Source organism: Microtus oregoni, unplaced genomic scaffold (assembly GCF_018167655.1).
Source record: "Microtus oregoni isolate MIOR12 unplaced genomic scaffold, Mior012 000021F_ref0000039, whole genome shotgun sequence".
Classification (NCBI taxonomy): domain Eukaryota; kingdom Metazoa; phylum Chordata; class Mammalia; order Rodentia; family Cricetidae; genus Microtus; species Microtus oregoni.
This window is the reverse complement of record NW_024543080.1, coordinates 9,655,309-9,727,397: the sequence shown is the minus strand read 5'-3', so window position 1 is coordinate 9,727,397 and position 72,089 is coordinate 9,655,309. Positions and strand designations below refer to the sequence as shown.

General features: G+C 35.8%; 2 protein-coding genes and 1 long non-coding RNA gene across 3 annotated transcripts; all 3 read left to right on the top strand.

Moving 5' to 3' along the window:
• Positions 1 to 4,366: 4,366 nt before the first annotated feature.
• Positions 4,367 to 10,377, top strand: LOC121460959. The gene is made up of 6 exons (XR_005976123.1): positions 4,367 to 4,419; positions 5,438 to 5,501; positions 6,654 to 6,674; positions 6,760 to 6,786; positions 9,010 to 9,123; positions 10,138 to 10,377. It is a non-coding gene; the product is annotated as an uncharacterized LOC121460959 (long non-coding RNA).
• Positions 10,378 to 16,992: 6,615 nt separating this feature from the next.
• On the top strand, positions 16,993 to 26,857 carry LOC121460669 (alpha-S2-casein-like A). Its single transcript, XM_041671116.1, has 8 exons — positions 16,993 to 17,043; positions 19,516 to 19,557; positions 20,265 to 20,291; positions 21,165 to 21,188; positions 21,272 to 21,316; positions 22,672 to 22,794; positions 25,014 to 25,037; positions 26,723 to 26,857. The coding sequence occupies exons 1-8, from the start codon at positions 16,993 to 16,995 to the stop codon at positions 26,855 to 26,857; spliced, it is 471 nt and encodes a 156-aa protein (XP_041527050.1).
• Positions 26,858 to 41,260: 14,403 nt separating this feature from the next.
• On the top strand, positions 41,261 to 55,130 carry LOC121460668 (alpha-S2-casein-like B). Its single transcript, XM_041671115.1, has 6 exons — positions 41,261 to 41,311; positions 45,453 to 45,581; positions 49,326 to 49,367; positions 52,653 to 52,697; positions 53,809 to 53,973; positions 55,125 to 55,130. The coding sequence occupies exons 1-6, from the start codon at positions 41,261 to 41,263 to the stop codon at positions 55,128 to 55,130; spliced, it is 438 nt and encodes a 145-aa protein (XP_041527049.1).
• The last annotated feature ends 16,959 nt before the right edge of the window (positions 55,131 to 72,089 follow it).

Sequence of the window (72,089 nt, the reverse complement as noted above, 5' to 3'; positions counted from 1 at the left end):
TTCTACATTTTTCTATTAAATGCTAATTAGCTACCTTCATAATGCTTAAATACATGGAATGTTTAATTCAGCTACCCAACAGTCAATTCCAGAAGAAACGAATGAATACACTCAGCTCATTTATTACAGCAGCGTTAAACTTCCCAATCTCAACATTCTGTAAAGGAATCTACATCTAATCTAATTTCTAACTTTCTCCCAGTTTTGAGACTTGATATATAGCACATGCCATCTGTAAACATTAACCCTCTCATTCATGTCTTCTATTACTCAATGGAGAATTGTTTCCATGATCATTACTTTGAAAGAAGCCTATGTGGCATCAAAATAATACTAACCATTTAGGTTTGCATACATGTTCCCTGAAATATAATGTAAGGTCATTCTTATACATACTGTATTAAAATTTTAAATTCCTCCCATTAAGGATTATCCAAAGTCAATATAATATTGCTTAACAGACATCAGCTTTCCTTCTTGAAACTTCATTTCTGTTGCTTCCAAAACATTTGCATTATTCCTCTGTTCCTTAGCTTCTTCTCCATCATATTACATCAAGGTTATGTATGAGCTCTGTCTCGAACTACTTCACTCATGATTCCGTGAAGGCTTTTCTCATAGCCTCTTATATTTGAAGGGTTTTATCTATAGTCAAAGATTCATAAAGGCCCAAATACAATCAAAAGTATAAACATGTTGCTCCAAAATGAAAACATGTGCAATTGACTTTGTGATACCTTTAAACTGATTGTTGTAACAGGCCTATTTCATTAATTGTATGATAAGACACTAAAATCAAGAAACAGAGTTTATCATCAAGTGTCCTTAGTACCAGAGAGACTATATAATATTTATCACACAGATATAATACTGTATATTTGTCAGAATTTTCTACTTCATGATTTCTAACAAGAAAATAATATATTTGAGGTTAGTAAGCATCCCAAGTATTCAATACTTCCTGTAACATGCATCAGTTCTCAGGATAAATGAAAAGAGATGAGGAAAAGGAAGAAGTACAACTTGTTTAAATATCACTGATAATATCAATTCCTGTGCTGTAATCTGAAGCTACCACTTTAATGTCACACCTGTGTTATTCCTGTGCCCTTTTATTGATATATCTAATAAAAGATGATCTGGCATTTTCAAGGAGTATGCTGTGTAATGACAAGAAAATGATGCATATAGGCTTTATTAAATATAAACACCAAAATATGTTCAATGTCATCAATGTACTCAAATGACCTTTTATTATGAATTATGAAATGATAGCTAACAAAAGAAGGTCAGTACTATTTAGAACCCACTATTTCCGTTTCCTGTGTCATGAATAATCTCTGATCTTCTTCGCTTTTGAAAGAGAAAATGGGTGTTAGAATAATAACATTTTGTTCTTCCTGAATAAATACAAAGTGATTCAAGTATAACCAAAGTGCGTAACTGTGTGTATGAACTTTCTCTTGACAATTCCTTTGGATCATTAATTTGCCATTGTTCACTATGTTGTACATATCATATATCTGTTACAACCATACCAAATTAGAGTGGCTAAATTATTATAAAATATAATTGAAATTACAAAAATTAAGAATAAAACAATATAAAAAGGAGAGAAACATCATTGACAGTTTCAAAATGACATAAGTAATTCTTAGATTTTATCATTAGTTTTATTTTAATAGGTATGAAACAACACTATCAGTCTTTTGTACATTGACAATATTCTATGGATTTGATTTATTTTATACAGTTTGTTTTAGCTTCAAATTATATTAAAAATCATAAGAATGATAAAATCAAATGTTATTGAATTAAAAAGCTATTTTTTATGAATTTGCACATGTGTGTGTGTGTGTATGTGTGTGTAAAAGGTCAGACTAAATCATCAGATGTTGTGTTGTCCCTCAGATACTGGCAGTTTGCTTTGTTTTCATGGTTTTATATATATAACATATATATGTGTTATATATATATATATAACAAGTATATCTTGTATATGATGATTATATAATATATAAGTAATATATAAAAACGATGATTTCTTTTTAAATATAAGTACATAATTTTCCTCTTCTTCTCTTCTCCTTAATCTTGTTTATGTACCAACCTTTGTGCTATCTCAAATTCTTTTCATGCCTTTTCTATTGTATTATATACATATATGTGTGTGAATATATATACACTCCTAAATACATTAATACAGCCTGATAATTCCATATAATTTCACTGTTATGTTTATGATTCAGGCCTGACCACATCCCTGGGAAAGACTATTTCTTCCCCTCTCAGCCTTTCTTTGCAGGCAGTTCTTTTTTACATATATAGAGTTGAAGGCTGCTTAGCTTTCCCACTTCCACCCTAGCATGGCTACTCTTCCCTCCTTGTTCACATTTTGGATCTTGAATTCAATTCTAAGCATGTAGCTGCAGTGATATTTCTAGGAAAAACAGTCTCACTGCCAACTTCCTGTTCCTCTATTCTAATCCCCTCCCCCCCTTCCTCAGAATCCACTAGTTGAGGTACAGGTGCTGTGATGAGACAGGGTCTCCCACTTTCCTAGGGCTCCTCTATTAGACTAAGCAGGCTCACTGGCAGTCACTGGTAATTTTCCTGCCCTTGCCATTTCAGAACTGGACAGGAAAGTGTACACAGACACATGCAAGTGTACACAGACACATGCAACATTTTATATGCTGTTTGGGGGAAACACAAATCTTTATGCTTTCAAGGCAAGGGCTTTCCACAATGAGCCATTGCTTTAACACATTAATAAAATGCAATCAGTCACCAGCCAGAAAATAAGCAAGATTTTCTTGAAAACAAATCAGAGAAGATCTGCTTCGTATTCATTTCCTTCAACACTTAACATCAAATTAGATTTGTGTTTGTTTATGACATCCATGTTAAATATTGAAATGTTTGTGCTAGCTCTCATTCAGAGAGTTACCTGGAAATGTTATTAAAGTGGGGATTCCTTTTACACTCCCAAGTTCTCCATATCACAGTAAGAAAAAAGGCTAAAGTTTTCACTCGCCACAGGGTACAAGGTTGTTCTGAGTATGATGGATTCATATGCCGCACTCAGAAACAAATGTAGGAACCATAAATTTTAACCTAAATTTGAAATAATCACATAACATTCAGTTATGAAATTGGAAGCTGATGTACTGTTTACTTTTTGAATTTGTAAGGATTAGGTTAAAATTTTTTGTCTACTATAATTTTGTCAAAAAGCACTACCTTTTAGAACCTGATTTACTTAAAGACTAAAATAAATTAATTTAATTATTAAACTAAGAATGCCAATACAGCCACTACGACATGAGATTTACCATACAAACCTCCTAAAATATCTAGAGTCATTTCATATTAAGAACCATCTTAGATAAAGTATTATCTATTACTAATTTTTTTTAAATGAACGCATTTTGCTTATACTGGAAGATGTTCTGAAGCCATTGTACAAAGTTAAAATAAGAATTTTATGATAGCATCTAGAAAGTACTTTGTAATAACTGGGGTCAGGGAGATGTCTCAGTGTCTAAAAAAATTGTGCAAGCAAAGGAAGCAGAATTTGTATTCCAGCAGCCATGCTAGATATGGATAGGCATGGCAGGCTTCCTGTATCCAGTGCATAGAAGTAGGGGCCAGGGATGCCCAGGGCAACCTGATGAGCTGCATTAGCTGAATTATCAAGATCTTGGTTCAAGTCAGAGAGCATAAAAAGTGGAATGCAATTAAGAGAGTTATCCAAAGTTAACCTCTGATTTCCATGCACCTACATATATAAATGTGATCATACACATGGCAACACCCATAAACACATACACATGCAGACACACACACTATGCACACACACACACACACACACACACACACACTGCACAGACTAAACTCAATGGCTGAAGTATTTATTTCACCTGGACCTTTTTAACATGTGTGAGTTAGCAGAAGGGTTAGCACTTGAACAGGGCACTTGTTTACTCTATAGAGAAAGTTTTAGATGCTTTTCTGCAGGCACACAGCTTTAATATACTAATTTCTTTTATGTTTTTCTTAATAAATTATTTTTCTTATTATTAAAATTCCTAAATTATTGCTATTTAGTAGTTGATGAATATTCCTAATACTAGTCGTTAATTCCCAGCAGAGGAATTAATTGCTTATGTGCCCTTTCTATGTGTTTTCTAGTAACTTGACCTTCATACGCTTCTCTTGCTAAAATATCATTCTTAAATTAATTCTTGGTGTTTTCCAAGACAGAACTGGGCATCCTTTTTAGTCCCCTAGACATGATCTCATACTGGCATCATTTAGAAAAACAAAGGTGCTATTTCAGTGCGTTTAAATACCTCAGCACTCTGGGGAAGGCTTCAGCTCCACTGATCCGATACTTCAGGCTCACCTTGGATAAAGGTAAAATGTTATGTACGATCTTCCATAAGGTGTCAAGGGAATTATTTGTGTGATAAAATTGTTTGAATTGAATGATAATTCTCAGTTTATGAGAATGATAATTAAAGTAATTCAAATGATCTATACATATTTATATATGTTTATAATGGTTTAAACTAGTATAAATGTTTAAAAAGGACAAAAAATGTTGAAATCTAAAGGTGAGTTCAAGTATCAGTTCCTTAAGCAAGCCTGGCTATCAGTGCATAAATAAAGGATGGAAACTATGAGGCTATGTTACTTATCCATATTCAGTGGCAGGACCCAAAATTTCCCCCTTTTAAAATCTTCTAATACTGATTTTATATAGCTTATGTATTAACTCAAAATTCTAGGGAAAAGATAACATTCTTATCAAAATTTGTGGAGGTTGAGTGTGGCGAGAAATAATCAGTTGTGATTTTATGAAAATCAATGAAAATTATGATCACCTTTAATAATAATGTAAGCACATAGCAATCCTTAAAATGAACACTTTTAGAAGTCTTCTACATATTAGCTCTTTGTTAACTTGAGCTTTTCTCATCTCCACCTCAAGATTATAAAATTTCAAAAAACTTGGGTTTTAAATTTTTCAAAGTTTGTCCTCTTCATGTGCTGAATTATTTGGGTATTAGTGATGTATCTCCTACTCTGTTTTTTATCCTGACATTTCATGATATTCACTTTAGTCATTGTGAGTAAACAATTCAGAATTTCCTCTCTTCTTTACTTATGCTCCCATTCACTTAGTCTCTGTAAGATGCTCATTCATGCACCTTCATGCATTAGGGTTTTGTTTCCATAACATCCCTTCATTCACATCAGTATCCCTAACTAATGCCTACATTGCCTGAGTGGGGCAATGTGTTTCTTTTGTCTTTTAATCTCCAGTATGTTTTTCAGGGTTTTAGAGTACACTGTGATACAAACACCGTGAGTGTAAATTTGGGGATGAATGATGAATGTGTTACTGACTTTTTGCCTTTGTTTTTCAAAGGACTCAACCAAACATGAGGTTTCTTTTCTTCGCCTTTATCATGGCCGTCATGCTTTCCATGATTGTAAGTACACAAGCCAAGTAGGTAGGACATGTTCTCAGAAACTGTTTCTAGGTTTTATCCTATTCCAAGTGACCTGGATTTTATTTTGATTTGTATGGATATGTCTGTTTCATTTTAACATTTCACCTGTCGGTTTTCCTTGAATTAACTTACATATACAAAGGTGTAGAGCATACAGTACTATTCCCAGGCGTCATATTACAATCCTAACTGTAAAAAACTAATGTCCCCAGAACTAATGATGGTTTCTATCACTTACTGTAACAAAACCTACAAGCATCTGGAAGACAGTACCATTTTTCTTCCTTTATATATTTAGTTACTGAAATTTATGCATGAAACAATCTATGAATATTTTAGGTCATCAATTACATATAGTTATCCTCCCGGCTATGGGACGTAGACAAAATTGCTGGGGAAAAAATTGGGATCTTGGGGGTGGGGTGGGATGGGGGTAAGGGGAGATGGGGAGTGAAAAGTGAGAAGGGGAGGATGGAGGGAACTTGGGGAAACAGGATGATTGGGATAAAGGAAGGCTGGATAGGGGAGCAGGGAAGCACAATCCTTAGTTAAGGGAGCCACCTTAAGGTTGGCAAGAGACTTGAACCTAGAGTGGTTCCCAGGAGCCCAAGGCAATGTCCCCAGTTAGTCCCTTGGGCAGCTGAGGAAAGGGAACCTGAAATGACCCTATCCTATAGCAATTACTAATAAAACCCAGTTTACAACATTTGCTGCATTGTTATAGAAAAAAACTTAATTTTTACAATATGTATGCACAATCATAGACTAATCCAAATAAACATTTTTAAATATCAACATATTTTGAGAAACTTACAATATATCTTTAAAATGTGCAAAGGTTTAACCTTGATTTTTATATTTCTAGCCATGGTGATGAAATTTAATTTTGTTTCGCACATTTAAAAAAAGAACTGGAAGTAATACAGTTTTTAAAAGTTTGTTGTTTTACACTCTTTCCAAAATGTTATTAAACAAAAATGATAATGTAGCATAATCTCTTTCCAGATGTTTTTGTTTATTTTACTTGTTAACTGTAATTTTAGGAATTAGTGCAATTTTACATCCATCTTTAAGTAAAAGATGAGCATAAAGAAATTCTTACATTCTGTTTGTTTTTTTTTTTTCACCCAGAGTGCTGATCATTCTGGAGAGGTAAGATACCCACATTCACTGAGCAACTTCATAGTTAACATCATCAAACAAGCACTAACTTTGAATCCTTTTCTACTTTATGCAGAAACGTTGGAAGAAAAAATTCCGTGAGGTAATTATATTATACAGTACATGTTTTACTGAGTATTTATTTTACAGGAATGACCAATACCACTCTATAAGTGACATGATTGCCATACATGACTAACATGTATGTTACATTCTATAATTTTTAATGCTATGAAAAATGTTCTGAGGAATTGTTTAGATAAAACATATGCTGGATTACAAAAGGCCAAATATTCTTAGAACTAAACCAATTACTTCATCATTGATTGTGACTGATCAAATTAATTATGTTAACTTGATAATATTAAATGAAAAAATTCCTTTTAGATTTTACATCTTACTAATATGTATTTTCAATATCCTATATTGTTTTTTATTGTGATTTTATTCTTTAACATTTCACACATGTATATTCTGAGTCATGAGTGTTTTTAACCCCATTCTATACTCTCTTTCTCTCCTATCTTCTACCAAAATCCTCTTTCCCACTCATACACCTATTTTGTTGGTGGTGGTTTTCCGCCTTTCTGACACAATGGGTTTAATTGTCCTTGCTTTCATGAGCATGAGTGAGGGTTATTACTAGAACATGAGCAGCTTATCAGAGGCAACACCACTGAAGAAAATGGTATACTCTCTCACAATACCAAGTAACTGCCAGGGTTTCTCGCTAAAGAGCTTGCTTACTGTAGCCCTCAAACCCGGCAAGAAAATATTCTATCCTGTGAAGGTTTTCTGCAGGAAACACAGTGAAGTTCGTGAATTCAATAGCTATGTCCCATCCAGAAGGCATTGTCTTGCCTTACTCCTCATAATACTCTAGCCCATGTTCTTTCTGCTCACTCTTCAGGGATGTTCCCAGAACACTAAAGGCGTTATCTACACTGATGTAGATAAGCCATTTAGGGTTGAGCTTCCCACAGTTCCATGTCATTGGCACTTTGAAGAGTTGTGATCCTCTGCATTAATCATGGCCCAATTTTGCTTCTCTAAGGAAGGCAGAAAATAGCATTAGTCTCTGAGTATAAAGTTGAATATTAAAAAGACAACTCAACATCATGTCCATTAAGCACAACAGCAGCAATTGTTATCCTCTAGGGTCTATGATCTCCACTTAATCCCCTGTTGTATTCTCTTGACTAGGTTTAAAGTACAGGACATGATTTCCCAATGCTGGAGGGGGCCTCGGATACAATCAGAAGTTTGTTTCTCCCATAATAGTCAATGTTAACTTTTCCATCCAAGTCAGCATTGTAGATAAAAGGGTCAACAGCAAGGCAGGATTTAAATTGCACATGTTAGTGAGGTTTGATAGGATTTTTCACTACTTGCTTACAATGTGGAAGGAGAAGGTCAATATATTATGCATATTTCTTAACTCAAACGTGTATTTTCTTTGGGTAACATTAAAAATGTTTTTGATATATGCAGTAACACTTCACTGTAGAAAACTAATTTTCCTTTTCCCAGAATATATAGATTGTAAATAGCTCCTTGGTTAGAGGTGGAACACTGGGTCTTCTTCCCTGCTCCATGCTGGGATTTTCTCTGGTTTGAACTGATGCAGGTCTTTTGTGTGCTATCAGCTTCTGTGAATTTGTATGTGTATCAGTCCTGTCGTGTGTGGATAATATTGTCTCTATGGAGTCATCAAAGAGGAATAGAGGAAGGAAAAAATAGCATGATTTACAAATAGCACACAGTTTTTAAAAGTATATTAGTGGTATTTTGAAAATTTGCATTTTCTTTTGTTTTCCTTAGTTTCATCTTAAGATGCAACAGAATAGAGCAAATTTTTCAACCTCCTCAACTTTACTCTAGTCTCCATAAACCATCTTCTCTCCATCCCTCTCACCACCATATGACCCCTGATCTTTAATAGCTACTTTTTTTACTTACTTTAAATCAACTTTTTAGTTGCTATTTAAAAGTTGGAAGATATAATGTTTTTCTGTATTCCATACTTACTTTTTGTAAAATAACACATTCAAGTTCCATACTACCATATATGACAGAGTTTTATTTTTTATGACTGGAATATCTCTCTCTCTCTCTCTCTCTCTCTCTCTCTCTCTCTCTCTCTCTTTCTATATATATATATATATATATTATATATATATACATATATATAATATATATGTGTGTGTATGTGTGTGTTACATATATATATGTTACATTTGCTCATAATATTTTAATAACATTTATAAATTCCTGTGATTTTCTTTTGCTTTATTCTTATTTTTTATTGTTTTGGGTTTCTATGCAGAGGTTTGTTCAACCATATTATCCAAATTACCCACTGTACCAACAAAATCCAGGTCCATACGTAAATGCTTATCCATACCCAGGTGCTTACTAACCATGGAACATGACTAAACAGGTAAGTTGGTTGTAGTGAATTAGTTATCAGACTTCAAGTACCACTTCTAGGTGAAAAGGTACCGGCTATTAATTGCAGCTGTTTAAATCAGTTTCTCTGGTGACGTGGCTCCTCTGAGACTACCCACAGTCCAAGAGATGTTCCAACATGCATGCATATACAGGCAGCTCTACATGAGCTCAGCACATGAAGTTGTGAGTAGAAACTTTTAGGTGGCGTGGGAGAGACATTGAAGGAATGGAAAGGGTGTAGGTTTGGCCTAAATTTATTGTGTTTATGCATGAAATTCTCAAATACTAAAATGTATCAATTTTAGCAGTGTTAGAGAAAAAAGAACTAAGGCAGTAACCAGGCTAGAGCACAGTTTTTAAAAAATCAACACTTTCTATCACTGCTGTAGAGTTTATTTATCTACATGACTAGAGAATTTTCTGATCTAATAAATAAAATGTTCATATTCTGATTCTCTTTATGAACATTTAATCATCAGATTTTATATATCTTTTAATATGTATTTATTTATTATGTATACAATATTCTGTCTGTGAGTATGCCTGCAGGCCAGAAGAGGGCACCAGACCCCATTACAGATAGGCATGGGCTACCATGTGGTTGCTGGGAATTGAACTCAGGACCTTTGGAAGATCAGGCAATGTCCTTAACCTCTGAGCCATCTCCCCAGCCCCAGATTCTATAATAAGTTGTTATGAAACTGTAGGATACATTGAAATGTTATTTGGAAACAAAGAAAATGAAGTTAATGACTGGGCTCTATAAGAATAAAGTAAGTTTTTGATGGGTATAAAAGAATTTTAAATTGTAGGAGTTGGCTAATATAAATGTACTCTACTTATTTAATATTTTATTTTCTGCTCCATGTAAGATGTGCAATTAGTGCTAGTTTATAGTCAATAACATTATTTCTGTACTGAGTGTTCTTATTATACTGTATTATAATTATCGTTATAGAACCTTGTCTCTTGTTACAACCGGTTATCTTCTTCTCCCATTCAGGTTTGATTCAACCCAGGCTTCTCATCTTCTATGTTCACTAATAATTGGCATTGTGTTTCAACTGAATAATCAATGCAATTATTTGGGATGAAGATCTCTGTTGGTGTATTCTCTGCCTCATGAATTGGCTTTCCAATTCATGTTGAGTTAGACTTCTTTAACTTCATAATTTTTGACCTGATGTTACTAATGATTCTATTTTACTAAAATTCATTTCAAAAATAAAGCAATAAATTTCAAGTTTTTTTTCTGGTTATGGTATTTATTCCTATGTTTCATGCTTGCCCCATAAAAAGAAAGAAGGCAGAGCCTCCATTCCAGGAGTTGCTTCCAGATTATCATACAGAGGTTTATATTAATTTTAAGTGCTTAGTTGATAGCTCAGGCTCATTACTTTTAAATTGACCCATATCTCTAATCCTGTCTGACTACTAGTCTTTCATGCTGTTATTAACCAATGAGAGCAATACATATTCACAGTGTACAGAAGGATTATTCCACAAAAAAGAGACAACCTTTTATCACTTATTTTCCCAGTTTGGAAGGTAATGAAAAAAATTTATGGCAGGTATATGAAGTCATTTCATTCCAATGTAGTCTTGTCTAAATTTTTTCATAAAGTTCTCCAAATCTGCCTGACTTATTGGCTTGTTTATTATATGACCTTAAGTGTCTTATATTTGAACAGGGAAATAATATATTTTCCTAAATAAATAAACTTGCATTTTTTTCTAATGGAGTAGCAATTTTTAGATGTTATGAGAAATTGAAGGATACATACTTAAAGATGAAGAACCAAGTCCTGTTTAATTACTAATTAGATATTATTAATCCACCTTGTTGATGCCACGCTGATAGCAAATCCACATCACTTTAGTGATTTTTCTCTTATAAAGAAAGACTATAAGATACAAGTACCACGTTGTGGATCAAAGACAATAAAAGCCACCTGTAGTGCTGAACTCTTTGTTGTGCTCAGCCATCATCTTCTACAAGGATCTTCCTTGTTTCTGGATGGTGGTATTAAAAAACATTTAATAATTAATTACTTATTATAAATGATAATAAAAATAATTATTAACTAAAAAATAAACTATTTTTATAGTTCCATACTCTTGGACTTCAAATACCTTGAATATTCCTTGACCTTCCATCTTTAAAAAAAAATAAGTGAAATATTGTATTGTCCCAATGGATTGAGCTAAATACGAATGAGTAAAATTTAACTGCTGATTTTAACTACAACTTTTCTCTGGAAGGATGTGATTATTTCTCAGTGCTTTGTTAGCTTCAGTTTGGTTGTTGGTCTCTAGGTAAAAAAGAATCATAAATAGATTACAAAAGTGCATAATGATGTTGTCTGGGTGAATCAAAAAGAAGGAAATGGGGATGGAGAGATGGCTCAGTGGTTAAGAGCACTGGTTGCTCTTCTAGAGGGCCTAAGTTCAATTCCCAGCAACCACATGGTGGCTCACAAGCATGTAAAATGAGATCTGGTGCCCTCTTCTGGACTGAAGGCATACATGCAGGCAGAACACTGTATACATAGTAAGTAAATAAAGCTTATAAAAAGAAAAAGTTAATATCATATGTGCATTATATTTTAAAAAAAGAAAATAAGGAAGTGAGGTGAAAATTGGAAGAGAAAGAACAAAGTAAAATAGATACCATTTGGTATTTTAAAATAACTAATGTAAGACATTACTGGTAAAATTTGACAGTTTGGAGCTGGAGATGGCTTGTTATTTAAAGTGCATGCAAAACAAGGATGAGGATTAAGCACCCACATAAAATAACATAGATTACTAATGGCCTACACTAGCAATCTCAGAGCTAGAAAGGTAGGTACAGATATCAGAAGCTCATTGCTCAGCCACCTTTCCTCAAAATTGCAAATTTCACTTGCCAGTAAGATCCCATATAAAACTATAAATTGTTTGGATAAGAGAGAAGGTTCAGTGCATAAGACCACTGACTGCTCTTGAAAAGGGCCCAGTTATGGTTACCAACATACACATCATTCATATATATATATATATATATATATATATATATATATAGAGAGAGAGAGAGAGAGAGAGAGAGAGAGTTCATTTTGCTTTTGCTGATTTTGAACCAGCCTTATAAGGTACACTGTTTTATACTATACCTCTGAGCTATCCCAAGTTCTCAGAAGACTTCTTATAATTTTATTTGTGGTTTAGCTGTCAGAATAATTCCAGTGATGTGTAATGACTCTCATGGGGACGTGAAGCATCTAGACATCCAGGTGCAACTGTAAAGACCAGCATTTAATCTGCTCGATCACTGATTCCATGATTTGTCTATTCTGGGTCTGCTTATATCAACTTTCCTCATTATAAGCCATTTTTTTCTAATTTTACCCCATAGGTTGTTGTGTTACGAGCGGCAGGGCTGCGTCCCTGGCACGCGGCCGCCCGCATGGCTAGCTTTACCCGAAATAATTATACAGAAACTGTATTCTTTTAAACACTGCCTGACCCATTAGTTTCAGTTTCTTATTGGCTAGCTCTTACATATTGATCTAACCCATTTCTATTAATCTGTGTAGCCCACGAGCTGGCTTACCAGGAAAGATCTTAACCTGCGTCTGTCTGGAGTGGGAGAACCATGGTGACTCCCTGACTCAGCTTCTTTCTCCCAGCATTCCGTTCTGTTTACTCCGCCTACCTAAGGGTTGGCCTATCAAATGGGTCTAGGCAGTTTCTTTATTAATAAGAAATCACTCCCACATCAATAGGTTGATTTTATAATGGATGAAAGACAATGTAAATTTATCATTTATGGGATGTCATGTATTTTTCACTTCAAATATACTTTGAGTCCAGTTCTGAATCATAAATGAAGGTCTTTGAAACAATTCTCCCTGTACAGTCTTGCTTCCAGCCTTGTTAAGCAATACAGAACAAGGAATTACTTTGTTTTTGAGTGACATTTGTTCTATTAATGAAGCAATACTTTTCTAAGAATCCTAACAATGCCCTGTGCATTATACGTACTTGTTACCCTAGTCCAAGTCTTCCATGGGCTCTGGGCATTATCCCACCTGTTCTTTCCCAAACTCCATGGACATTCCATCCTTGCCATGAAGCCTTGGAAAGATCCCACAGTACCGCATCAACATTCAGAAGTCCTTCTCAAGGGCTCGTGTGGAATCAACATTTTTCCCCTTGCAGCATTCAATGTCAATTTGTGATGCTGGTCTTTTCCTGTACCATGAATGTCTACCTTAGACAATCAACCTTTGTCTTGAGACCTTTTCTCTTTCTCTTGGCATTCATAAACACTTTCCACATAATAAACAGAGAGAACCACTGTACTTAGCTTGGTTTCTTCCTGATCTTTCTACTGTTCTTAGAAGGTGATATCTCAAAACCCTGTCTCATGTGTTTTGACCCTTTTTTAGTTATTTAGTTGAGGTATTTTTATTCTCTGATATGTTCTCAGTCACAGAAGTTTGACTTCATAGTGAAAGGCTTGGGAAGTCCTACAAATGTTCTTATACTATTGTATTTTTTGATCCTGTTTGTTCTTTTGAGTTCAGGTTCAGGACTTTTACTCACTTCTATCACAACTATTCCGTGAGCTGTTTTAAAAGATCAAGGTATGGTCTCATTTCAGGGCCTGGACTAGAATCTTTTGTCAGCTCTCCTGCATCTTTCAGTTGTTATTATGCTCAGGAAGGCCTTTCTGGGCATATCACCTCAAGGAATTCCATCTCTACAAAAACTTCCTATCTCTTCTTCTGAGTCACTTTTCTGCTTAGAACATGTCATGACCAAACCAAATAGACTGTATGAAATATGACTTTACATCTCCCAGTTATCGTATCCACCTCATAAATCCTGGAATTTGTGTTTGTGACTCCATTCAAAGTGTGCAGAACTCCCAGAATATATTTGACATCCTAAACATTTGTTCAATCAAATACGCATGTATCAACCTACACTAGACATAATTTTGTACATTCTTGTAGCTAAGAATATGAAGAAACAGACTAAAGTAAAACAAGGAATTATTATATGAGATTTTCAGGCTATTTTAGCGCTGTTTGAAAATGTCAACTGATCTTAAGTGATACGTGGCTATTTATCATTCATTCCCTGAGAGTATGCCAAGGTAGGGACTTCATAGTCAGAAAAAAAAGTGAGGAGTCCCCATAACATGGAATTTTGTGGTGTTCTCAAGAAAGTGTATGACTGTGTCAAACAGTACCAAGGAATGAGACTGTGGGGCTGGGGGATGGCTGTGCAGTTTAGAGTTCTGATTGTTTCTACATAGGATCTTCGTCTGGTTCACAGGAGCCACCATTACCTGTAACTGTAGCTCCACTGAATCCAACTGCTTCTTCTGGACTCTGAGAGCTCCTGCCTGTGCACGGTACACATACATGTACTTGGGCCTACACACATATATGTGAAATAAAATTAAAAATAAGCTTCAAGATGGAAATGAGATCACAAATATCTACTGCTCACAATATGATAATAAATGAAGGAATGCTTTCTCAACACTAGAATCAGAAAATTAGTTCATAGAAAAGGTGATGTTGCACTCAAATACAATTAATCATTATACATCACAAGCTTTCCTCCCTGTTATCATGGTCTCAATCAAACTGTTTAAGGACTCCTTGGAATCTGTGAAACACAAGCCAGAAGGACAATTTCTGATCATAGTGCTTTCTTAGAATTTAAATGTCTTTTTAGGTATTTGAAACCACAGAATTAGCATATTATGATGGGATGAGGTTTAAATAATGTGAGAATGATTCACTGCAGATCATCATCTACCTATTCCTCTGGCCGTCCACTTGGGAAGCAAGGTAACAGTTCACATATTCTTTCTCTTATAGAATATCTAGCAAAAAAATTTTGAAACTCTGCTTCTTCTCTTCTACACAATAAAAATTAAGATATAGGTAAAAACAAAATTATCAGCACAGTACACATTGCTTAAAGTATTTTAAATTTATACAAATTTTAAATTTATACAAATTATACATTTATCTCTTTTCAGTTTTTAGTAGTTTAAAATGTATACATTAAAAACTTTATTATGATACTGTATCTTCAGGTTAATTTCTAAGCCAGGAGTAGGTAAGATAATGTGGCTTCTTAAAAATCTACCAACTGTTTACTTTGCTTGAGGGTTTTGAGCCAATTTCATCAACAAGAAGTTGGAAGAGAAAATTCCATGCCTGCCAACATTATAAAATTATTCTAAAGATTGCAAATGATAAAATATCTAGCTAGCACGGTGATTGTCACATAGGCGTCACTTAGTAAACATAGTTATGTAAAATGTACTTTCCTGTCAAGCTAAGAAAATACCTAATTAAGAACTAACATTCAAAATACATTTTAAAAGTAAACTTTAAAAATATGGATCTCACTGGAAAGGGAAAACAGGAGAGATCTCCTGCATGGACTGGTGGTAGGTGGGAATGGAAACTTGAGGGACAGGTTGGGGATGGATGGAGGGGGAAAGTACTGAAAGAGAAGACTGGAAAGGCCGGGGTCATTTCATGATCAGGTAGAAACCTGATGTGAGGGAAAGTTGCAGGAATCTATAAGAATGAGCCCAGTTAAGACTGCTATAATAGTGTATGCATAACCTGAACAGGACATCTCCTGTGTATAGACTACCCGGATTGTCATCATAGAGGCTTCATCTAGTAACTATTGGAAACAAAGGAAGGGATCCACAGTCAGACATTAGGCCAACAATGGGAAATCCTGCTGAAGAGAGAAGGAACGGATTGTGTAAGCCAGAGGAATCAAGGACATCACAGGAAAACCCACAGAAACAACTGAGCTGGCTCATAGGAACACACAGAGTATGAACCAACAACCAGGGAGCCTGCATGGGAAACACCTAAAACCTGTGTCAGCTGTGTAGCTTGGTCATTTGTGAGACTCTCAACAATAACCTTAACCAGTTTAAATATAAGAGGTACTTCGTCTCACTGCAGCTTGATATCCCATGTTTTGTTCATAACCATGGGAGGTCTGCCCCATTTCAAACAGAAATAGAGGAGGAGCAATTTGAGGGGAAACAAATGGGGGTGGGGGTTGGGACGGGAGGAGGAAGAGGAAACTGCAGTCAGAATGTAAAACAAATGCATTAATTAACTTAATGAATTCCTACAGAGCAAAATGTGAAAAGATGTTAGAATAACTTTATTTCAGTTTTAATTTGGTTCTATGGAGAGACGGAACTGGTTCACAGGTTGTCAGGGCACCTTGTAGACTTACTTCTCAGCAGCTATAGTAGTGGACGTGTCTCTAGCTAGGTGCAATCTCGGAGACTGTGGACTGAGGTTCCACACATCAGGCATGTTACATGAAGACGGATGATACTGAGTAGCTTGTTTCGGCTTCAGTCTCTAGCCAGAGATGACCCAGAATGTCCAGGATCCCCGACTCTCAACCCGGTCTCATTTCATCTACTACTTCTCTTTGTTAGAAAGCAAGGCTTTATGCCTGAGTTCCCCTAAAATCCAATTTCAAAAGGAATTTCTGTTATACTCCATCCTTCCAGCAATCATTCTTAACAAAATGTCCTTCTGTTGAGTTTTCCTCTAGGAATTTATGATGTCTCTGAATGAACCGTTCACATTTTAGTAAACATGGTTTTAAGTATCACCTGTTAGGGAAAGAAAGTCTCAAAATCAATTGTGACAGTTCTATTTATATTCATAAAATTCCCAAACATATTCTATTTTATTCAATTCCTTACCTTTATTCTTACATGTATAATAACAGATAAATGATTATTTCATGATAAGATTAATAGTAATTTTCTATACTGATTCTACAGGACCAAGCCACCATGAAGTTCTTCATCTTTACCTGCCTTGTGGCTGTTGCTCTGGCGAAGCATGTAAGTGAACAGGGATACATGACGCTATGGCTTCATTTTTGAATTATGAAAGGAATGAACCTTTTACTATATGCAAAAGATGCAGGCATTGTCAACAATAAATAGAGATTGAGCCTGTTACCTTGGAATCTATATCAGTGATAGTATTGATCCTATTTCTTACTATATTGATTTTATATTGTACAAGGGAGGACAATCAGGATACAAAGTGTCAACAATGAAAAGATGCAGAAGGGTAGACAATAAGAGAAAAGAGTTGTTTCCCTTCCAGAATATGTTGTAATTTTTGTTAGAGCTTTCTGGAGAAGCCATTTCTGCTTTCCATGTGCTCAGGAAGTATAAGAAAACACCACCATTATAATTTGAAATTCCAAAGTCAGTTGTCAATAACTTGATAGAATTTTGTCACTCTTAATTAAAAGAATAGTTTAGAATTCATGGTGACAAAATACACATGAGGACATATAGATCAGGCAAATGGCTCCATAGATAAAGCACTTGGAACACAAGCACAAAGATGGACTTTGAAGTCCCTGAATCCATATAAACTTCCAGTGGGCATTACAGCTGCCAGCCTGGAATTCAAGCATTGGGAAAACGAAGTCCATAAGACAGTGAATTCCAGAACAAGCAGACTTGCAAGATTAGTTCATATCAGAGAACTCTGAATTCAACAAAGAGATATTGTCTCAGTGAATAATATAAGATAACATCAGGGGAAATGCCTCAGGTAATGCAGGCACTGACATTCAGATCACATATGAATGCATGCCCCTGTCTGCATATAAGCACATGAATACATACACACACACACACACACACACACACACACACACACACCATAACTATAACAAAAAACGACTTGAAGGGAAATAAGTATTAGTAAGCTTGGATTTGAATACAACTTATTTGTCAAAAATTGAAAAAAATGATAATAATAATAATAATGATAATGACGATGTGATGATGCCATAAAATGAAGAGCACATAATAGAAAATACATTTGAAAAGACTTTATTAACACAGTTTGGAGTTCAGTCTACATACATGGTAGTACCAATAATTTTTGTTTTCAACATTGTCTCAATCCTCATTCTGAACATAGACTTAACTCTCTAGGACACAGAAGTTATTGTATACAGATAAAATAATAACATGCTTTGGAAGTGTTATAGGGGAGCAGTACCTTTTTCTTACCTTTTTATAATTAGCTTAAACAGTTTCTTTTAAAAAGTAACAATAAAAACTCATTCAACTAACAGTGTATCAGTGTAACTATCAAAAGAAAGCCAAAGTTCGTCAAAAGTGTTTGTGTTGAAGTAGTTCTGTACTGATATTTGAGACTTAGATAACTTTTCAAAGAGAGTTCTTTTTTACTAAATTTGTCTAACAAACTGTTTTTCTTTTATCTAAGCCATTTTTATTTAATCGTGTGTGTGTGTGTGTGTGTGTGTGTGTGTGTGTGTGTGTGTGTGTGTGTGGTGTGCATGCCATATTATAAGGAAGTCACAAGACAGTTTAAGGGAGTTGGAAAACAGTTCTTGCCTTCTGTGCGGTCCTGGAGATGTACTCAGGTCGTCATGGTTGGTAGTAAGGACCTATGACTGCTGAGTCACTTCACTTGCCTCAACTACTGTTTTAAATTTTCCTGCCATTTATCAATAAAAAAGATACACCTTGTCATTTTAAATAAGCTATAAAAAATTAAATCATTTTTTTAATTTACATAGGTGGTAAAGGATCAATCCAGAGAGGTAAGGTATTTTATTATGAATACTGGTTCTGGCACCTAATAGTAAATTATATGTCTTTGCTCATTCGTATTTTTATGAGTAGCAATAACACCTTACAAATCCATAGGAAAATTAAAGTTTATCCATTGAAATAAAAAATTATGGGGAAAATAAGCCCAAATATACAACAGCATCAAACTTGCATACTTTCCTTCCCTATGCTGATTGTCCCATCTTTCAGTAACTCTGACATTAGTCTAGGACTCCCATTGTTGCGAATAATTATGGTGATTTGTTGCATCTACGTCTGGAGTACTGAATGCAGGCACATCTGCACCTGGGTAGGGCTCCAGTCGATGGGTGCCTTCTTCACATGCTCCACTAACAGATTCTAGTTCAATGGCACCAACAAATAGCTGTGCTTTCTGCCAAGATTTTACTTAAAAATCAAAGAAAGAATTTTAAAAGATTAAAAAGAAAAACTGTTCCTTCTCTCTTTGCTGCTGTCATCTTAAAAATAATTACTATAAACACTTGGATTCAATAGTCAGTGCTCATCAATACTTTGGGAAGTATGGGTAAAGAATTAGAAAGTAATCAAAATGCATTTTCATTTTTTTTCTAAGGAACCTACCAGAATATACCAAGGAGTAAGTCATAGTTTCTTATATTAAATATATTTTAAAGTATTTTTTCAAGTAATATGGCTATAAAATTAATGTCATTTATTTCTTTTCAGAAGTATAAGCAGGCCAATGATGCATTCTTCCAAACAGCTCAGGTAAAATTCATTTTTTAATCAATGTGCTGCACATTTGACTGTTATTTGTTCAACTTTGAACTCCAAAAGGTCAATGTATTTACAATCTTAGGCAGCCATTATGCACTAAGGTAAGAAGATCCCACAAGGATATCTGTGTCTCATTTCAAAACCACGTTTTAATGGGTTATTTTGATATAACCCCATAAAGTGGAGATTGTTAGTATACTTCTTCCTTAGGAAAATGGGTTTTCTCTTACTTCATAAATAATATTGTAGGGACAATGTGCCTAATTCTTTTAGAAAACCCCAAATAAAAACAGGTGAGATAGTGGAGGATTTTTGTTCATCTTAACTATACTTGATTAACAATGCTTCTATGTGATTATTAGCATCTTTCTCCTTTGGCAGTTACATGACACCTCCCTGACTCCGCCTTCTTTCTCCCTGCATTCAGTTTAATTTCTCTGCTTAGCTCTGCCCTACCATAGGTCAAAGCAGCTTCTTTATTAACAAGTGGTAATAAAACATATTCATAGAATACACAGAGGAATATCACATAATTAGTGTTTTATCTCTATCCTCTTTCTCATTTTGCATATTAGCAATGCGGGGGAATCAATATGGTATGAAGCTAAAGTAGTTCCTGCTTCTGGAGGAATATTGTTGATAAACCTATCTTCATGTCACTAATTCCTTTTTGTTTTACTTTTAATTTATTTATCAAGGTCTCTGCTAGCAGTTCATCCAGTGAGGTAAGTTAGTATTTCTTTTGTGTTATTTTTGAGAAATAGTGACTTAACCATAGTGTTCTATAATTACTTGATATTTCCAAGAAGGAAGATATACATACAAATATTCAATGGAGGAACAGAGTCTCAAAATATTCCATCCTACCTTAAATTGATTAAATTCAGAAGATCATATTTATTATACCCTGTTCTTTGCTATACATGTGACTACATAAGAAGCTGAATCAGGAACTCTGGGTTGAACTAAAAACTCCACATTTTTACTAAATCTTCAATAACATACTATCATATTAAATGTTGAGAACCATTTCATAGAGTCAGAAAAAGGTTTGGGTTAGTTATTATGTGTGTTGCAAATACCTTTGGTTGATAATGCTGACAGATTGAAGTATGTTTGAAAAGGGCTGGCAGCACTAAACTGAGTCATAATCTGGAGCCTTATCACCTTGGATGGTGCCTAAACTCTTCACAGCCAATGTCTCAGGAAAGAGGTCTCAGCCTTTCTCAGAATTTAAGTTTACAGGCTATGCTGGATTACAAGCATAAGTTAACTTCCTGGCTGTTCTTATTTATTTATCTTGATCACTTGCCTGCATTTCATGTGCAGAAATTAAAAAAAAATCTGAATAATGTAGTACTAAAAAAGTATTGAATTAAATATTTTCTAATTGTGCTATTACTTTTGTAGAGGAAAAAAAGGAAATTTAGAAAGTTCTGATAAATATTTAACTTATTTCATTCTTAAGTGGCTTAATATCTTAGTCCTGGGTGGTTGGATTCTGAATATTTAAATAATTGCCCCTGACAGCCTACTAAAATAATTTATATTTAACTATTGCTATATAATTAAAGTAAAGCTACTTTCTTTTTTTTTAGGAATCTGCTGAGGAAATCAATGATGTGAGCAATTATAATTCAACTAAGTTATTTTATTAACAACATTTCTGTCTGTATCTCTCTGATATATGTAATGTTTTCAATAGAAAATTGTGCAGTCTGAAGAACAAAAGGTCAACCTGAATGAGCAGGTAAGCTTATCATGATCATATCATTTCTTCCCAATAAAATCTTTAATATCAAATTTTGACAAAACTGTTACCGTATACGTGAATAATATCTTCAAATATGGAATTTTAACCAAAAAACAGGCAATCTTACTAAATTTTAAAACTCAGAAAAAGTGTTTTAACTGTTTTCCTTCAGATATTTGTGTAACGTATCATTTACGTAATAAGTCAAAGTGCTTCTCTTTGAACGAACAAAAAGATAGATGATTTAAGGTCAAATGCTACTAAATGTTCTCATTCTGAGGAACAAATGGTGATGAAGCCCATTGCCACGAGACATCAGAATGCGCAGAGCAAGAAAGAATGAGAGGACTGAAACCAGGCAAATTCCTTTTCAACCTTAACTCCCTGAGCAGTTACTGAACTCCTCCAGGCTACATCTTCCTTAACCCAAAATGAACTATGATCACCACAGCAGCAGGTTTTTAAAATGATGCTAGAGGGTAACTGCTAGCTGTGTCATAGAAATTTGCAAGCATAAATAAACAAAAACCCAATCATTGTTTTTATACAAGAAGAAAAATCCTTTCTAAGACTATTGTAGCAAAATAGCACATTGTACTATTAAAAACAAGGTAAAATAATCTATTCTAAACAAACAGTTATCTAAAAACTCTTTTTTCACACCGTGTCTATACCCTGATAGCACTATGCACTTATACCATTTTCATGTATCAGCGCATCTGACATGACAACGAATCAAAGATACATCAATGTTCGTCTACACATACACTCTATTATTATCCGTATGGACTGAAAAGTCTCTGAAAATAAATGTGTTTTTTTGTGTGGTCTCATCTTTAAAACAATCATTTGTAGGCAGCTAGCCACAGCCAAATAAAATTGGATCAATCCAGGAGGGGCATTTAGATAGTTAGTATATAAGCCACTGCATCCATCAGCTCACGTGATTACTGAAACAGTGATGCTGTAAGATATTCAGAAGTTACACTATATCCAAGAAAATATAAATATCACGATTTCAGGGAGCAGACATCAAACTTCTTGAGACAAATGTGAAGAGAAAAGGAAATAGCCATGTCAAACATTCCCTAGACAACTCTTCCACTTTTACGTAGCATTTTGCCCTTTACGTAAAAATTTCCTTCTAGAACCCTAATCTAATAATGACTTCTATTCTAAAACTCACTTCATTCACTTTTACATTGCATTACAAAACGAAATGTCTTTTGCTTAGTAAACCCTAGTAAACAAATTAAAGACTTGATATTTATATAAATTTGACATCATACAGATACACTCTGACCCACAGAGAAAGGCACTACATAAACACTGGTACATTTATTCTCTTCTAGAAAAAAATCAAGCAGTTTTCCCAGGACCTTTCCTGCTCCCAGTTTTGCACACCTGTTCCCCAACAGCAGATCAATTTGAACCAGTGGGCCCAGGGTAAGGCCATCCGTAACATTCCCAACCAGGTGAGCGGTGCATTTTTATTTGTGTTGTTTTTGCTATTACCTTCACTTTAAAACTAATTAGCTGAAGTAAAAAATTCCAATCCGTTTAAATACAGAAAGTAAAATCCAAATGAATTTTTTATAACATTTTCTGGAATGTAAATTAAAACAAACCATAGAGACAAATTACTATTTAAAAAGCACTATTAATAATTTTTAGAAAGGTAAATTATATATAAATCTCACAAATATGTATTCATGTGTGATATGATATGGCTATGACAGTAAATCTGTGAAGCTGAGAATATTATCTTTGTTTTGAAAAGTAATCTGAAGTCTAAAGAAGTTCATCCAGTTGTTAAAGTTCTATTTGATGTTGCCACTTCAATAAGACTTTTGGCTTAGAGAGGTCTTTGAACCAGGAGTAGTAGGTGTCATGTAGCAAACAATGCAGAGGTAGGATCGTAACTATAGCTTGAGGTATGAAATCTGGTGTACAGAGAGCCAGCTGTTGAACTACCAAACATAAGCTATGTGGTAAACGACCTTGCAGACATGACCACCCTTCTCTGTTTCTTGTGTTTGGAGTGTACATTACTTTCTAACTCTCCCCTAGAAAGTAAGAAGCCATCACTATCATTAAACCAAATAAGCATTAATGTATTGTATTGAATGCCGGATGATTATGAAACATCTTAAACAATAAAATCCTGTGCATCTGAAATAGAAAGGCTTTGGGGTTTTACTATGTCCAGGAGATGGCAGTGTTGGGAAGCAAAGATTGTAGATTAGTTAGTAGATCTCAGTTGTTAGCCAAGAATCAAATGGACATTTTTTCCTCCCCAGAGCAGAACAAGAAATTAGTGCATAAATCCTTCTCACAATAATAATATTTCATGTTTATGTGTTTGAATATCTCATATATGAGTAATGAGTCTGCATCTTTCCCTTCCTCCTCCGTCCCATTCCTCAAATTAATGACTTTTAATCTTTAATAAATTGTTACTTACAAAGCACAAATATATATATTTATGTACATATGTAATCTCCTGGGTTTTGCTACCCCATTGGGAGGTTTTTTCTTGTATATATAAAACTTTAAAAAGAGGGTACTTTATGATATTTTATAGGTAGTATATTAGTTTCTTCTCTCTCGGTTAAAACTAGTCTTAATAACTGTCTTTTATCATTTTGTTTGATATTTGTCTTCTTAAAAACTGCTTTTCTTGATTGGAGTAAATATAAGTTTATAAGCAAATGGTAAATATTCCATTGTCACATTTTAATTCTTAAACTATTTATACCAATAAAATGTTTGGTCGTTTCTTCTAGACTCAAGAATGTAGGTGATACCTGCTTCATATCATTGTTTTCAACATTTATTTAACTAAGTATATATTTCCTTAACTGTGAAATACATAAGAATGTTAAAATATTACAGCATTCTTTATCACATTTCCATACACAGGACTCTACAATTTTAAATATGACAATGCTATCATACGTAACCACACCCTAAAAGAATTCTCAAAATAAGAAATACATTTGGAAAAAGTATTTTTTTTCAAATGTAGAATCATTTGTATGCAGCTATTACACGTGGCAATGAGGTTTTTTTTTTTTAAGAAAGCACCAATTGAAGTAAGTTACCCCAAGAAAGGGACATTCTACGTGTGTATCTAAGTAGGTCACACACCGAAAACAGTTATGTGTTTTCAGAACAAGAATAAGACACCACCTCTGAGTTAAATTTTTCCCAGTTAAATTCAATACCAGATAACCCCACAGAAGAATTATTTATTAAAATTATTTTATGTAAAAGGTTAGATTTATAGAAACATACAATTTTATATAACATTGGTAAAAATCTTTATGGGGACAGAAGAAAGAAGTAACATTTAAATTTAGCAAGAGATAGTTACACCGTACTGGACCAGAACAAAAGAGTCAACGCTGCCTCTTTTGTTGGCAGTCACTGAACAGAGTTGTGGCGTCCATCCTCAGCCTTGTGAGCTGTCCTTCTCAAGTATGGAATCAAGTTCCCATATCAGTGCTGGTTTCAAAAGCTCTCCCTAGTGATGTCATGTGCCCCTTGCCTAAAGACACCTGGAGTGCCATCCAACAACTGATCTAGATTTTAGTTTCTTGTGCCTTATTTATGATGAGTGAGAAGGACACTAGAGTAAGTAATATTTTACTACAGAAATAATTTAGTGTATTATTTTTATTTCTTTTTTAAGGAATCCATCACCATTGCTGTACAGGTGAGTCATGACTATCAAACTTGCATAAACTTTTAAAGTTTCGCTTTTAATTTTGTAGTTGTTTATTAGAAAAGAGTTGTTTATTTAGCATGAAAGCCTGAAGAATTAAGTTGATAAACCAAGTTATTTCCCATGAGAAATGAAGATCTCCTTATTTAGTGGTTTTGATAGTTATAAAACCCCGTTTTAAATGTATTGTTAGTAGACTTTCTTAACCAAGCAAAGATTTACCAAATTTTTCTGAAAATGTCTCTCATACAATTTGTACATAGCCGGGCGGTGGTGGCGCACGCCTTTAATCCCAGCACTCGGGAGGCAGAGGCAGGCGGATCTCTGTGAGTTCGAGGCCAGCCTGGGCTACAAGAGCTAGTTCCAGGACAGGAACCAAAAGCTACGGAGAAACCCAGTCTCGAAAAATCCAAAAAAAAAAAAAACACAATTTGTACATAAAATCACTCAAGGCATCGATATGGATATTTCATATGCAAATACTTATTTAGAATAATTGCAACAAGAGGGTGCTATTTAAAATGGTTTAGTATGCTAATAAAAATTAAGCACATGTATTTATTCATTTATTTAAAGCACAAACAAGCATTATCTCACCTAAAAGATTCTAGACATCAGAAAAAATGAGTAACATGCGCAAACTCAACTTAGAGTGAGTACTCAAATAAAGAGATGTGCTTCTATTATCTGCGAAACTGAGACGTAATTCAGTGAACAAATCATTCTGCGTGTGTATGTCAGATGGACAAGTTTTGCTATATCTAAGAATAAATTTGGCCAAAGCATAAAGTGCTCAATTCAGTATGTATGTCATATGTGTGTTTTCTTTCTTTAAGGAACTCCTGAAGAAGATTATTGATTTTGTAAGTTTTTTCTTTTTATTTTAGTTTTATGCAGTTGCATGTGACTTAAAATGTTTATAATATGAAGAAGGAGCATACTTAGAAACGCCATTTATTGATAAGATTATTTTAGATGTGTGAAAGTAAATTTTTACTGGCTTATTATTCAAAATCTTACCTTTAGTTGCCTGTGATTCTGTCAATAAAAATTTTAAATTATTTGTACTTGTATACATTCGAATTTTTTGTATTTTACATTGGTTTTATAACATTCTTTGTTGCTGGCTTCATTTCACCTGTCACAATAATGATTGTGTTGGTATAAGAACTTTCCTGTCAAATGAAAGTTTATAATTCTGAGTCATTACAAATTTAATTATCTCTTACCCTCAAACTTTTATGTCCAATTTATTTCTGAAGGACATTTCTACTAATTCATCTAGTGAAATGATTACATTTTCTGATAAATCAAAAACTAACCAATAGATTTAAAAGATCACATTTTTCTGCAGTTACAATTTCTAATAAATTTCTCATCTTACTAATATATTTTGGTATCATATATCAAAATATATATGATATAAATATTCCTGATGATAAGAATTCCTTGTATAATTCAATTAGTTTATACATAATCATAAATCTCTTATTTAAATTATTGCACCATTCAATTCCAAGAAAATGTTTAAAACCAAATTCAAGACAATAAATTGCACTTTTATTTTTAGTGCCTATGTAGCTGGAGTTAGAATTTACTAACTTTTGTTCCTCTCTGTTTTGGAAGCAAAGAGGAGATTATTGAGTGATTTTTTTAAATATTTTTATTCCTTTTAGATCAAGAATAACCAATTTCATCAGTTCACCATCCCCCAGTTCCCCCAGGCTGTTCATCAACAGCAGATACCTGTGACCTACTGGAATAGGCCATACTCCTACCCATATGCTCCCTATGTGGTATGTGCACTGTGACGATACGATAAAATATAATATTAGTATATAAATAATACAGTTAAATATAATAAAAATTGTAATTGTTGGCTTTGCAAGAAAAGTTATGTAATAACATGAAATATGTTTTACACAAAAATAAAATAGTTTAAATTTAAATTTTCAAGGACATCTAAAAATCATATTATTTAATCTAAGTCCTTAGAATTCTATCAAGAACACTAATTGTTGATTGTAACAATCACCAATAACAAAGACCTGCACTGATATTGTATTTAATTTCCTACATAGAGCATTTTCCAGGAAAATTAAAGACTAAGAAGTAGACAAAAATCGTCCCTTTTAATTTGTATTATTTTAATGATATGTCGCTTGTGTGTCTGTGTGGACAAGTGCATGTGACTGCATGTGTCCACAATGGGTAGAGGTGCTGGATCTCCCTAGTGCTGGAACTATAGGCAGTTATAAATTGGTTCTTGGGAAAAAAAAAAAACACGAAGTCTTAATTGTTGAGCCTTCTCTATATCTCGAGTTTTTTGAGAATTAATATCCTCTAGGTTACTCTAGCTATTTATTGAGGTAGAAACATTGAGTATTATTAATTTTAATTTTATAAAAGAATTCAAAAGTTAAATGACCAGAGTGAACGTGAAGCAGTACTCAGTGGTTCTACCTCCAACCACTTAATAAAAGCCCTGGGCTTAGGATGCTTTTCCTACAGTGCCGAACAGAGTAAACTATGGAACAAGAAACTAAAATTTTGTATAAATATTAGTGACATTAAAACCTTTAGATTTGAGTTCCATATGTGACAGTTATTTTCAGCATACTCCCAACTTTTGCTTCTTGGATTGTGTCTCTGGGCATGAGGCAATCATTAAACAAGCTTCAGTACAGAAAGTAAAATTCATACTTTAGGTTCAATGTGAGATGCTTAAGGAATATATGAGGTCCATGAGGTGAAAAGTAAATATCCTCAGGGAGTTAAAATGCATTGTACTTCCTTCTTCTTTCAGAGATACTGCTAAGATTCTTGAATTAACTGCTGTATCCTAGCCATAGGTAATACATTTTGGCCCTGAACATAAGCAATGCTTTTAGCCACACTTAAAAAGCTTTGCATTCAAAACCTGAGAAAAATCACACAACTATTTACCAAAACTTCACTGATGTATTTGAAGTTTTGTTCTAAATTCTTGAGTTGCCAATTAGTTATCTGTGTAACTTGGATACATGTGCTAATTATGGGTACTTAAAAATAAATTATACAAAAATTCCTTTGTCGAACAAAATTGGTTCAAACAGAAGTAATAACATCGGGCAGAAATTGTCAAAAGCATAAGTGTCAATATTGGTATACACTTGATATTTTCATTTAATATTTCACACAAAATGTCTTCCTTGAAGAAGATATATCTGTCCAGCTTTTGTACAGAGAGATTGATAGGTAGTTGTGAAGATTTATTTCTATGTAGTTTCTTTCTTTAAAATTTTAAGAGGCAGGCGGATCTCTGTGAGTTCGAGACCAGCCTGGTCTACAAGAGCTAGTTCCAGGACAGGCTCCAAAAACCACAGAGAAACCCTGTCTCAAAAAACCAAAAAAAAAAAAAATTTAAGCCATTTATAATAATATTTTCTTCTTAGCATCTAAGTGGTGGATCGGGTAGTGTAAATATTTCTCAATTATTAGAAAAATTACATATAATACTTTTTATAAAATGCATTGAAGAATTTAGACCCTAAGTATCATCTAGACAATCAATAATTAATGGCAGCTACTTTGGTAGCATTAGTATATCAAATCACTTTATCATCTATTAGTGTTAATTATGAAGAATTATATCTGGCCACTCAGTATGTTTGAATGTTCATATAAATCAGACATATCTGTGCATATTGTATATATTTTGATAGTACATATATTTTAATAAGTTGTTACTTTCTCTTTGTTCATAGGTTTGAGTAGAAATTGATTTCTGCATAGTTTCCCCATCCATCATGTCGTCTCCTACTATCAACATTCCCTTATATGCTTCTTGAAAAGACAACAATATTGAGCCAAAATAAAGTGCGAGAGTGTGATATTTTCTGTGTTGTTAATACTCTTTCTTTGTGCATTGCATTGGATGTGCCAGTTTTAGATTATGGAACTATGTTGACTGTATTGCCTAACTGAGGTTCTTTCAGTACCAATTCTGAGATAAGAACCAAAATATCTCTTGCCAAAACATTAAAATTTGAAATGCATTTCACTGTGTGATCTTTTCACTCAGTTTCGTCATACACTGAGACCAGGCTACTCTTACTAAAACAACCAGTTCTATGAAAATAAAACTTAGCCAACCATGAAGGGAGGGCACTGAAATAATTCTGTAAAATTGAGGCCAATAATTATATATAAGTGGTGCTCTTTTATCTTTAAAAGCTTGCAAATTTATTGGCTTCAATCAATTCCATGTCCTTACCAGTGAGCACCGATTCTTTAATTTTCCTTCCTTCTGCATCTATACATACCACCATACCCCATGATTTTATCATAGTTCTCACAGGGGCCATAACCAATAGTTGAGCAGGTATGAGCCTGAAGAAGTCAGTATCTAAGACTGAAACATTAAAAGAACTTCTCTCAAGAGTTTAGACTATAATATGGTGAGCAACTCTGCAGATATTTTACAGCAAAAGCAAAGACTCCATCACTTCATGCTCACATTTTAATCACTGAAATATAATAAGAAAGAAGAAAAAGAGGTGATGTGGGACACGGTGCTGGCATCACTAAGGAAGAATACACAGAGCAACGGGAAGCACTTTTAGAAAATGCAAGCAAGTAAAATGCTTACAGAGCTGGCAGAACTTTGAGAAGTGAGGTGAGAATTATATCTGAAGGAGCTAGAGGAATATAAGTCTAACAGGAGAAACAGTGAAAGCAAATTTCTACGACAAGTAAATGAAGTACATAATGTTACTAAGCCCATTATCAGAACATCAGAGAATGAGTGGAAAGATATTCAGAAAAATACATCAGTTAGGCAGAGGTGCAAATTATCATAGCATAGAAACTGGCATTAATCAGCTTATTTAATGTGGTAGCTCATTAAAAATCATACGCAAAATAAAGTCATTATATAATATTTATTTTGGAAAGGTGGAAAGCGGGGGCTATTGTCCAATTATTTAAGGTTTCTCTTCTCATATTCATTTGGTTTTGTTTCCTTTATTCTCATCTGGACTTTGTCACAGACCTTTTTAAATATCATATTCAATAGTGCACATTGCCTTTCTACCATTGATAAATTGAAATATTGAAGATTCCTGGTTCCATAAACCCATAAAATAGACTTCTACCACTGTATAACCCAACCCGTAAATTCCAAAGCATAAAACAGTTTCCTAACGGTACAACTATTACTCTACCCATTTGAATTTCTGAAATATTTCTGAGCAATCAATAGCGTTTAGAAAAGGTTTTCTTACTGGAGCTAAAACTAACTTCCACCTCACCCTTTTCTAAAACATTTAACAGCTTCGCTCTTCTCATAATTTCATTAAGCTCTATTTGGCTCCTCTTAGAAAATAATCTTTCTCTTTTGGTGAAACTATCAAAACCACCCAGCATAAGTCACAGCAGACTCTCAATGTGATTTCTCCATAGCTTAGCATAAGCATGTATTCACCCTCCTTCAATGAGATGATACATCACATTCAAAGTTCTCCTTCTCTCGTTCCACTCCACACTAAAGCTAGTCCTCCTAAAGGGAAGAATGGTGATAGGAGTCACAGAGCAGGACCCCTAAACTTGCCAAGCAACTATAATATGCACTGTTGTTAACACACATCGACTCCACCACAATAATTAACAAGCAGACAGTAGAGGAATTTATACTTATGTCCGATGCATTATTGTGAGCATGATCATTCAATTAAGCCTTACATCTTAGTAATTCTCCCAGTTTTCTTTCCTTGAGTGCTTCCTTAATGTATGTTGTATTGACAAAAAGTGCAAGGTTCTGTGGGTTCTCTTGATTTTGTGAATATGCCTATGTTTTCATTATTTTTTCAATCTGTGAATTTTCATCATCTGCAAACTGATAATACGGAAATATTTTTAATAAAATCCTGAGTTTTTATCATCTTTGTTTTAGCTGTGAAATAGTTACTTTTATATTTCTCAAATAAAAATTAAATCAACTTGAATGATTCTTAAATTTCTCTTAGGTAAGCTGCTTCCTTATAAATTTGTATTTTCTTGAAAACTTTCAGATTCATATTATAACAAAATGGAACACAGGTGTTTATTTAGTGAATTCATTTGTGTATTAGAGAACAGACTTTGAGGGTCTGGACTCCATTCTGCGACCAGATTTCAACTTTTTCATTGGTATAGATAGAAAGCAAAATTTTTCCACTAATTAAAGTAAACTACAAATAAACTTGAACTTAGAATAAAATATTGGCAAATATTGATTCTATGAAACCAATTTTTAAAATCAAAATAGCTCTTTGCTGAGTATTTGTCTCTAAATGAAATATTCCTTTTTTTTATCTTCAAAACATGGAATTGGATCATCAAGGTAAAAGCTCTTTCTTTTACTGCAAAATAGGAAAACATGGTTAGCCATAATCTACGCTCCTGAAGCCATCTGTTTATTAAAGATAAAATCTCAAACAAAAGAAATGATACTTTGTGCTAATTGTCCATTTTTTTTTCTGACCATCACATTTCCTGTAGTGCTGAAATTCAAAGATGGAATATCGGGAAACTAGAAAGGGGTCATGGGGACAAAAAGGGCTATCAAGGAGAGTGAGAGTAGAATACATATGATGTGCAAACAGAATGGAAAATTCTGAAGGTTAATTAATGGTTCGAGTAAGAACAGGGATGGAAGTAAGGGAAAACAAAGGTGGATATGGGCTAAACAAAATTAATGATATATCAGAAACACTATGGAAGTCCACTACTCTGCAAGGTACGTTTTAAAAAATAATTAAAAAGGAGTTTTAACATTGGCACTTTGCATGAGCAGACAATGATTCCACCTGAAGATTTATTATTTAATGAAAATCCTAGTGCCAGCTTGTTGTATACCTCCCACTAAGTTAATTGTCAAGGAGGCTCCAAAGATTTCTATGAACACCAGCTATTTCCATTGCTATTGGTTGGCCTCCGGAACTTGATGGTAAAACCCTATTCTAAAGACAGTTGGTAGGTCATAGAGAAATCAGGCTGAAACTGGCCTGAAAGCTTCTTCACTGTTGACCAGCTTTTATCATGCCAGAACGTGCTATGCAGGCCATCGTGAAAGAACTGGTTATCAGCTAACATAAACCCCAGATGCTACAATACCAATTTTCCAGGCAAAACATCCTCATAAGTACATCAGTAGCATGAAGTTTATGTAGGTAACTGTTAACATTTTTGTTTTGTTTTGTTTTGTTTATTTGATCTGTCAACTTGGCACAAACTAGAGGTCTTGGTAAAAAAAAAAAAAAAAAAAAAGGAAACCTCAATTTAGAAGTTGCCTCCATCTGACTACCTGTAGGCAAGTCTGTGTGTCATTTACATGATTAATGTTTGGTATAGGAGGTCCCAGCCACTGTGGGAAGGAGGTTCTAGTAGATATAGGGAAGGTTGCGAACCATGAGACTGAGGAGCAAGCCAGTAAGCCACATTCCCCCAGGATCTCTGCTTTAGCTTCTGCCTTCACGTTTCTTGGCTGCTTGAGTTCTTATCTTGACTTTCCTCAGTAAAGGACTTGATCTGGGCATATAAATTAAATGAACCCTTTCTTCTCAAACCTTTTTAGTTATGTGGTGTTTATCACAGCAATGAAAAGCAAACTAAGACAGTGACCAATCATGTTTGGACCTGATTTGAACCTGCTCCAGAGATGAGAATTTATGCCAACACTGTAAACCTGGTCAAAAGCCCATAAATCAGAGGTAATGGATCCCAGGGAGCAGCCTACTGCTGGTGCTGCATGGCCATGCTGTCAAACTGAGTTTAAAATTATTTAAAATTTATTTATGTTTAGACTCATAGATTAGTGCTGTCCTCACCTGGGCATTGAAGCTCCTCCTGCAGTGTTTAGTGTTGACATCATAACTGGTCAGAATGCTGAACATACATGACCATTGAGTGCTCAGCAGTAAATGGGGTGTCTATCAACACCCTCACCATCCAAGATTTAGGAATAATCACAGAATAGGGGGTGAAAAGAATGTAAGAGCCAGAGTATGGGAGGAGTTCTATAAAATACTGTCTTTTGGACATGTTATGATTATTGCACTAATGAACTTACTGCAGTCATTATTACCTGCACATGCCATATACAAAATCAAGCCAGCAAGATCAGTCAACATTAAAGAAGGAAGTACTAATTAATTCATTAGTTACATAAAAAGGAAAAAAATGAAGCAGGGAAGAAGATATATCGTGCGTGTATGGGGATAGTAAAGAACTAAATTATACGTGGAGGCGATCAAAATAGATTGCTTACATACATGAAAATGAAATTGCCAGAGAATTAACAAAAGGTATTTTATTTGTAAATGGTTAAGCAGAGTCACAGTCTTAATGCTCAAAATTAATTAGAAATTTAGGTGCTTTTCAAATCAGTTAGGAAAGGTTTTTCTTCACAGCAAAAGAAGTTTACTTTGGAGCATCACATCCAAATGCCTTTTAGAATCTTAACTTTTATATTACCCATATAACTACTGACTTGAAGAATGCTTTATACATATGTCAAGAATAAGTAAACAAGCAAAGGATGGTTAAAAAATAGAAACATGGGCAAAGAATGGAAGACATACTCAACTAATCATTGTTACTCAATAAAAATGACTAATTCAAAGTGTAGTTTTAGAACAGTTATTTCGGGATACAAAGGATGTAAAAGAAATTACATACATACCCCATGCTAAAATGCTTAGAGATGAATTCCTAAAATTAGGGAAATGAACTATTGTTTTCTTTGGGCATACACTAGTCAATATGTTTTCTTGAAAGTAGATGAGAACAAACATCCCAGAGAGTTCAACGGTTGGTCTAGCTAGAGGCCTCTGGCTTCTGCTATACTATTGATACTGGTCCCTCAAAGGAACTCCTCTTGGATACCCTTTTGTTGCCTTATGTTATTAAGATTCTGCATCTTTGGATCTGCACAACCAGCCCCTTCACATGCTCCAGAAAGTCACAGATGGGTGGATGTTGAAGTGGGCCAAATCATAGCCCTGGAACTATGCCTGGGTGGGTAGGTTGGTAAATCCACCAGTTCTCCCTCATCCTCACCACCAGGGCAAGCACTCCAGCTCGGGTTAGGCTACCTCATCCTTTGCAACAGGCACTAAGGAGTGGGGCCAGTTCTCTTGCTCTTATCCCTTGCGTTTGCACCCACACCAGCAGGACCAACTGTACTGTGTTGCCCAGGTGAGGCTCAGGATCCATTCTTCCGAGGGCTGGTAAGGGGCAGGGCCAGTTCTCTGCCTGCAGCAGGTTCTAGTGAGATCAGAGAGAATGGCTCAGACAGCAAAAGCACTTGCAGGACTGCTCTAACAACTTGAGTTCCATCCCTGGACCCCGTGGTGGAAGAAGAAAACCAACTCCTAAATAGTTGTGTTCTGACTTTCACAAACATGCTGTGACACGGGTGCGCGCACACACACACACACACACACACACACGCATACACATCCTACCCTCATCAAGTAATAAATAAAATTTATTGAAGTTCAAAGAGCAGTCAGAATCTAACGATTTCACTGTTGATTTCTAATTAATCTAATTAATCCAATCCTGCTCAGACTCTCCCTAGAGCAGAGATGGGAAGACTCACAAGGTCACTCTTCAAGGCCCACCTCACCCTGTTGTTAAACCCACTCTCAAATCCATCCCTGAAGCACCGCCTCATGAAATTGTCTCTTCCTGCCCTTTTAGAGTGGCCGTCTGGTTTCAGGCACACAGCACCACCATTCTACGTGGTTCTGACTTCAGCACACTTACATTCTGACTCTGCCCTTGTGCTGTCTCATCTCAGCCACATGAACAACTTTAATTACTATCTCTATCCTATAGTGCCCATATGTACTCATCTGCTTGTAGACTGTCTTCGTCTGTTTCACAAGATAATCAACAAGAACTTTCAAGGTAATGGTAGAGTCTTGTCATTGAGATTCCAGGACATAAAATTATAACTTCCTCACATTTGCATTCAAAGGCTGTCCCAGAAAATGAAACAGTAATACAACATCCATCAAATTTGACGGCAGGGTGATCAAAATAAACTTTTTTAATTTTTCAAGAGAGTATAACAATAAGAATTTGACAAAAGAATTTAAGAATTGTCTTTGAGTATCTCCCAGTACAGTTTGATGACTATAGACTGTCCCTAAAGATTTACAAGAATAAATCGGAAATCTCAGAATAAAAGATGGTCATGGTTTGTAACTATGATAGTGCTAACATCAATATCTTTTTGTTGAGCTGTGCTAGGGAAGTGAAAACCTTGCCCTTTAAAGAGCATAGCATTCAGTCCTGGGTGAAAACATATGTTCTTCCTTTACTGAGCAATGACAGCATATGTTCTGCTATGGTAATTTTCTATAGTTGATCACTGCTTTAGCAAACAACCATTAGATAAAAGTACAGTGCCAATTTTTGTATTAAACATAGAAGATCTTATCCTTTATAGAGCTTATTAAATTGTAAGTTTCAATAAAATGAGCTTTGATATGTAAAATTTAGTAATCAAAAACAGCACATGGTATAAGTTTCTGCAAGCTTTAAAACATCTTTGTTTGTATAAAACCAGGACCACTTGAATTTTAGCTTTTGTGTTTATATATTTTTTAGAAATTCATAAATTAATAGTGCATAACATATTTATGTTATGTGTGACTTTATGAAATATTCTGGGAAATGAATCTAACAACCTGGCATATCAATTATTTTAAACTATTGCTATCTATTGTTTCAAGGACACTTAGAATCTTTCTATAATGTTAACTAATTGGTTATTAATTATAACTACCACGTTATACAATAGATTTTTATAACTTATTTCTTTTAATTAATGGAAATTTTGTACATTTTGACCAACAGTTCCTCAAAAAAACCTCCCTTTGTTCTACCCCTTGATAACCACTATTCAATTCTTGGGTCCATATGTTTGTTTGTTTGTAATACTCTTATAGAGCAATATCATGCTATTTGTCTTGTGATTGATCATATTGCTCATAATGCTGTTCCCTGTGTTTATTAGCATAGTCAAAAGTAACAAGAATTATTTATTTAGGTCTGTGATATTCCTTTTGTCTTTGTATACAGCATTTTCTTTGCCCAGTCTTGAACTGATGGAAACTTCTGTTGATACCTATAGATTTGTTTTCCTCCAAGAACGGTCAGAGCAGCTTCTTATTGCAGAGGACAGTAGTTAATGAAGAGACTCATCACTGGTAAAAAGTGTTGAGAGACATTGTGAGTGTTCAGTCTTAGATGGAACTAATGTATAACCCACCATCCCTCACTCCCCAACTCAGGGAACGTCTCATGTAAGGGGGATGAAAACACTCTTAACATCTGTAACCTGAGGAGGAAGGGTATAAATTGTCCTCTGGAAATGACAACATTATTGGATACATTAGCCCACAAAATCTATGGTGACTGGCAATTTGTATCTGTTGGAGGAGTAAAAAGTCAGGTTTTTTCCAGTGGAGTGAACCGGTTGCATAAACTATCCTCCAGGGCTAGACTTATGATCAGGAGTAGCTGGTCAAAGCAAAATGGACTCCATGATTTTGGTTTCATTTTTCTGTTTGTTGGTGTGTTTTTTTCTTCAGGGGAGACTAAGCCCTAGTACTTTTCTTCTTCAGGGGAGACTAAGCCCTAGTACTTTTCTTCTTCAGGGGAGACTAAGCCCTAGTACTGTGAGACAGAGGATTACATATATTTGTCTCCTCCGCATGGCAATATATACTTTCATTGGCTTGTTCTAAAGACATGGGGTGGAGGCCTGAAAATGGCTAGAATGCCAGGGGAGAGAGAATGGAGGAAGATGCTACAGGGGGGATAGAGAGGAATGACCTATCTTCCCAGCTCTTTTCCTGTTCTTATGGGCCTCTGTCCCACAAGGCTTGTATAGAAAGACAATGTCTAACAATATCTATCTATCTATTTATCTAGCTATCTATTATCTATCCATCATATATATATGTCAATCTATCTTTTATTATCTATCCATTATCTATCTATCATCTAACTACCATCCAGCTGTCTGTACATCTACCATCAAATTTATATATGTATGAAAAAAGCTGCTTGAAATCAGGACATGTAGCTCAATTCTCCTACCCAGACTACTAAATAACTACTTTAGCTCACAATAAAACTGGAGCTTCTTTTATTGTATCAACCTCATTAGAATTCAAATAAAAATCAATTTTCTGTCCATTACATGTAACCCATGTAAAAATGAAAAAGAAAATTCCTATTCATTCGATTAACAAAATCTAATAAATTTTTCTGTACTTTCAGATTGATTATCAAATTATATTCATTACATATGAGTAATTTCTTCAAATTAGCTTTTAAAATAGCCTGAAGATAACCAAACATATTTTTGTACAGATTAGACATTCGCAAACATTTTTTTTCCTCAGTTGTATTTGGCTCATAATGAAATTCAAGAAGAGTTACTCAATAAAAAAAAAATGGGCTGATAAAAGAACACAGTGCTCTTAGTGGAAAAAGGATTGGAATAAAACTGTAGTTTCCTGACTGGAGTCCAGGTGCAGCTACACACCCATCGCATGACTTCCCTAATCTCCTTCTTCTATTGAAATCAGAAGATCTTTCTCCCTGATGTTCTCTCAATCTAATTACCAGAAAAATCATGTGTGTTTAGTGGAATGCTCTACTATCAGAAAATAATGTTCTCTGAGGTTAAAATTACATGCAAGTGCTGAGAGATATGGAAAAAAGAATAAAACCACAGAAACACAAAAAGGCAGAAACCTGGACACTATCAGCCAAGCAAGCAATTAATTAAGTTACTCTTATTCCTAGGCATTGGGACAGATTCTCATCCAAATTGCTATTCATCATCAGCTTTGTACAACTTTAAATAAAATAACAGTAGATTTTAAATAAAAGTAACAACTAAGAAATTATTTCTACATAAGTCCCGTGTTGAATGATAATAGTGACAGTAGTCAGAAATTCTGTTCTCAAACATGTAATAAGATTAAGATTTTTGCTTTCCTTTTTCTATAAAAGTGAATGTTCCCCCACCCTGGTGAAAGATCTTTTTATTTGCACAAACTACTGATGCTCTATATTAGAAATATTTATTCTATATTTCAACAGAAGTATTACTAGAAGAAATAACTATGTAAGTATTCTCTTGGAGAACATATAATCCTGTTACTTAGTTTTTTCTCTTTACTTTTGCTCTGTCTTTGAACTGAGCATTTGTCAAAATCCTGATCCTCTGTTTGTTTTTGTTTTGTTTTGTTTTGGGTTTTAAAAACAGGGCTTCTCTGTAGCTTTGGAGCCTGCCCTGGAACTCACTCTGTAGACCAGGCTAGCCTCAAATTTATAGAGATCTGACTGTCTCTGCCTCCTGAGTGCTAGAATTAGAGGCATAAGCTCCCACTGGTTCTTACAGGAGAAGGAATTATATAGAACAACATTTTTAATTTTCAAATTTAGATTGTATTTGTAGGCCTCAGAATGTATCAAACTGTAAGCTTACTATTACCTTTATAGAATAAAGCAATAACAAATTACAACATCAGAATTATGTAATATAATTCATTTTCTACAACACACATGAATTAATTCAGTATAGTGTTTTTCCTACAAAAGACTACTTACACTAAGACTCAGAACCTAGCAACAGCTTTCAGTGGGTCCATATTCAATAATCAATTACTAATCTTCCTAATGTAATCAGCACATCTGTTTCTAGCTCGATTGATGAGCATTTTGCTCGCATTTTTGTAAAAAAAAATTTGGCTATTACTTTCTCAATGAAACTCAAACATCATCATCATGGTTACATGTTAAATGTTAATGTACTTGAAGACTTGCGGCGGGTCTGTACACACCCACTGAAATAATTCTGACCTTCCTGTATATTAAGATTCTTTTTTACATCCTATTTATGCACAAATGAATTTATCTTCTCCAATCCCTTTCTTTATAACTGCTAGTGTTTTCCTTCCATTAGTATATTAACTATATCCTGTCTTGGTGAAGATTTTAAAATGACATTTTATTCAAGATGACTAGCATAATTCCTGGCATTTACTAAGTAGTCAAACAATTACCAAATCTATAAAGTAAATAATTTCAATCTTATTTTCAAGTTAGTTTGTGATAGCAGGTTTGTGATTGCCAACATGAAAAACTAGGTTCCCTGGGAAATCTTTTCAGAGATGGGTGTTCAAATCTGAGTACAGGGTTCTTGAGAACATGGAGTTCCAGGATATAGAATTTGAATGAAGGGTATTCTAAAATGAAGGAACCATGGTGTTTATGACATGCCCTGGAGAAATTGTGGATATGAGTGTGTGTGTGTGTGTGTGTGTGTGTGTGTGTGCCATGTCCACAGTGGAAATCAAACTACTAAGAAGATGTTTAGAGGCTTTGGAGTCTATGAAAAATATTATGAATCCTAGATAATACAAAACCCATAAAATATTTTAGTTCAGCACAATTAACTGTTACATCTGTTTGGAAAGAAATATTTAGGAAGCTATTGGAGAAGTGGATTTCACAAATAGAATAACAGGCAAGTGGATCTAAGACCTATTGGTGATCTTCAGATTGGAAAACTCACTTCTGTCTATTATAAATTCCTTACAGATTTCCACACAAAGGTGCCAGCATTTTAAAATCTGGGTGCTTAACTTTTTCAGCTAATCAAAACCAGGTTTCTAAAATAAGCCATTTTCAAGTTACTATAGATGAATCGAAGATGGCACTTTATTTCAAATTTTCATCATCTAGGCAAAAGCCTGTTATAGTTGTAATTATAAGCAGAAATAATATTTTAACAGTTTTAATTTATTACAAATATAGAAAATGTTTCAAATGATGTCAAGTGTTGACAAGATGGAAGTAGCAAAATGAGTCAAACAATTTAGAGCTAACCTATATTTCAGAATGTGGAATTTAGGATTTTAAAGAAAATAAATGTACATGAACATTTTGGAATAGAGAGACATCAAAGCACCCTTGGGGGAAATCCTTACATTGGATGGGGCAGCCAGGGCAAGGCAAATGTGAGTGTTCAAAGAGAGAACAGATGAGCCTCATCATCACCACATCCGCATTTTGTGTTATCATGTTCTAGATCAGCCCAAGTGAAGGAACTCCCAGGAACATGGGAAACAAAATGTACTGATTTCTAATCATCCTGACTTCTTAGAAGTCTAGTCTCTCTTGGGTTACTTCGAACCCTCCAATTACCATATCTTGGAGAGACAGGATTTAAATAGTGCTGTGATAACTCATCTTGGGTCTCTCATTGCCTGACAGCTTGTCTTTAATTTAGGAAGCAAGGTAATGTTTCCATTTCTTTTACTAATCTATATAACATATATTATTGTAAAACGGAATGGCATCTTTAACTACTCATTTCTTATACTTGGCTCTGTCCTTAGATAGAACTGCTGCTTATTAATTGCGTCTATTTCTGTTACCAACATATTAAAAAAAATTTTAACTAGAAAACATTTCTTTAACTCTCAATATTTGTCCAATTACAACTTATTTTTCTGTTTATTTTTCTCCCTGAGCTTGAAAATTAACTGTAAATTGAAAACGAATGGTGAAAAATGATGTCCCGAGACTGGAGGGATGACACAGATATTAAGAGCACTTGTTCTTTCCTCATTCCTGGCTGTTGGCTCATACTAGCTCCTTCTACTGGCTTCTGTCAGAACTGGCGCTCATGAGTGCATACTCACTGACGTCACAATCACATGTAATTAAAAAAATCAATATATCTTAAAAACAATGTGTTCTAATATATTTATATTATATATGTATATATAATATTACATTTATATTAGATAATCTGTATCTCTGGATCTATGAAGGTTCCTGGGATATGGTAGGTAACAAATATGAATAAATTGCTAAATAAATTACTTATATCATAAGCAATAGACTTCTTAATTTACTATGGCTGGAGGGAGTTTCTGTATCTTATAAGTAAAAATTTCATATTATACTCTCCTTATGAATAGCTTGTCATATGCATACACGTGACTCCTAACTTAATCTGTTTTTGCCAAGCTCCATAATCCTTTCTTTATTAGAGGAGAAAAACATGAAGTCATATATAACCAGTGAAGACATAAATGATGCTAAAGAAAGAAAAAGCGATTGACTTTCTGTCTATTTTACAGGACTCAGTAACCATGAAGTTTCTCATTTTTACTTGCCTTTTGGCTGTTGCTCTTGCAGAGCAGGTAAGAGTCCTGAGAAAATTGAGCCCATCTAGTCTCATTTACAGAAATGAAGAGTGAGCCTCTTGTACAGACTGAAAGGAGAGACTGATCTTTTGAACCTGTAGTCAAGGATATATTAGCCTTGTTCTATAAAAGACATGGATGTAGGCATGATTACTTTAGAACTCTACTTGCAAGGAAAGTTAGGGAAATCTCCTTCTACACCTGCTTGAATTTAACAGTGAATTCTTTTCATTCCTCTGATGAGTTTCTCTGACACCACGAGAAAGACGCAGATAAAAATGAAGATTTCAACTGAAGCAGAGACAAGTCACTATTCCAGACTATCATGTCAGGAATATGAACGTTTTAGGCAAGCAATGGAGGAGCTTCGCATGTTACTGTCCAAATATCCTAATACAAAGCAATCCCTCCACTCGAGTGGAGATATTACAGCAATATTCATGCCATAAATGATACACACAGGCCTGGATACTTCATGTGTATATTTTTGAAGACGCAAATATGTTTTGTTACTTCCTCAAAGGGATTTGTGTGGTCTTGTTCTACATGGCAGTCCACACTGTAGAATCCTCTTGCTAACTTCCTTCTTCACTTCTCACAGGGACATCATTTCTTTCTTTGTGTCTACAATATCCTATTCACAGACACTAACTAGACTTTGTTACTTCTTAAATTTGAAGATAATTAAAGGAGATATTAGGTAAGAATTCCAGTTAAGGTACTAGAAAAATGCTTCAGTGTCTTCACCCTTTAGTCTTGATCACACTTTCCCTTCTCTCTTGTCAGTAATAGTTCTCAACACTCCTTTTAAACATAATAACTTTCTTCAAGTAAAACTGGAGTGGTTGTTAAGCAAGCTACAAATTTAAGCTTACTAAATTAAATACTCTTAGAAATAGAGGCATACAGTTGAGCTTCCATGACAGTTCTTCACAAGATTTAAATGTCGTATTTTATGCTACTTGACAAAAACACACGTTCTGTGTTAGCTTTAGTTGTTAACTTAAACTAAATGAGATACATGGAATGCCATGATAGTAAGACATTTAAAGATTCTGTGATGTAGATAAGCATGTATCATATTTTAAACTGTTACTGGATTAACACTTAAAAGACAACCACCTTATAAAACTGAGAATTATATTAAGCTATCCCAATAACTCATCTGAAAAAGTAATTTAGTTATGAACAGTGTAAGAACCAGAAGAATAGTGTAAAAAAATTTATTCAACTAAAGTTACTTTAACCAGAAAGAAAAGAACCCAAGAGCAGTCACAAAAATCAAAATCAGACACTCATTCACACACTCAGGAGTCCCATGAAAAGCACTAAACTGAAAGCCATAATTATATGTGTGTGTGTGTGTGTGTGTGTGTGTGTGTGTGTGTGTGTGTGTACACACACGCAGGACCTGGTACAGATCCAGGCAGGTCCTATGTTTGCTTCTTCAGTCTCTGTGAGTTCATAACCTTGCTCAGCTGATTTGGAGACCTTGTTCTCCTGTTGTTGTCCATTTTCCTAAACTATCTCTTACATTCTTTCTCTCTCCTCTTCCACATGGTTTCCTGAGCTCTGAGGGTAGGGATTTGATGGAGACATTTATTGTAGAGCTGAGTATTCCAATCTCTATCTATAGATATAGATAGATAGATGATAGATAGATAGATAGATAGATAGATAGATAGATAGATAGACACATACATACATATGTATGTACACACACACACATATATATGTATATATTCCTTCTTTCTTTTCTCTCTCTTTCCTTCTGCATAATTTGTGGGCCTCTCTGCCTCTCTATTTGTTCTCATCTGCCACAGGAGAAGCTTCTCTGATGATGACTGAATAAAACATTGATTAATGAGTATAGCAGAATATCATTAGGAGTCATTTTATTCATACTTTTAAAAAAGTCTAGTGGTATTTGATTTGACCCTAAGGCTGTAGTCTATCTGGTTTCTGGTTCATGACCCTAAGGCTGTAGTCTATGTGGTCTCTGGTTCATGACCCTAAGGCTGTAGTCTATGTGATCTCTGGTTCATGACCCTAAGGCTGTAGTCTATCTGGTCTCTGGTTCATGACCCTAAGGCTGTAGTCTATCTGGTCTCTGGTTCATGACCCTAAGGCTGGAGTCTATCTGGTCTCTGGTTCATGACCCTAAGGCTGTAGTCTATCTGGTCTCTGGTTCATGACCCTAAGACTGCAGTCTATCTGGTCTCTGGTTCATGACCCTAAGGCTGTAGTCTATGTGGTCTCTGGTTCATGACCCTAAGGCTGGAGTCTATCTGGTGTCTGGTTCATGACCCTAAGGCTGTAGTCTATCTGGTCTCTGGTTCATGACCCTAAGGCTGTAGTCTATCTGGTCTCTGGTTCATGGCCCTAAGGCTGTAGTCTATCTGGTCTCTGGTTCATGGCCCTAAGGCTGTAGTCTATCTGGTCTCTGGTTCATGACCCTAAGGCTGTAGTCTATTTGGTTTCTGGTTCATGACCCTAAGGCTGTAGTCTATCTGGTCTCTGGTTCATGACCCTAAGGCTGTAGTATATGTGGTCTCTGGTTCATGACCCTAAGGCTGTAGTCTATCTGGTCTCTGGTTCATGACCCTAAGGCTGTAGTCTATTTGGTCTCTGGTTCATGACCCTAAGGCTGTAGTCTATGTGGTCTCTGGTTCATGACCCTAAGACTGTAGTCTATCTGGTCTCTGGTTCATGACCCTAAGGCTGTAGTCTATGTGGTCTCTGGTTCATGACCCTAAGGCTGGAGTCTATCTGGTGTCTGGTTCATGACCCTAAGGCTGGAGTCTATCTGGTCTCTGGTTCATGACCCTAAGGCTGTAGTCTATCTGGTCTCTGGTTCCTGACCCTAAGGCTGTAGTCTATCTGGTCTCTGGCTCATGGTCACTCAAGCAGTGTCAGGTATGAGTTCCATCTCGTGGACTAGGCCTTAAATCAAGTCAGATATTGGTTTGCTGCCCCCACAAGTTCTGTGCCATCCCTGCTCTAGCATATCTTGCATGGAGGACAGATTGTAGGTTAAAGGTTTTCTGTCTGGATTGCTGTTTACATTTTTCCTTTGGTAGCATGCAGAGTATCTTCCCACACCAAAGATACTAGAACCTAGGGGTGAAGGCTGCATGTACAACATGGCATACATACATACACATGTACATGCAAACTCAGACCCCACAAATTCTCAAAGTAAATAAATATATAGTTTTGCTTTTGTTTTCTGTTTGTTTGGTTTTGGTTAAGAAAAAATATTATTGCCTTCTGGAGCTGCTACTTTGGGTATTTGGAAGGTGATCTACTAAATATTTGACTATTTCATTCCAACTAAGTGTTTTAAATGTGATGCTCTAAACAGAAAATAAATGAACTGTGATATATCAATTTCTGAGCAGAATTGTGACAGCTTTTGGTGTGATAAATAGCAAAGCCCAGGGGCTTTTTATTGTAGACTCTATAGTTTTGGTAAAACAGTGAAAGTATTTCTTTTCTCCATTCTAAATAAAATGCTCATTTTTATTAAGAGAAAATAAAAGAGCTTCAACAAACAGGTATTTATCAAATTTAAAAGGTTAAAATGATCAAGTTTTACTGGACTAGGAAAATGGCTATATCCATCTCTTGATTAAACTTTTAATAAGTAAAATTTTACTTTATGATTTTGATAAAATGTAAGGTGAAAAATAACTATACCTTGCAAATTCCTGGGAGATGGATGTCATGGACTAGAGAGATGGAGAGAGAGAGAGAGAGAGAGAGAGAGAGAGAGAGAGAGAGAGAGAGAGAGAGAAAGATAAAGGAAGTAAGAAAATGTTCTTTACCTTACCTCATGGCTATTCGTGCTACCTATAAAGTTTCACTTCATACACATCAGTCAATGGGAAGATAACACATTTGCCTGAAATTTAGAGCAAAGCGATGAAAGTTTCACTCTCTAAATAATGAATTTATAGCCCAGATAATCAATTCATTCTTTACTTACTGAAGCAACAAAAAAAACACACACACACACAAAAAATAGATTATATTCTTTTTCTCCTGTACAATTTTCAATTTCTTCCTAAGTATGTATTTTTGTTTCCTTCTGACATCCTTATTCTGTCTTATTTTTTTAATATTCCCTTCTCTCTAGAACAAATGCTACCAATCTAGTCAGAAGTTCAAAGCACTTCAAGCCCTCAAGGATCTTTACCAATATCACATTGCTAGGATTCCATGGGGTTACATTGTGAACCCTTCCTTCCCCTTCCCTCACGCTCTGGTAAGTTCTGTGTTGGGGAAGCAAAAAGTAAAGTATTAAAATGCATAAAGTAATTAGTGTTGAAAGGTCCCAAATTGTATTTTAGCAAAAAAGGCAATGATGAAAATGAGAGGAGAAGAGGGAGGGGAAACCACAATCTGGATATATTATTTAAGGGGGGAAATTGATTTGCAATAAAAGAAGAAAAAAGAAATTAAGTTGTAAACAAACTTACTGTATAGTCTTAATAAAACAATAATGTCAGTAATAGCAATAATGAGAAATTTCACTTAAATTTTCTGTGTGTGCCCTCAGAATTTTGTCATATTTCCTTATAATTGGTTTCCTAAACATTCTTTACTGTAGGGGAAATTAGAAGCCATTGTTCTCATTTAGTAGGAGAATCATGATTTGAGGAACTATAAGGCAGTGGTAGCCCAGCTTCTTGTTTCATTAGGAATAAAAGATGAGTCTTCGTTGTCCTTCAATCAGAACATAAAACCTTTTCCTTTATTTCCCGTGGAGAATAGAGAATAGGTCTCAGCTAGAGAGGTAAAGCATTTTATTATAGAAAACGTTATACTGTAACTTTTATTTTTATTGTTTTATTGATGAGATACAACTTAAATGAATGTATATTTTATCTATTTTATAGTCAATAAGCATGTGTATAGCAATATGTCACATACAGTAGTAGATGCTCTTCATCCTCATTTATAAATACTATATACAAATAAAAGAATCCACAGAATTTAAATAACAGGCTTGTAAGAAAGATCTATTTGACAAGAACTTTAAGGCATTGAAGAAAGAAACTGAGGAGTATACCAGAAAATGGAAGGACCTCCCTTGCTCTTGGATTGGGAGGATCAACAGAGTAAAAATGGCAATTCTACCAAAGGCAATTTATAAATTCAATGCAATCCCCATCAGGGTCCCATCAAAATTCTTCACAGACCTTGAGAGGACAATAATCAACTTTATATGGAAAAACAAAAAACCCAGGATAGCCAAAACAATCCTATACAAAAAGGACTGTCTGGAGGCATTACCATCCCTGACTTCAAACTCTATTATAGAGCTACAGTGATGAAAACAGTGTGGTACTGGCATAAAAACAGAGAAGTCGACCAATGGAATCGTATAGAAGACCCAGATTTTAACCCACAAACCTATGAACACCTCATTTTTGATAAAGGAGCCAAAAGTATACAATGGAAGAAAGAGAGCATCTTCAACAAATGGTGCTAGCATAACTGGATGTCAACCTGTAGAAGAATGAAAATAGACCCATATCTATCACCATGCACAAAACTCAAGTCCAAATGGATTAAAGACCTCACTATCAGCCAGAACACATTGAACCTGATAGAAGAGAAAGTGGGAAGTACCCTACATCAGATGGGCACAGGAGATCGCTTCCTATGTGTAACCCCAACAGCTCAGACATTAAGGGCAACATTGAATAAATGGGACCTTCTAAAACTGAGAAGCTTCTGTAAAGCAAAGGACACTGTCACCAAGACAAAAAGGCAACCTACTGACTGGGAGAAGATCTTCACCAACCCCACAACAGACAAAGGTCTGATCTCCAAAATATATAGAGAACTCAGGAAACTAGACTTTAAAATGCTAATTAACCCAATTAAAAAATGGGGCACTGAACTGAACAGAGAATTCTCAGCAGAGGAAGGTCAAATGGCCAAAAGACACTTAAGGTCATGCTCAACCTCCTTAGCGAACAGGGAAATGAAAATCAAAACAACTTTGAGATATCATCTTACACCTGTCAGAATGGCTAAAATAAAAAACTCCAATGATAGCCTTTGCTGGAGAGGCTGTGGAGGAAGGGGTACCCTCATCCATTGCTGGTGGGAATGCAATCTTGTGCAACCACTTTAGAAATCAGTATTTCGGTTTCTCAGGAAATTCGGGAACAACCTACCCCTGGACACAGTAATACCACTCCTGGGAATATACCCAAGAGATGCCCTATCATATGACAACAGCATTTGTTCAACTATGTTCATAGCAGCATTATTTGTAATAGCCAGAACCTGGAAACAACCTAGATGCCCTTCAATGGAAGAATGGATGAAGAAAGTGTGGAATATCTACACATTAGAGTACTATGCTGCAGTAAAAAACAATGACTTCTCAAATTTTGCATGCAAATGGATGGAAATAGAAAACACTATCCTGAGTGAGGTAACCCAGACCCAAAAAGATGAATATGGGATGTACTCACTCATAATTGGTTTCTAGCCATAAATAAGGGACACGGAGCCTACAATTGGTGATCCTAAAGAAGCTAAGTAAGAAGGTGAACCAAAGAAAAAACATATAGTTGTCCTCTTGGCTATGGGAAGTAGGCAAAGTTGCCGGGGAGAAAATTGAGATCTTGGGGGTGGGGTGGGATGGGGGTAAGGGGAGATGGGGAGAGAAACGGGAGAAGGGGAGGAAGCGGGGAACTTGGGGAAAAAGGAGGATTGGGATAAAGGAAGGTGGGATAGGGGAGCACAGAAGCACAATTCTTAGTTAAGGGAGCCACCTTAGGGTTGGCAAGAGACTTGAACCTAGAGTGGCTCCCAGGTGCCCAAGCCGAGGTCCCCAGTTAATTCCTTGGGCAGCTGGGGATAGGGAACCTGAAATGACCCTATCCTATAGCAATACTGACAAATATCTTGCATATCATCATAGAACCTTCATCTGGTGATGGATGGAGATAGAGACAGAGATCCACACTGGAGCACTGGACTGAGCTCCCAAGGTCCTAATGAGGAGCAGAAGGAGGGACAACATGAGCAAAGAAGTCGGGACCACGAGGGGTGCACCCACCCACTGAGACAGTGGAGCTGATCTATTGGGAGCTCACCAAGGCCAGCTGGACTGTGACTGAAAAAGCATGGGATAAAACTGGACTCTCTGAACATGGCGAACAATGAGAGCTGATGAGACGCCAAGGACAATGGCAAGGGGTTTTGATCCTACGTAATGTGCTGGCTTTGTGGGAGCCTAGCCAGTTTGGATATTCACCTTCATAGATATGGTCGGAGGAGGGAGGACCTAGGACTTACCACAGGTCAGGGAACCCTGACTGCTCTTTGGACTGGAGAGGGAGGGGGAAAGGAGTGGGGGGAGGGGGAGAAGGGTGGGAGGAGGGGGAGAAGGGTGGGAGGAGAGGGAGGGAAATGGGAGGCTGGGAGGAGGTGGAAACTTTTTTTTTTTTCTCATTTTCTCAATATAAAAAAATATTTAAAAAAAAGAATTAACATAGTAGAAAAAAAAAGAAACATAGGATAAGATCAGGCCACCAATGTGAACTTTTAGGAAATCAACAAGTAGACTTGAACTAGCAGACACTGCCAAACTCCTAATATCATTTCCTCTTTTATAAGGACATGTATCAAAATACTTCGACTATAGCAAGGAATATAGCACACATATGGGATGTCAAACCCGGGTGAGAGGAGGCCAGCCACTTACCCTGGATTTGAACTCTAGCTCATTTACATCCACCGAAAGTGCTGTCATTCAAATGCTCACCACATATCAGAGATGATAGAGACATTTTAGTGCCAGGCAACAAATAGCTAAACTTTAACACTATAAAAAATAATTAAAAACTATTCTTTCATTTTAAAGGAATCTGACATCCTTTCTCAGCAAGTAAGTCAAAATCATCATATCCATTACAATTAGAAAATTATTTCTATTTTGTTTTCACTGTTCACATTTTTATAAATAATGTTATTTACTTTGTAGCAATATAACCAGAAAATGGACATGAATATGCAAGCCAGAGAGGTAATATTTATTTTTTATTGCTTCATTGAAACAATATACAACGTAATGCAGGTGTGTTTTAACAGCTTTACAGTTTAGAAAATCTAGGATTATGAAAAATGGTGGTTCATCTATTTACATATTATGAATACATGTGAAGGTCTCAGTGAGACACAGTTGTAATCTTCTGTGAACCACACCGTAAAAGTTAGGGATAACTGGAAAAATTTGTTTGCAAGATTACCAAACTGGGCACTCGTAGTTAGGGTTTCTTTAAAGAAATAAATAAGGATTAAACACATTATTCTCACTGTGTTGATTGTACATAATTTCATATGTATATATAAATTTCCAATAATGACTAGTTTTATGTCATTATTACATATTTATATAGAATAATATTATTTATTTTGTAGCAACACAACCAGAAAATGGACGTGCGTATGCAAGCCAGAGAGGTAATATTTATCTCCTATTGTTTCACTGGTAATGTACAACTTAATTAGAGTCATACTGGAAGAGAGAGCCTCAACTGAAAAAGAAATGTCCCATTAGGTTCGCAATCTTATTGAACATTTTCTTAATTACTGATTGATGGAGAGTCACACCATCCCTGGACTGGAGGTCCTGGCTTCTATAAGAGAGAGGCTGAGTAAGACATAAAGAGCAAACTAGTAAGCAATATTCTTGCATAATCTCTAAGTCAGTTCCTGCCTCTAGGTTCCTTCCCTGAATTCCTGCCTGACTTCTCCAGGAATGGATTTATAAGCTAGAAGATGAAATGAACCCTTTCCTTCCCTATTTGGTTTTGCTCCTTGTGTTTTGCAATAGCGATAGCAAGTCTAATTAAGACAGGATATAAATTCTAAAGGATAGAGTAACCTTAATTTGAGACCAACATTTTTTAAATGTTTGTATCCTTCAGAAATATCATACATGTATACAGTGTACATTGATAAATCTATTGCTCAATCCTCTCCCTTTTACTCTCAGACCTTTCCTTCATATCTTCAAATTTCACATCCTTATATTTCGCATGTATGCTAATAACCCAATGAGTCTGATTAGGGCTTCCTTGTGTACACGGTGTAGGGCCTTCTGCAGGAACATAGTAACCACCAGTGACTTTGTGACTAAAGAAAACTGACTTCTTCCAACAGCCACCTCAACTGTTCACCTTGGGGTGTGGCCCTCTTCCCTTCCTGCTCAGGAGTTGATAACCTTGATCTTGCACAAGTCTTGTGCAAGTAGCCACAGGTGCTGTTGGTTTGTGGTTATAGCATCCCTGTCGTATCTAGAAAACATCGTTTTACAGAAATTCTCCCTGGCCTCTGGATCTTACAAAATTTCTGCTCCCTCTTCTGCATTGTTCCCTGAACTACTTGGAGATGGAGATAATATAGATGTTTTATTTAGGGCTGAACACCCTACAGTCACTTACTTTCTGCTTTCTGACAAATTCTGGGTAATTCACTCCGCTCTACAATTTAGTTATATGTTTCTACACTCAACATAAACATAAAATATTTAGTTTATTAAATAAATTACTTTCTTTATTACTTAAATTAACCCTATGGAATCATTCACTCATTTATTATTATTCATTTGTCTTAAAATACATATTTAGCAAATATTCTGCCCCTTACATATTTGGAGGACATATACAACTGTGACTTTAAAAAGTACTACAAATTAATTTACATTTCTCTTTATTAAGTCATTATTGGAAATTTCTATATATAGAGAAAGGAAATCATGTATAATCAGCACAGTGAGAATAATGTGTTTAATTTTTATTTATTTCTTTAAAGAAACCCTAAAGATGACTGTTGATAGGTTAATGCATTGGTTTAATTTGATCTGCATTTGATTCATGTTTCCAACAGATAACTAAAACATTCATGAAATTTTTCTAAGCCCCTTAATTCTGAATATTTCAACTGAGCTGAAGTCTTCCTGGTTAAGACCTCTCATGTAAGCTTCCTATCCCAGACACTAAGTTTTACAGTTTCCTCAGTTTCTTTCTCTTTTTCTTTGTTTAAATCAAAATTTTGCTCCTTGTCCAAGCTTTACTGGAGTTGGTCTCTGTCATTCTTAAACTGTTGCCCCTGTCAAATGAAACAGATCTTTAATTCCACAAATACTGAGAACATACCTAAAAGAATTCAGTAGCCCTCAGTGATTCCTTAATATTATGATTACTATTTTTACTTCTCAGGAAATCTTCTAGTTCTTCATTTAGAAAGTCAATCAGTACCTTTAAATACCAAATAACCAGATACTTGTTGAGAAATACTGCTTTTTCTTGCTATTGGATGACTATTCTAATCAAATGAGGTGTTAATTTTAACAAAATATCCAACAAAATGTATGTGTCTATGTCTGTGTCTGTGCATCTGTTTGTGTGTGTATTAGGCAAGTGTTCCACAACTAAGTTAACCTCTCTCCTTCCCTCATGGAATCCAGTAAAAATAAACTCTTGTAAGAATTAGACACATGCAAAGAAATGAATTGCTGGCCTAGGCCATTCATCCTCCCCAGTCTCTCAAATGCATATAGCTGAATTTTGGGTCCATGGAACTAGGCACTTTTAAAATGACCCAAAGCAAGACTGGGATTTTCACTCCCCTTGACTATAATTAACAAAGGGCCTTCTCTTCTGACTTTATAATCCTGTTTTCTGAACTGAACCAAAGATGATATAAACCACCCATGAAAGAAATGCCTGATCATGCAGAATTAGACAAACAGGTGAGCACACCTGGGAAGAGAGTGTCCAGTGAAAAGGTGCAGCTGGATGTGAGCCTAGTGGCTTGAGACATAGCCTGCAGTCTTCCTCTTCAGTGCCTGGCAAGTGTACTTCCTCTGCACATTGCTAACCTAGATCTCGAGGCTTCTAGTAAAACAGTGGTCTTCTAAGAAAAGGCCTGAGGACTGCCAGACACCTCAGAGCCAGTAGTGTCCCTTCCTCCTCTTCACCCTCTGTGAAAGTGGTAAGAACAAGGAAGATAAATTCAGAATCTGAAGTTGGAGTAGTACATATTTTCAGTTCACTATTTCACTGAGAGAACATAGTCTGATAAGATTTAAAGTCATACATTTATGGAAACGTGACTTTTCAAAGTAGGAATATGGCCTTGAATTGTTTGAAATGACATAGACAAATTTGTCAGTAGATTATCCAAGTGTAACAGATCCCAACCCCTAAGGAATCAACTGAGGTGAAGTATTTTTGATTCAGTTAGTTATATACCTTTCCAGAACATTTTCTTTTGCATTTCAAACAACTATCTTTATTCTTCACAGAAAACTGTGATGACTGACGAAGAACAGACCATCCAAGACTACATGGTAAACTTTCCATGCAATCATTTTAACACACTCTCATTCCTGGACACTGCTGAAATTCTAGTGACTAAAAGAAACTTCTAGGGAAAGCTGAGTTTTTTGTTGGTGGTGAATTTTGAGGGGAGTTTTCTTTGTTTTTGAGAAGGAGACAAAGGAGTCTTGGAATTTTCTAGGTACCCCAAGCTAGTCAAACTCAAGTCAATCCTCCTGCTCCAGTCCTCCACCACCCCTGCAACTCCTCCTCACACTCAGGATAATGTCTATAAAAGTCTTCCTCATGTCCTGTGAAGGCTGCTACAGAGCTGGCTCTCAGGATATCGATTCGTTTCCAAACAGTACCCAGCCAACAAGCAGTTCGTGGTGATTCTCAGCATCACATCGATGTCTTTATAAACCCTGAAGGGCTAGAAAGATGGTTCAGCAGGTAAAGGCTCTCACCACTCCCTAGAAACCTTGTAATAGAAATGAAAACCAGTTACCACAAGCTGTCTTCTGATTTCTGCATGCACACACACACAGACATACACACACAACTAAATCCATAACTAAATAAGTGCATTTTGTTAACAGGAATTCATCCTGGAGGAAGATGCTACTGAGCTTAATGGGAGCTTTAATCCCTATAAAAGAATCAATCCATGGCCAGATCCAGAGAGGATTCCAAACACAGCATACAAACACTGTCATGAGTTGTGTGGATGCCCCATGCAGCCCGTTTCCTCTGTGTTAACTCATCTACATCTGTCAGACAGCTAACATACAGAGACAAAGGAGCTTGGATAAGGGTTTTCCTACACACTTGGGAAAAACACTGGGCTAAAACACTTAACTTAGTAATCAACAAATTGCTTTCCTGCTCTTGTACCTGTTTCCTTTTCACTTCTTTTTGGTTCTTTCCCTTCAGTTTCTTAGCACTGGGGTCTGAATTGACCACAGGCTGTCAACACTCTATGGTTCCTCTGAGAATGCACTCTCTGAGATACTTTTGTTTGAGTAAACAGTCCTTCTCCTGCCATTAAGAATTTATCCACATGAGATCTTTATTCCTTTGGTAAGTCCAGGTCTTTTCTGAAACATGAGATACTGGGATAATAATCACATGTATTCTTCTTAGAACAGAGTGAAACCATGCAGCATGATCACCTGGCCTAAGTTTGTGCAGCTGCTCCTTCAATATCAGAAGACTATGAACCTACGGAGCTATTACCCATACACCCCCAGCCTGGTGAGTGTGCCAGGCTTATTTTCAATATGGAGCTTGGTTAAATTTTTAGCAAAAGTAAGATAAAGAAGTGAAAGAGAACATTTCATAATTTTTTCAAGTAAAGAACCTGAAAACTGAAATGAAATTTCACTAATGCAAAAAAAAATTAACTATAAACCATATAAAGAAGCTAATTTTCTGGAATTAAAATTATACTTTTTTGGTCTTTAATTAATGTTAACCAACACCTTTTTAATTGTTGAATCAACAGGTTTGTGCATTTTAAAGCACCTGAAATCCTAACAGTAGCTTAAATGAGCTTTGGTTGACATTAATCTTCTACTTGATTAAAAAAAAAAAACTCCACAATAGAAATACATTCACTACCATAAGGAATAAACAGGGCACTGAAACCAGCAAACAGGCTTAAAATTAAGAATATGTGATTTCTGTCTGAAGATTGGATACAAATAGCTGACCACATTAGATATGAACAGTGACATCATTTTACTGCAGTCTTTGTCATACATGTAGCATTTAAAGATAGTTTACTTAGATAAAAATTTTATATGTGATATTTGTATAGAAGATGGCAAAAACTAGAATATTGCAAATATTTCCATGGAGATGAGAATAAATTTGCTTCATTTATTTTCACAAATATGGCAATATAATGTGTTATGCCTTTATATCCTAAATTTTATTTTTAAGACACTTGAATTAAGTGCATCTATCTTGTTTTTATAAGTGTGCCTATAACTTAAGTGGTAATTTAAATAAGATTTTTTTGTAATGAATATGTCCTTAATAATTTTAAGTAATGTATGTTCAACTTCAATAAAAAATTAGATTGAATATTACTGGTAAAATTTCATATGCCTAGTACTATGAAATAATTAAAACATTGCTTCAAAATTTAATCAAAAGGCAAATTGCATCATTTAATAAGTGCATGCTAGATTGAACAAATTAATTATTAACTATCAATCATTAATTTTCTCAAAGTTATAAACAAGCCTCTCTGTACTTTCCATTAAGCATAAATGCAAATAATTCTTAAATATTGATGTATTAGACATCATTTGGAATGTAGGCAAATACTAATATTAATTATAAATACTAAAATCCTGCTAAACTAGAATTGTGACATATATCTGTATCTTATATACAAATAAGCATTATCTTTTGGATAATAAACATAAATCCATTATTGTCTTTTTTAACAGGTTTGAGTGGAAAATCCACATCTCCACTTTCTTTTCTATTATAATTACTTCTCAAAACCAGTATACTGGGACAGATGTATAAATGAGACAGAAATGCTGAGCCGAAGGAAGATTGCAAAGCCATTTCTGAATGGCTTCTATTCTTGTTTGCTTACGTTGGGTCTATAAGTGAGTTTCTTCTCAGCAGAGTTGGAGACGATTAACTATGCTTTCACCACTGTCCCTAAATCACTGAACTACATTGCCTTTCAAAAAATAAAACTTCAAGTGCATTCTTTTGTGTGTGATTGTTATTTCTGTTACTTATAATTAGTGACAGGAATATAAAGTTCTTCAACAATTAGATCATAACTCCAAAGACCACAGGATCATGGTTCTATTAAACCATTACTTTACCCTGTCTCTGCCTATTTCTGCTTACAGTTTGCCACAGCATTAATCCCAAAGCCTCACCAAATCCCTTCATGTTCCCTCCAATTCCACAGTCACAGAAATCAGACACTGAGAACCTAATTCAGCTTGTGAAATAATCTATATGAGAAAGGGACAAACAATTATGTTGATTAAGAGTTTATAAAACTTTTATCTTTGGCTAGTGATGAAGAGCAGGCAAAGGCATCAGCTCAAGTATTAGCCCTGAGTTAAAGCTCAGGGACATTGCATTTTTAAAAGGCAAAACACAATCACATAAATGCTAAATGAAGGTCAGAGTAGAGAAACCTTGCAACATTTATTTTTGGCAGGACAAAGTAATAACTTCAGACATAATACGATGATTATATTTTACTTGTACCTTCTTATACTTAATTAATAGTGTTAACACATCTGAACCATGGTCAGGGTTTGAACATTTTAATTGTGTTGCCAAGGCCAATGTGATGGTTTGGGGTATAGAGGGCTGAGAGCTGTCTACACAATCATGAAATAGTTAGGACAAGCTGGAGATACCTTGGTCACTTCAGCTAGAACATAATCCCTCTAAGTGTATTCTCAAATAGCAGAATGACAAGAATACAGCCAGTGCCTGTGTGAGCTGCAGTGAGCACCTACGTGCATCAGTATTTTCAGAGACGGTAGAGGAATGGGAAAAGGATTAAGAAGTAGACAAAGGGAAAGAAGGATGGTGTTTATTTCAGTTTGGAAATCTGTTTTTCATATTTAGTTATAGGGGAAGCGTTAGATGGGTTTTGTAGGTAACACTGCAGGATGTCTTTGACTCAAAGACCAGGGACAAAGTCTGTTTCTTTGACACCGTAAACTGCCCATCCTTTACTTCTTTAGCAGTCCGGTCTATCATGCCCTCTTAGCCCAAGCTCCTCTCCTATACAAGACTGTTAAAAGGTTCAACAGTCTTGCTGTAAAGGGTGACTTGACTTGTATTTTTTAAAAAATAGAGCAGTTAGAATCTATGAGAACTCTTCTTTGTCCTCCTAGAACTTTCATTCCTTAGCAATCTGATGATGCTACATTCTTCCCGCGACACTCTCTGGTGGCCTCACTTCTCCCAGACTTCATCCTTGATAATTGAAAATATCCTCATAGTTGATACAAATCTTCTGCCTTTCTACACTGGAGCAATATTCCTGGACTATATCTGGCCATGTAAGACTAAAACAAATGCTTACTTCTGTTCACTCTGAGCAGCTGAGTCTCAAAGTAAGTTCATTTTCTAAACTTTGATGGTTACCAAGAACATCTCGTTATATCATTTTCTTGCCAGAATTCAAGGTAGCAGTCTTCCTGTAACTACCTTAAGCTTCAAAAATACTTCAGTTTCTGTTTGTCAATATTGAATCCATGGAATATAAACACAACCCACTTCTTGATACATTGATAACTGTATTTTAACTTTGGTGTAATATGCTAATAACTTGATTTCAATCTGAAAATAATTTCAACTCTCCCCTCAGGTTTCTAAGGGTATATGATCTTTCTTTACTTCAAAGCTAGTAATTCTCTTCATTTTTTTATTCCCCAAGTTTTCTATACATGTGAAGGAATGTTTTATCAAAAGTAATAACTTTATTACCCAAAATTAGCCAGACATTATTAGTTTTTAAGGTGTCTTATATATTCTCTGAACTAATCTTAAAATTATTAAAATTTATTACTATTTTGTTAGTAATATAGCTACTGATATTTGTAGCTCAATGGTGATAAATTCGTATCAGAAATGAAATGCTTCTTGCAAGAGCACTACGCCACATAGTTCTTGTCATAATATACTGTCTAATAATTTTTCACCAAGGTATATTTTGTTTATTCCTATTATCTATACAAGATTAGTGTTTTCTAGGGCTTTCAGCTCAGCTACATATTTTCTAACTTTACATGCATGTTTTCCATAAATCTGCTTCACTCAATTATTTAAATTTACACTGATTTGCTGATTAAAATATAGTTTCCAATTCTCTAAATTCATTTCAAATGTGCTGCCAACACTCCAACTATACACATAATTGTCTCCTGAATATCTTCCTACAATTTCTGCTTTAAAGAAAAGTATATAACTATAATATAAAATTAAGGAATCAGCATCATTTCTTTCCATTACTTCAGACATTTTGGAACCAATATTTTACTATAACAGGCCAAACTGTAACAAAGCAACCAATCATGTCTCCTTTGTCATTTTAAGTAACTTTAAGGGTTTTCAAAGTCCAGATTCATGATGACCTCTGTGACAAAGTTGGATTGATATGATTTTTCCTCACTTGTTCTTTCTTCATTTGGTGACACCACTGGAGATTTAGAAAATATTAAAACATAAAACATATTACAAACACGCAGCCATGTTTTTCACATTCATAAAATCTGATACCTTTTCAGAGCATTTACCTTTTAATGAAACCTTCTGACATTTTCAAAATTTAGCAGTAACTCACAGGTGAAAAGGAACCACATTTCTATGACTAGAAGTAACAAGATATGTTACAGTCCATCAGTCTTCTAGAATCCACCGTTTGTGGAAGATGAGCTTGTACGAAAAGGAAGAGCTTGTCTCCCATGCTTTCTTATACTTTTTCTCCAGTGTTGAGTCTCATAGCAATGGGTTCAGTATTTCACATTTTTAACATTCCACTTTGAAATAACAGAAACCAAGTTTAAATACAGCTTTTCTGTATTGATAATCAGTGTTTTGGAATAGTGAATGCCAAGTGCCCCTACATAACTTTTTTTCCTATATTTTTATGTACATTATTGTATTTACATTATAAATCTCCAGGACCTATAGTAATGCTGGATAATCATTGAATGACTAAAGAAAAAAAGGCAGAAGGGGAGATTGTTGAAGGAGCTACGGGCAGGCTATGTTCCTGGCGCCCAGTCGCCCGCATGGCTAGCTTATGCCCCGAAATAATTACACGGAAACTGTATTCTTTTAAACACTGCCTGGCCCATTAGTTCCAGTCTCTTATTGGCTAGCTCTTACATATTGATCTAACCCATTTCTAATAATCTGTGTAGCCCACGATTACCAGGGAAGATCTTAACCTGCGGCTGTGTCAGGTGGGAGAATCATGGCAACTCCTGACTCGGCTTCTTTCTCTCATCATTCTGTCCTGTTTACTTCACCCACCTAAGGGCTGGCCTATCAAACGGGCCTAGGCAGTTTCTTTATTAATTAACCAATGAAAGCAACAGATTAGAAAGAAATCACTCCCACATCAGGAGATAAGAACAGAGATGAAAAGGAAAGTTGGGAGATGGAAATAAAAAGAATATGACAAAAAAAATGAAAGGAAAAGAATCAAAAATATGAGTTTGAAAAGTTATTGAGTGGTTGCTAAATATTTTTTTGTGCTTATTCACACTGTTGTCTTTATTTAAATCCTCTAGGACACATCATCATTTCATCAGAGGCTCTTTGTTTTCAGCATGCACAAGAAAATTACCTTTCATGTATTCTAGAACATTAACAATGTTCTCTACTATTATGTTCTTCCCAAATGTATCCTAAAATGCAATACCAGAAAATGTTTGTTATAGTATTGAATACTGTGCAACATTTAAGTAGCTATTTTAAGTAAATCTTAGAACTATGCCTGCTTTATTCACCTCATAGGGGAGCACGGAAGCACAATTCTTAGTTAAGGGAGCCACCTTAGGGCTGGCAAGAGACTTGAACCTAGAGTGGCTCCCAGCAGCCCAAGGCGATGTCCCCACTTAGTTCCTTGGGCAGATGAGGATAGGGAACCTGAAACGACCCTATCCTATAGCAATACTGACGAATATCTTGCATATCACCATAGAACCTTCATCTGGTGATGGATGGAGATAGAGACAGAGACCCACACTGGAGCACTGGACTGAGCTCCCAAGGTCCCAATGAGGAGCAGAAGGAGGGAGAAGATGAGCAAGGAAGTCAGGACCACGAGGGGTGCACCCACCCACTGAGACAGTGGTTGCTAAATATTATGGGAAAGGAAAAGAGCTGAGAGTGCACAGAACCCACTCAAAGAAAATTTTAGGGTGATGGAGTTTATGTATAATAGTGGTCCTAAGAATGCAATGTTTAACCATTAACAGTGATTGTTATTAATTGTAAATAAAATTTACAATGAATTAAGATGACATGGAAATCTAAGATAAAGTGAATCTACCAGAATAAAAAATGCAAAGTCTGGCTTTCCTGAAAGGGAGTTGAATTACTAACATAAAGATACCTTTAGAGGAATCCTGGTTGTAACCTGCAGACGGAAAGCAACAGAACAGTGTCTCGGGTGGAAGGCTTCTAGCCCCAGGCCCAGCAGGGCTGGAGCTAGACGCGGCGCAGCGGCGGCACGGCGGCAGCGCCAGACGCAGCGGAGCGCGGCCAGACCCAAGCGGCTGGGACAGGTGTGCAATAAGGAGAGCAGATCGCCCTACTACAATTGAATCAAAGAGGTAGGCCTTTGGTTGGCCAGGTCACTGGCACAAGGGGAGCCTGGTCCTGTCCTGAAGATCCTTCGGAGGGGTGAGAGGGTTCTTGGCCTGCAGCAGGAACCACGAAAGAGAGTGAGGGCATTTTGTAAGCGGAGCCCTTGGCCAGCAGGGAAACCTGATCCGGTTTCTAAAGGATCCATTGGATAGGATCAATAGGAGGAGATGGGCAGGCGCCAAGGCAAGAACTCACCCAATAATCCGAAAAACAACATGAAAACATCAGAACCCAATGATCTTACAACAGAAGTATTTGAACAACCTAACACAGAAGAAGTGGAAAAAATCGACTTTATGAAGATAATAGAGTCCCTTAAACAACATGTAAAAAATGCCCTTATAGAAATGGATGAGAAGTATAACAAAAAGTTTGAAGAAATGAGTAAATACGTACATGATACCCTGGGAAACCAAGAAAAAAACATCAAACAGGTAATGGAAACAGTTCAAGAATTGAAAACTGAAATGAAGGCAAAGAAGAAAATACAAACTGAGGACCAGCTGGATATGGAAAATCTAGGCCAACGAGCAGAGTCTACAGAAACAAGCATAATCAATAGAATACAAGAGCTAGAAGAAAGACTCTCAGATGCTGAGGACACCATAGAGAAAATAAACGAACAGTTCAAAGAAAACAGCAAAGCCAACAAATTCTCAACACAAAACATTCAGGAACTATGGGACACAATAAAAAAACCAAACCTAAGAATAATAGGAATAGAAGAAGGAGAAGAGTCACAGCTCAAAGGCCCAGAAAACATTTTCAACAAAATTATGGAAGTAAACTTTCCCAACTTAAAGAAAGATATTCATTTAAATATTCAAGAAGCATACAGAACACCAAACAGACTGGATCAAAGAAAAACATCTCCTCGCCATATAATAATCAAAACACAAAATATACAGGTTAAAGAAAGAATATTAAGAGCTGCAAAAGAAAAAGGGCAAGTAACTTATAAAGGTAAACCGATCAGACTTACACCTGACTTCTCGATGGAAACTATGAAAGCCAGAAGGTCCTGGATAGAGGTTCTGCAGAAGCTAAGAGACCATGGATGCAAACCCAAACTACTATACCCAGCCAAGCTATCGTTCACTATCAACGGAGAAAACAAGACATTCCAGGATAAGAACAAATTTAAACAATACGTAGCCACAAATCCAGCCCTACAGAAAGTAATAGAAGGAAAATCGCAACCCAAGGAATCCAACACTGCCAACACTGCCTACAATAACCCAGGCATCTAATGACCCTTCACGAGCACATCTCAAAGAAAGGAGACACACAATCTCTACTACCAAAAGCAATAAGAATAACCGGAGTAAACAACCACTGGTCATTAATATCACTTAATATTAATGGGCTCAATTCACCTATAAAAAGGCACAGGCTAAAAGATTGGATACGAAAACAGGATCCAACATTCTGCTGTTTGCAAGAAACACATCTCAACCACAAAGACAGGCACCTACTCAGAGTAAAGGGTTGGGAAAAGGTGTTTCAAGCAAATGGTCCTAAGAAAAAAGCAGGTGTGGCCATACTAATTTCTAACAAAACTGACTTCAAACTAAAATCAATCAGAAGAGACTGAGACGGTCACTTTATACTCATAACAGGAACAATTCATCAGGAGGACGTCTCAATCCTGAATATATACGCCCCCAATATAAAAGCACCTACTTATGTAAAAGAAATATTACTAGAACTCAAGGCAGACATCAAACCACACACACTAGTAGTAGGAGACTTCAACACACCTCTCTCTCCAGGGGACAGGTCAATCAGACAGAAACCTAATAGAGAATTAAGAGAATTATTGGAGGTAATGAAGCAAATGGACTTAACAGACATCTATAGAACATTCCACCCAAATAGGAAAGAATATACCTTCTTCTCTGCAGCTCATGGAACCTTCTCAAAAATTGACCACATACTCGGAAACAAAGGAAACCTCCACAGATACAAAAAAATATCAGTGTCCACCTGTGTCTTATCAGATCATCACGGATTAAAGTTAGAAGGCAACAACCACACTGCCCCCAAAAAACCGACAAACTCATGGAAACTGAACAGTCAACTACTGAACCACACCTGGGTCAAGGAAGAAATCAAGAAAGAAATTAAAGTCTTCCTTGAATTTAATGAAAATAAAGGGACAACATACTCAAACCTATGGGACACAATGAAAGCAGTGCTAAGAGGAAAGTTCATAGCACTAAGTGCCCACTTAAATAAAACGGAGAATGCATACATTGGGGACTTAAAAACACACCTGAAAGCTCTAGAAAAAAAAGAAGCAGACGCGCCCAGGAGAAGTAGAAGACTGGAAATAATAAAACTGAGGGCTGAAATCAACAAAATAGAAACACAGAAAACAGTCCAAAGAATCAATGAAACAAAAAGCTGGTTCTTGGAGAAAATCAACAAGATCGACAAACCCCTATCCAAACTAATTAAACGACAGAGAGAGAACACGCAAATAAATAAGATCAGAAATGAAAAGGGGGAAATAACCACAGACACAGAGGAAATTCAGAGAATCATTAGATCTTACTACAAAAGCCTGTATGCCACAAAACTGGAAAATACAAAAGAAATGGACATTTTTTTAAATAAGTATCATATACCAAAGCTAAACCAAGACCAGGTGAATGATCTAAATAGACCGGTTTCTCGCGAAGAATTAGAAATGGTTATCAAAAATCTCCCTTCGAAAAAAAGCCCAGGACCAGATGGTTTCAATGCAGAATTCTACCAGAACTTCCAAGAAGAATTAATACCTATACTCCTTAAGGTATTTCACAATATAGAATCAGAAGAGTCATTGCCAAATTCCTTTTATGAAGCTACAGTTACCCTGATACCAAAACCACAAAAAGACCCAACCAAGAAAGAGAATTACAGACCGATCTCACTCATGAACATCGACGCAAAAATCTTCAATAAAATACTGGCAAACCGAATCCAAGAACACATAAGAAAAATTATCCATTATGATCAAGTAGGCTTCATCCCAGAGATGCAGGGCTGGTTCAACATACGCGAATCTATCAATGTAATCCACCATATAAATAAACTGAAAGAAAAAAACCATATGATCATTTCACTAGATGCGGAAAAAGCATTCGACAAAATTCAACACCCCTTTATGATAAAGGTCTTGGAGAGAATAGGGATACAAGGGTCCTACCTAAATATAATAAAAGCTATTTACAGCAAGCCAACAGCTAACATTAAATTAAACGGAGAAAAACTCAAAGCCATCCCACTAAAATCAGGAACACGACAAGGATGTCCACTCTCGCCATACCTCTTCAATATAGTGCTTGAAATTCTAGCAATAGCAATAAGACAACATAAGGAGATCAAGGGGATTCGTATTGGAAAGGAAGAAGTTAAGCTTTTGTTATTTGCAGATGATATGATAGTGTACATAAGCGACACCAAAAATTCTACCAAAGAACTCCTACAGCTGATAAACAGCTTTAGTAACGTGGCAGGATACAAGATCAACTCCAAAAAATCAGTTGCCTTCCTATACACCAAGGATAAGAAAGCAGAGAGGGAAATCAGAGAAGCATCACCTTTCACGATAGCCACAAATAGCATAAAATACCTTGGGGTAACCCTGACCAAGGAAGTGAAAGATCTACTTGACAAGAACTATAAGTCTTTGAAGAAAGAAATTGAAGAAGACACCAGAAAATGGAAAGACCTCCCTTGCTCTTGGATTGGGAGGACCAACATAGTAAAAATGGCAATTCTACCAAAAGCAATCTATAGATTCAATGCAATCCCCATCAAAATCCCATCAAAATTCCTCACAGATCTGGAGAAGACAATAATCAACTTTATATGGAAAAACAAAAAACCCAGGATAGCCAAAACAATCTTATACAATAAAGGTTTGTCTGGAGGCATTACCATCCCTGACTTCAAACTCTATTACAGAGCTACAGTATTGAAAACAGCTTGGTATTGGCATAAAAACAGAGAAGTCGACCAATGGAATCGAATAGAAGACCCTGACATTAACCCACAAACCTATGAACACCTGATCTTCGATAAAGGAGCTAAAAGTATACAATGGAAAAAAGAGAGCATCTTCAACAAATGGTGCTGGCAAAACTGGATGTCAATCTGTAGAAGAATGAAAATAGATCCATATCTATCACCATGCACAAAACTCAAATCCAAATGGATTAAAGACCTCAATATCAGTCCGAACACACTGAACCTGATAGAAGAGAAAGTGGGAAGTACTCTACAGCACATGGGCACAGGAGACCACTTCCTATGTATAACCCCAGCAGCACAGACACTAAGGGCATCATTGAATAAATGGGACTTCCTGAGGCTGAGAAGCTTCTGTAAAGCAAAGGACACTGTCACTAAGACAAAAAGACAACCCACTGACTGGGAGAAGATCTTCACCAACCCTGCAACTGACAAAGGTTTGATCTCCAAAATATATAAAGAACTCAAGAAACTAGACCGTAAAAGGCTAATCAACCCAATTATAAAATGGGGCACTGATCTGAACAGAGAATTCTCAACAGAAGAACTTCAAATGGCCAAAAGACACTTAAGGTCATGCTCAACTTCCTTAGCGATCAGGGAAATGCAAATCAAGACAACTTTAAGATACCACCTTACACCTGTCAGAATGGCTAAAATAAAAAACAGCAATGATAGCCTTTGCTGGAGAGGTTGTGGAGAAAGGGGTACACTCACCCATTGCTGGTGGGAATGCAAACTTGTGCAACCACTCTGGAAGGCAGTGTTTCGGTTTCTCAGGAAATTCGGGATCAACCTACCCCTGGATCCAGCAATACCACTCTTGGGAATATACCCAAGAGAGGCCCTATCATACAACAAAAGTATATGCTCAACTATGTTCATGGCAGCATTGTTTGTAATAGCCAGAACCTGGAAACAACCTAGATGCCCTTCAACGGAAGAATGGATGAAGAAAGTATGGAATATATACATATTAGAGTATTACTCAGCAGTAAAAAACAAGGACTTCTTGAATTTTGCATACAAATGGATGGAAATAGAAAACACTATCCTGAGTGAGGTAAGCCAGACCCAAAAAGAGGAACATGGGATGTACTCACTCATATTTGGTTTCTAGCCATAAATAAAGGACATTGAGCCTATAATTCATGTTCCTAGAGAAGCTAAATAAGGTGAATCCAAAGACAAACACATAGGCATCCTCAGGAATATTAACCTTCATCAGGCGATGAAAGGAGACAGAGACAGAGACCCACACGGGAGCACCGGATAGAAATCTCAAGGTCCAAATCAGGAGCAGAAGGAGACGGAGCACGAGCAAGGAACTCAGGACCACGAGGGGTGCACCCACACACTAAGACAATGGGGATGTTCTATTGGGATCTCACCAAGGCCAGCTGGCCTAGGTCTGAAAAAGCATGGGATAAATCCGGACTAGCTGAACATAGCGGACAATGAGGAATACTGAGAATTCAAGAACAATTACAGTGGGTTTTTGATCCTACTGCACGTACTGGCTTTGTGGGAGCCTAGGCAGTTTGAATGCTCACCTTATGAGACCTGGATAGAGGTGGGCAGTCCTTGGGCTTCCCACAGGTCAGGGAACCCTGATTGCTCTTCGAGCAGATGAGGGGGGGGGACTTGATCGGGGGAGGGGGAGGGAAATGGGAAGCGGTTGTGGGGACGAGACAGAAATCCTTAATAAATAAATAAATTAAAAAAAAAGATACCTTTAGAATTAAGCCTCCCAAAAAATTATTTACCATCAGTCAGAATTTTTGAACTGAAAATTAATTAAAACAGGATGTTGGTGGGAAAGACCTCTAAAAGACAGTATGTTCTTGCCATTCTATTTGGTTACCCCAAAACTAGATGATAAGACCTATTGTTGTTGATACCACACACTCAGAAATGCAAGACAGAGGAAGTGAGCTGGAACTGAGCAAGAAAATTGTTTCCTACAGGGCAGCTTTTATGATTCCAGAAAATTCTATTCAGGCTGATGGGGAGAAAGGCTATCAATGGTCTGTATATCCTGTTTGCCCACTTGTGCTATGGTGGCACTACTGATATGGAGACACCCACCTCTCCTGAAAGGGAGGGCATGAGATTAGGGCATGAGATCAGGGCTTTATTCTGTTGTTTATTTAAATTGCATGGTGTCCAACTGCCTGCCAAATATATTTGATTAAAGTCATAAACAATTGCCACTGTAGGCCTTAATAAAAAAAATACCTCTTCCCATAAACAAAGATGTATGCAAAGATGCAAAGGATTGTGGCTGAACAAGATACAGAGAATGGGTGACATATGACTGACTATTCAACTGTAAACAATCTCCCTCTGCAAAGCTCTGGGGACATTGCAGAAGAGGAGGCATAAAGAATGTAAGAGCCAGAAAATAAGGAGAATGGCCACAAAATAAGATCTGGGCAAGGGAGAGACTTCCCTTTACAGCCCAGAGGGGAGTTTCAAAAAGAGTCAGAGGAAGGGAGGAAGGGAGGACTGGAGACAGACAAAAAAAAAAAGCCTCCATAGAGGGATTGAGCAAAGAAGCCAGAGGAGTCTTTTCAGACATCAGCTTTCAGAGCAACCAATACAGCAAATCCTCCCAGGGAGTCTCAGAGCAAACACCAGGACAGTGTGAATTTCTATAACCATTTAGGGAAACAAGAAGTTATCCATCAGTGATTAAGTTTGGCATAGCATGCGTGACAAGAAGCATGGAGGTACAAGGAACCCTAGCCTGGGAGCTGTAAAATAGACAGCATCTAACTCTGTGTCCCAGACAGAATTGCAGAGAGGAGTGGACCTGTCTCAAGCTGTGGATTTAAGCTAAAAGTTCCAAGTCTCAGCTCTAATACTTGGCTCTTTAAGAACTATAATTACATCTTAGCACAATTTCTTTGGTTCTTTTGGGGGTTTCGTTTCTCTTTTCTTCTTTTTTACATTATGTCTAACAAGTCTGTGATCAAATAAATATCTTTGTTTTTGTGTTCTGTTCTCTCTCTCTCTCTCTCTCTGTGTGTGTGTGTGTGTGTGTGTGTGTGTGTGTGTGTGTGTGTGCATATGTATATATGTGTTTACGTGTGTTTGCTGTTCTCTATTCTGTGCATCCCTACTTTCAGTGTCTGTCAATTTTGGAAGACTCGTGGTCATTTTTTACTTAACTGCTCTGTCTTGGTTTCTCTTTGATTTTCCTGTGGTTGCAACTACAAATGTGTTTAGACATTTACTGTTTAGGCAGGGTTTCATGTTGGTAATTTCTCTATGGAATATCTTTAGGTTTTTGGATATTTTCCTGGGAAGCTTTGCAACAACTATTTAAAAACATTCCATTTATCCATTACTGAATCTTTGATTCCTGGCATCTACATTTTGTTCTTTCAAATAGCTTTTACCTCTTTGCCAAAATTTCCCCTATGAGCCTTCATCTTTTCTGCCTTTAACACCAGAATCTTGAAGCTATTACAGTTAAGCACTGGATTTGAGAGTTCAAAAATCTATGCTGACAACTGATTGCAGTATTTTTATAATTTTCAGACATTTTTCTTGATTTTATGCAGTTTTAATTTTTTGTGTGTCTAATATATATTATAGTTCACTGGTGAAATAAATATGTTTATGCTGGTACATAGCCATATATTTTCTTCTGGGAGACCATGACTGTAGAGAGTTGTATTGTTCTCATATATGAGCAGCCACATGATACTTACAAAGTGACTTTCACTCACTCCTGAAAAATACTACAGCTATTTTAAGGATCCAAACAAGCATCCAACAGCTAACTCATATTGCTCATATGAATGACTAAGGAGCTTCTAGACAGTATTATGTATTATATCATTTGTTATTTTATATAACACTTTTTAAGAGATAGTAGATTGTCAATAAGTTTATAATATAGTAGAGTTCTTTCTGTTTCTAATGTTTGTTCACAGTAGGAAATCCACATTGTCCAAGCATATTTTTAAGTCTGTGAGACTTTCATGTGTGCATACAATTTATTTTCATTATATTCACCCTCCAGTCACTTCCCTAACTTCTCCCAGATTCACCCCAACCGTCTACATCCTCTCTCAGCAAATTGGACTCTGGTTTATAAACAGAATTCTGTTTATGTTGTCCACATACCCATAAATGTGGGGCCATCCATGGGACTGTGATCTACCTAACAAAGGCCATACACTTATAAAAATAAAACTGGCTCTCCTTCCAGAGGTCATCAGTTGTCAATATCTCTTAAGAATGGGAGCTTGTTAACCTACCCTCTGGCATGCCAGAAGGTTAATTTGTTTGCTCTTTTGGAGGTCTTGCAAAGGCAACCATAACCAATGTGAGTTCATATGGCCTGGGGTGTTGTCATGTACAGAAAAATCTTTTACCTGGGTCTTCCCTGTCCTTTGACTCTTATGAAGTTGCTGTTCTCGCTTTCAAAATAGTCCCTAGCCTTGGGAAAGTAGGTGATATAGATGTCCCATTTGCAGCTGAGCACTCCACAGACACTTACGCTCTGCTCTTTAACCAGCTGTGAGCTTCTGCACTAATCACCTTTCACTCACACAGAAAGTTTTCTGATGAGGACTGAGAGCTGCACTAATCTGTAGATACAGAGATATAAATTTGGAGAGTAGCTTGATACTGTGTTGTCTTATTAAAACAAGAGTAGCAGATCCACCCTTGAAACCCCCAAGCTCACTGGCCATGGGTTCCTGACCAGATTAGCCATACGAGACATTCATTTCTTCCTAAGAAGCAGACCTTCAATTAGAAAATGATTGGTTACCCAAAAACATTCCTGCCAGTATTGCAGGAATCCACATATCTTGCCACAAGGATCATTATTAGACTTGTGTGTTTATCCTGCAGCACCTGTAGAATCCAGGGAAATAGAAAAGAGGTATGGATGTGTAGTGGAAAGAAATAATATATGGGAGGATATAGCAGAACCCAGATGAGATGAACTAGAAAAGGGTAATACAGAGAGAGGTTTAAGTGGAGAGGGTAGAAGAATAAAATATAGAAGGCAGTAAACAAGATGTTTGGAAAGCTATATGGAAACCTATTATTTTATTAGCCTTTTATATTCATATAAAATAGTTTAAGTGGAGTTAATCCTCCATGGGGAATAATGCTTCTCAGAAGTCATAGTTTGACAAATAAAAGGTCCAATGATAGTTGTAGAGTTACCTCCCCTTTAGTTTTTGGTCACAGATATCCCAGAGACCCTCTAAACAAGACCTATTTTGGGTGCTCTTGGATGGTCAACAGAACTGGATGGTAAGCCCCTCTTGCTAAAGACGCCAAGCACTTTTGACACCTGACAGGGAGAAATTATGTTTGTCCTGACGAGGAAGTTTCCCCCCTGCTAGATTGCTTTGGAGTACTAGAAGGTTTTGTGCTATGTTAGGGAGAAAAGTCTACATCTCACCCAACAGTGAACTCTCTGTAATTCATTTATATCATTAAACAGGAAAAATGAAATTGTTGAAGAATATTTATTCATTCATGATATTAAATGCTAAATAGAAGATGAAATAAAGCACGAAATTCCTTCACTTTGCCTTCTAACTGATACTAAAATATAGTCTAGTAAAGAGAGTTCCCAAATGTGTCTTTGATTGTCATGCTATGTAAATAGCATCCCAAGTCTTCTAGTTCCCTGAAATGAGGAAAGCTAGTCATACTTCTACTAATTTTTTCTCCTCAGATTTGATACTAATTTGCTTCAACAACAATAATAATAATAATCTAAAGGACTTCTTATAAGTATCCCTACAGAAAAAAGGAGTTAGACATTTAGTCCAGATCAGGACCAGAATCTCTAACCTTTGGTCTGCCCTAAATTCAACATACCTTTTTCCCATCCTAACATGCTCTTGATTCTTTAAAGTTCCCGATTGATCTCAGATACATAAACTTAATAAAATAACTATAAACACATAATGGTTTCACATTCTTTCCTTGTTTTGGACACTCTGGGACCAGGTCATATTTAGTTATTAGCATAAACTCCACAAGATAGTTTTTATCTGTTTGAAATTCTCACAGGTTTGTGACTCACTGAACAATAGAACCAAGCAAAATCTCTGGTTAACAATCTGTTAGAAAATAAACATGAAAATAAGATCAAAATTTGTATTATATGAACAAGAAAGACTTCTTTGCTTTTGGAATATTCTAAAGAAGTAAATCACAAGTCCTATGTATCGATGTTGAAAGACCATGAGACAAGACAGCACAAGAGATTTTTAAATTTTATTAAATCTTAGATTACTTCAATTCTCAGGACATTCCACCATTTTAATTCTGTATTGCTAATTATCGATTGTTAATTAGTTATTTTGACATGAATAAATATTTGTTTACATCTTTTATAAAAAAATAAGTGATTGCCAGGTCTTTAATAGAATATCTCATTCATTTGAGCTTTATTAAATGTTCTCTTATTGGAAACTGTGCTGGCTATACTTCTAGCTTGGGGCCATTGCACAGACTCAAAACGACAAGTTTCCAAAAGAGCCCCGCAATAAAATAGGCTTGTGAAAATCTGTCAACTGCCAATAAAATCTTATTTCAGAAATTCAGTTAGGGATAAAGGCAGTGGTTTTTAGAGTGGTCACCATGTAAACTAAATTTATATAGCCAACCATTAAGTCATGTTAATAACATACTAATTATGCCTAACTCTAAGATAAACTGTGAACGTGTTAATATGCACCTCAATGAAATATGACATAATTTTATAATTTTAGGAAGATCCACTTAACTACCTAACATCACTTTTTCTGTTTGGTTACCATATGGACTCTTCTAAAGGGATTTAGTCCTTAACAAAGGTAGGCATCATTATTCTGGAAAGGAATGTAAACATGGTAGAAGAAAATAAAATAAATTCAGAAATGCAGAAATCATTTCAAAAGGAGGTCCCACGCACCTTATAGAACTCTGAATGAGGGCACAGTGAATTCCAAAATTTCCAGGTAAGAACAACAGCATATATATATATATTTGTAAACCATTAAAATAATTAAACTAATAACTCAAGAAATACCTCTAATAATTCTCTAATGCTGCTCATGTGTAAACAGAATGACACGAATACTTACCGTATATTATAATTTTTAGACAGCATTATATCTATTATTCTTTTAATGTCTTAATAAAAACCCAGTGTGCCACCCAAGGATCACAACAGAAGTCATGCAACATGTGGCCCCAAATATCCTGAACATGGAAGCAGCTGAGCAACCTTGGGTAAAGCAAGACATTGACACCGGGTATTTCTTCCAGGATTTTTTCTGCAAACACAGCTCTACAAACTATACTTTCTTAAAGATTCAGGAGCAACTGTACATGGTCTCATCTTACAAACTTGGAATTCCCTCACAATATTAGACTATACATATCATAAAATTGGTGCAAATACCACAAAAATTATAGGTTATAGGAAATAAATAAAAATTATGTAAACCAGTATGAATAGTTAATATGTAACTATGAGCAGCTTTTAAATACACCTTAGATATATTGATCATTTAAATATTTATTTCAAATAGATCAAGGGTTTAATATCATTCTTGATAAAGCATATCAGTTTGAATACTTCTATTTTTTTCACATTTGGAAACTCAGATTGATGCTGAAATATTGTCTTGGTATGGAGATATTTTTGTAAGAATGGAGTCTCATGTTTTTGAAGGGAAGAGCTATAAACCTTAAGAATAAAGCAACTGGAGATTTAATGTGGCTGTGCCCTCCTCCCATAAAACACAAAGTCAAGACATACACCTAAATATATGAATACTCCATTCTTTGTTCTTAGGTGACATAAAATATGAGATAAAGAGAGGTCTAATACGCCAATAGCAAAAAAAAAATCATTGAAAATGAGAACTTTTCTAGGTAGATGATAGCAGTCTCCCATTGAGTCAATTGATGCAAAGTCTTAAAAAACACCCCACAGAGTTACTACTTAAAGAAATTCTGTTTCCTGATATATCCTCCAAAACAGATTAATT

What these genes read in the sequence shown, in the direction of transcription:
- LOC121460668 (XM_041671115.1), top strand. Translation starts at nt 41,261, where the DNA reads ATGAAGTTTCTCATTTTTACTTGCCTTTTGGCTGTTGCTCTTGCAGAG. An exon ending in TCCCCTTCCCTCACGCTCTG is followed by an intron (nt 45,582 to 49,325) that starts GTAAGTTCTGTG and finishes TTTACTTTGTAG; the next exon opens with CAATATAACCAGAAAATGGA. An exon ending in AGACCATCCAAGACTACATG is followed by an intron (nt 52,698 to 53,808) that starts GTAAACTTTCCA and finishes TATTCTTCTTAG; the next exon opens with AACAGAGTGAAACCATGCAG.
- LOC121460669 (XM_041671116.1), top strand. Translation starts at nt 16,993, where the DNA reads ATGAAGTTCTTCATCTTTACCTGCCTTGTGGCTGTTGCTCTGGCGAAG. An exon ending in CTGCTGAGGAAATCAATGAT is followed by an intron (nt 21,189 to 21,271) that starts GTGAGCAATTAT and finishes TGTTTTCAATAG; the next exon opens with AAAATTGTGCAGTCTGAAGA. An exon ending in CCATCACCATTGCTGTACAG is followed by an intron (nt 25,038 to 26,722) that starts GTGAGTCATGAC and finishes TATTCCTTTTAG; the next exon opens with ATCAAGAATAACCAATTTCA.